The 72,089-nt window shown below is 42.7% G+C and overlaps 2 protein-coding genes across 7 annotated transcripts in view; both read left to right on the forward strand.

Annotated features, from left to right (window-relative positions):
- The first annotated feature begins 4,288 nt into the window (after positions 1-4,288).
- On the forward strand, positions 4,289-17,463 carry tmem200a (transmembrane protein 200A). The gene is made up of 2 exons (XM_082147022.1): positions 4,289-4,875; positions 15,497-17,463. The coding sequence occupies exon 2, from the start codon at positions 15,515-15,517 to the stop codon at positions 17,006-17,008; it is 1,494 nt and encodes a 497-aa protein (XP_082003148.1). The 5' UTR covers positions 4,289-4,875; positions 15,497-15,514; the 3' UTR covers positions 17,009-17,463.
- Positions 17,464-57,497: 40,034 nt separating this feature from the next.
- Positions 57,498-72,089, forward strand: part of LOC309481610 (uncharacterized protein) — a 23,808-nt gene continuing 9,216 nt past the window's right edge. Inside the window, exons 1-2 of one of the 6 annotated variants that reach the window (XM_082146582.1) lie at positions 57,843-58,625; positions 62,621-62,692. In XM_082146582.1, coding sequence (XP_082002708.1) covers positions 58,332-58,625; positions 62,621-62,692 — 366 coding nt within the window. In that variant the 5' untranslated portion in view covers positions 57,843-58,331. Of the gene's footprint in view, positions 57,795-57,842; positions 58,626-59,391; positions 59,936-62,006; positions 62,693-72,089 lie in introns of those variants that run through there. The other 5 variants (XM_082146583.1, XM_082146586.1, XM_082146584.1 and 2 more) reach the window with 5 other exon arrangements.

Raw genomic sequence — 72,089 nt, forward strand, 5'->3', positions numbered from 1 at the left:
ACATGGTCATCAAATGCATCGCTTACACAAACACTTAACTCAGTTGTTACCTATAGTCACTATGCTGGAGCTACTAGTGATCTCCATTATTTTAAAGTGAAAAACATATTTTCCACTTTAAAATAATGGTCCAGATCACTAGTAGTCCTTGAAGAGTGACTAGGTACCACTTGAGTATGATGCATTTTATGACTACTATTTTAATATCAATTTTATATTACTTACTGATTAGTTAAGCTTGTTTCTATAGTTAAGAGTAGCTGAAGTGTTAATGTAGTACTACTCCTTAGTCCTGCGTTACTTATTAATGACGGACCATTATTCTAAAGTGTTACCGCTTGTGAGATACAGTAGTTGACACGTACATCTGTGTCCTTCAAAGTCCTTTAAAGTTGCCTTTGGCCTCTTGATAGCTTCTCTTATCAATGTCCTCCTGGCTCGGTCATCCAGTTTGGACGAACGGCCTGATCTATCTAGGCAATGTGTTGGTGGTGCCATACGCTTTCCACTTCCTAATGATGCTCTCAACAGTACTCAGAGATAAAGCCTTCGAAGTGTTTCTGTAGCCTTCTCCTAACTTCTGCCTTTCTTCAGCTTTATCCCAGTGGCCTTTTGAAAACACTTTCCCAACCATGGTGAATTCCTTGCAGTTCCATCTTCAAGAAACAGCTGGTTTTATTCTGAAGTAATCAAAACCACTACAATTGATGTCAGGTGGGGTCATTAGCCTGGTGTTTGATCTGGAAGTTGATTGGTTGCACCTGAGCAAGTTTATAATGGTATTAGGGTAGTCTACACGACAACGATATGCTTAAAATGGAGACTTTTTCCCTTTGAGTTTCCCGCGTACAGACGACACCATTGTCAAAACGATCCCCATTCACACGGATCCGCGAAAACGACTGAAAACGACTGTTTTCTGCTGCCAGGCCATTAGATGGCGATGAAACACTACAGACTGAACACGTTCCCATGTGTATGATGTCATTGTCTTCAGAGATTCGCGTTTTTGTTGTTTACGCGGAGACCGTTTTCAAAAGATTGCGTTTTCAGGCTCCCAAACCGCATAAAAAGTTTTACGTTTTTACCATTGAAAAGGGTTTCGTGTAAACAGCCCCTAAGGGACTTAGACTATACCATACTTTACCAAACTAGGTATTTCACTAATTAATTTGTAATAATCCTACAGAATGTTTTAAAATGCTATTTTTACTTTGATTATGAGGGTAATAATGTGTACGAACAACTCAGAAAAGTTGGACATAATTAATTTTATTTTCCAGGGTGTAATGTGACAAAAGGTAAAGATTTTCACAGGATATGATGACTTTCCATAGGCCCTGTACACTCGAGTGCGGTGTGATCCTGACCTTTATCTCCACAGTGAAATCTCATACAGCCAGACAGGGATTCATTCCCATAAACGGCTGGCGAGATACGCCACAATTTAACAAGCAGATTACAAACAACAAAACATAAATCTTTAAAAGCTGTTAATGAAGTAGAGACATATTTGATCACCACAAAAGGGTGTAAAATAAAGACATTTTAAGAGAAAATAGCACGTCGTCTCGTCATTAAAGCCCTTGTTAGAGAGTGAGAGACAGAAAGAGCGAGGAGAGAGATTGTATATTCGTGTGTGTGTGTGTGTGTGTGAGAGAGAGAGAAAAAGCCTTGTGAACTCAGCTATGCGCAGCATAAACACAGGAAACCACACAGATGCCGACATCTGTAGGCTTTTAGATAAAGGATTTTAGTATGTTAACTCTTTAACCGCCATGTGCAGGAGAAAACACTTCCCAAGGAAAGAACAGATTGTGTAAATGTTACTGAAAATAAAGAAATAGTAATGAATCTAAATATAAGTCAGTAATTGAATTTCTCAAAGATTAAAAGAAAGAAGTGAATGTGTGAGTGTTCCTGCAGCAGGACTCCTCTGACCTCTTATGAAGTCCTCTGACCTCCTCTGACCTCTTAAACTGGGATAGTTCATCCAAAAATGAAAATTATCCCATGATTTACTCACCCTCAAGCAATCCTAGGTGTATATGACATTCTTCTTTCAGACGAACACAATTGGAGTTATATCCAAAAATGTCCTGGCTCTTCTAAGCTTTATTATGGGAGTGAATGGAGGACAAGATTTTGAAGCCCAAAAAAGTGCATCCATCCATCATAAAAGTAATCCATACGACTCCAGGGGTTTAATAAAGGCCTTCTGAAGCGAAGCATTGCGTTTGTTTAAGAAAAATATCCCTATTTATAACTTTATAAACTATAATAACTAGCTTTGTGTTCGTCTGAAAGAAGAAAGTCCTAGGATGGCTTGAGGGTGAGTAAATCATGGGATAATTAAATTTTTTGGGTGAACTATCCCTTTAACATTTAATTTGAACTATCCCTTTTTGTCTCACATAGTAGAAAATAAAAAAAAATAAATGTAAGATATTTCAGTTTATATTTCTTCTTTCTCTCTGTTTTGGCCTTCTGTGTGCACTGAGATGCCTTTATTGTCCTGGAAAAACTGAGCTTTTTCAAAACACTCTCCCAAATGGATAAAATTTTAAATGCAGTTTTCGTGTTGAAGTGTGGACTGTGAAAACGAGGTATTTGAAAACGATTAGACATTGTTTAGTCATGTGACGCATATTGAACCCATAATATCTATGTTTATACCCAGTATTGCACCTGTTGGTACAGTATGTGCTATTCACTTTCACATTGTTGCTAAAGATATGTTCCCTTTCAGTCGAATCGGGTTTCGCTTAGAAAGCCTATCACCTTCGAGTTCTTACAAAACGAGCCAATGGCAAGGACATGCCATGGATGGGTCTGCGGAATTTGCATACGCAGCTCCGCCCCACCGCGTGGGTATAAAAGTAAACCCCATTCGTCAGTCACTGACGCAACATCTCTGTTCCCTCCTCAGGGAACGAAGGTTACATACGTAACCGAGACGTTACTTTGCATACTCTTCATATCTCAGTCCTGCAAAGATGACAGGAAATTTACTCACATTTGCTGTCCTGCAGAGCAGTTGCATTTTAAACCAGTATAGCCTAATGGTGACTGAGTGCGACCTGGACGCATCAGTGAATGGTGAGATTTTCTGCTAAATAAAATGATCCTGCCAGAAGTATAGAATGGGAACTTTATTAACTTGTATTATGTTTCGTATGTATCATCTCAGAGAGCTTTTATGAGGGTTTACGCATGTGCAGTGAGGTCAATTTAGAGTTTATGGATGAGCAACTTTTGGAAAACGCTTGAAACTCAAGTGTGGACGGAGAGCGTTTTCAAATGAAAAGGCCGTTTTCAAATGTATCCGTTTTAATGTAGACATAGCCATAGGCTAATAGGAAAATTATTTAAAAAGTGCATGTGCAACATTAGTACAACATTACAGTGATCATGAAAAGGAAGTTGCGCTGGTCTCCTATTGTGCCATATATCAGAGTGAAACGCTTCTGGAACAAGAACTAATGTAGGGCGGGGCTTAATTTAATCCGTGGGGAATTGATTGGATGGTTAAATGGTTGTGTTTTGCTATTGGTGGACCTCATGTGATTGACAGGTTGCCCCGCCCTCGTCATCAGAGAAGAATAGAGATGTTGCAAGAGGGAGGGGAAGTTATTCTGATTCAGGATTATTATGAGACACATGACTTTAAAACAATAATGATGTGCACAGATAAATCATTTAGAATCCTGTGATATTTCGTTTTAAAAAAAAAATTCATTGTCTATTTTGATTTCATTGTGCATGGGGTAATTTGCAGTAAATTAAACATGAGTTGTTGGACCCAAATAGTGGCGTGTAATTGATTCGGCTCATGTCATCAAAATCTCACTCCAGCTCAAAGTTAGAAACCCTGTCACTGTCTGCACAGTCTCTCAGCCTCAGACGTCACGCCCACACTCGTGCACTGAACGTGTTGAAAGTCTGGCTGCGCGAGAATACTGTCGGTATTTCAAATGCACAAAGTGCATCTTCTTTAATAAGAGATGCACACATTGAGAGATTGTAATGCCAGCAGCTGTGGTTGTTTAAACACCCTTCACGTGTATCCTAGGCTACAGAAATATTTACATCCAAGAAATGATCGTGTCGGTGTTGGTTTGGTGTAACATACTGTGTTTGTTAGTTGTTGTTTTTTTCAATCCCACGCAAATTATTAAAATTCGCACTCTCTCTCTCTTTCTCTCTCTCCCTCTGTCAGTGTGCGTCATCTGGAATGGCGTCACGTGGGAGTACAAAAGCCAACGCTCGCGCTCTGCCCCTTACAAACGATTCGCTCCTCGAGACCGCGCCTCTGAGGAGATACTTCACAAAGAACACTAGCGTTTATTATTTACTAAAATAATGCAACCAAAAATGAGTGACTTTTATCGACACGAACTCGTCTGTTTGATAGGAGTACTCAAACATCTGAGTGAAATCACGGATATCACGCTCGCCTTTGAACTGTTTATTGTGGATTTATAGACGAGGAAAGACGTTCGACTGGGGAGCTGAAAGAAAAAAGGAAAGAGAGAAAGATTGACGAACTTATTTCGTTTTTAGATATTCTCATTCAGACCACATTTCTTTGCTTAAGAATCGTGAAGTTTGTCTCGAGCGCGTATCCAGCTGCTGGCGCGCGCTGGGCTGAGATGGAGAGGACGCGCGCGCTCAGATGGAAGTTTTCTCTCCAAACATCCAAACAGAGAGAATCCGATGGACTGAATAATGAAACTACAAAAAAACAGCTTTTAAAGCAAAGTATTAGTTAAATTATCCTCTACGGTGGAGTGGAAATATGATGATGATGATGATCGTGAGATCTACTTGTGCGTAATGGACACATAACATCAGGAGGAGGATCTCAGCATACAGGTGTGTGTTATTGGTCAGTAAACATAAGTGTCAGGGTTTATTACTGAATCGTAAATCAGTACAAATATATGGATCTGGTGGTCGTTTTGGGGTCGTTATTTATGGATGTTTTATGGATGGAATGTTCGTCATTACGCTTAGACTTCAAATGTATTTCTTCACGTCTCACAAGTATTTTTCTGTATTAACATTTGAGTGGTTCTGTTTATGTGCATGATGCGATAAAGGAAATGTTCAGCAGGTTTGTTAAAGGTTAGTATCTATCCATCAGACAGATGAGCAGATAAACACAAGACCAATATTGGAGAGCATATGATCATTGGGCTGGAGAGGACTTTATTACTTCTGCCACCCCCACACACACACTCTCTCTCTCTCTCTCTCTCTCTCACACACACACACACACACACACACACACACACACACACACACTCTCTCTCTCTCTCTCTCTCTCTCTCTCTCTCTCTCTCTCTCTCTCTCTCTCACACACACACACCCATTTATCTGTTTATGAACAACAGATGATCGTGGGTAGTCATATATTCATACATAAATCTAGGCACCATCAAGACAATCTCTCAATATATTATTGATTCTAACTCACAACAAAATAATAAAAGAAAAATATACACTTACAGTATAATTATTATACATTACAAATATACATGTATGAATACATTTAGCTTACATATTACAGTTTTGTTTTTGTTTTTTTACACACTAAAAGTGGTACTTGAGGCTCACTCAGTGAAACCATTCACTAATGTATCTAATCGTCAGACCAAGTCTGCAAAACTACAAGCACGTTATCTGCTTTACACAAATTGGCAAAATGCTTAACACAGTTCTCTACATTAGACAGATCATTCAAAACCAACAGCTCTTGTGTTTCATTTAGAAAACACTACCAATTCCACAATCATTTCCCGATTGCCTACACCCAATGATCTTGTGTGAAAACACTTACATAAATTGATCACTTTGGAGGTTTTCACATATTGTTCATTTTGAAAAGAACCAAACCCACTTCACTTAAAGTTAACCAGAAAGGGAACTAGCCGCATGTGACCTCAGTCCTTTTGGTGTTCACATATAGTGTACTCAGAAGAGAACCTGGTTGTTTTTGTGGTTCATCATCAGCATTGAAGTGATCTCAGACCCTTTCTTGTTCACACCAGAACCTCAAAAGAACTCCGATCCCACAGATGCTTTCTGTGCATTTTGCATGGCACCGAATATTGGGGGGTTTTTTCACAAAGAAAGAGAGACAAAAGATAAAGGTCTAACACTTTTCAGGTACAGAAATACTACGGAAACTGAATAAACTAATCAAATGTAAAATAACACTGGATAGGGCGATATGGCAATAAAAAAATCAAATATCTGTATCTTTTGGTTGAATGGCGTTATACGGTATATATATCTCTGTATTTTCTACGTTTTTTCTACTTAAAAAAATATCTGTATTTATTTTAAATATATATATTTCACAATCTGCCCAATGTTGTGCTACAAACAATGTTCATATTGAAGGCTATGAAAACCAATATGGTGAATGTAACCATATAGGTTCTGGTGTGCATTATGTGCAAAAAAAAGGGTTACAATCACATTATATTCTAACACATGTATTCAAATCTAAAAACCAAAAATAATGACTTTATTTTTTAAATTCACTAAACTAAAAATTTAAAATAAATACAAACAGACTAATTAACCTACATTTTATTACCCCATTACAAAAGTAACTTTAGAGTTACCGCCGCTTTCATAAAAATACACTTACTTTCTACATATGGCACATTTATTGTCCAACAAAAAATATTTTAGCAATATGTATATTTTAGTCAGAATTATTGCGCTCCATCTGGCACGCATGCGCATGGCGGCGCTCATTCACGGAAATCTGTGAGGTTTAGCGGAGATTCAAAGCAGCTTTACAATAGTAACAAATTCTCCTGAAAACCAGCTCTAACAAGTCAATAGTGTCATTATACAGCTCAAGTCAGTTCAGTGTTGATTCAGTTCAGTTCCATTACTGTGTAAAATTCATCAATTTTGCATACATACTGTATACAGTGTATTTGTGCTCATACATGTACGTTTGACAAACTCCTGTACACTCCACTGCACACGAACAAGCAAAAACAATTTTTTTCTTGCAAGAGATGTGTGAGGTTTTGCATGTTGTGTTCAAGTTTTGTGGTTGTGTGTGTAGTTTCTAGAAATGGGGCCATAGTTTAAGAAATTGTGTATAAGCAATGTAAAAAAAAACAAAAAACTGTAAAGGTGCTATATGTAGAATTCAGAAACGTCTAGGTTACTAATGTAACTCCCATTCCCACGTTAATCGACAGTGACTGACAAATTGGGATGTCGCCTGAGAACCCAATCACCTTGAAGTGGTAACAGTATGAGCCAATGCACGTTGGCTAGTGAGATTTGCATCGCAAACCGCATCCCCGCTTCCGGGTGTATAAGGGCTTGCGTGCAATACTCACATCAGGCTTTCGTTTCGGAGCCGAGACGGTGTCCTGGCTGTCAGCGAAGGCACAGGAGTTGTGGCGACGGGTATTAATGTCATTAGTAACCTAGACGTTCCCTATCAGTCTGTCACGTTCGATGTTAATCGTCAGTGACTGACGAATTGGGATCCCTATGGAAGTCGCCACAACCACTAGCTCCTTCTAGCGCTCTGAGTTTGCCGGCTGGAGCAGAGAAGGGAACTGCTTAATCACAAAGATTGTCAGTCACTGAGTTCCTTTCACCCTTTACAGACCCTTTACAGTGAGACTGTTGGATAACACTGGGAAAGCTTGCCTATTTCAGTTTTGGAAAGAGATGCTGCAGGGGCAAGATCGTGCCCAAGCCTTTTCCTTCTGCTGTCCTCCATAGCAGACAAAGAGCTGTTGCAAAATCCTGAAACTTTGTGTGTGGTCCACGTACAGCACAGGGCGCGAACGGGACACAGGTAACGAACGGGGCAGCGCTTGCTAGTTCACCACCTGGTCCCTGAAAGGATTGGTGGGAACTTTGGGCACGTATCCAATGAAATTTGCGTATAGTTTAAATTCACGAAATTCACGTATCCAATGAATTTCAGGCTATTAATAGAAGTGAGTGCAGCCAGGAGTGCTATCTTAAGGGACAGGAGTTTAATCTCCACTGACTGCAAAGGCTCAGTGGGTGCTCTCTGTAAGTGCATCAGGACCACGGAGAGGTCCCAAGAGGGAATGAGGGATGGCAGAGGGGGATTCAACCTTCCGTTTCTCAGGAACCTGACTACCAAGTCGTGTTTCCCTACAGACTTGCCTCGTAGAGGGAGCTCTCGCTGACGTGATAGTGTCTACTACCGCTGGGGGTAGGTCACTTAAACCCTCCGCGTTCCATCCAGAGACCCCACTTGGAGGTTCTAGAGATCTGGACGTGGGTGCCAGATGGTGCCTCATCCCTGAGAAAGCGAGAGGAGCATAAGTTCTGGGAACCAGGTCCGTGTAGGCCAGTAAGACGCAACTATCAAGACCTGCTCCTTGTCCTCCTTGACCTTGCACAGGGTTTGTGCAAGTAGGCTCAGGGGGGAAACACATATTTCCGTAGGCCCGGGGGCCAGCTGTGTGCCAGTGCATCTGTGCTGGGGGTCCCCCGAGTGAGTCCAAAGTGGTCCCATATCAGCTGGACTGTCCGGGGGTGGAGTCGTCACTCGTCGCTGGACGTATGCTGTCGTGAGAGCTCGTTGGGATGCACGATTGAGGTCGTCTGGGATGTGAAATGCATAAAGCAACCTGAGTCACTTCTGACTCCAAGGCGCAAGAGGCAAGACGCTGCGTTACCCACGGTCAACCCACACTTCTTGTAACCCAGAGATTGAGGAATTTGCTCCTTTACTGAGATTTTGGGTACCACTGGCTGTGAGACCAGCGGTGGAACAGAAACAAAGGATTCTCCGCCTGGCCCTCCACCGGCTGAATTTGATTTGATTTATTTAATTATATAAAAAATGCCTTACACATGAAACAAAAAGGCATCAAATACAGTCGAGGATAAAAACACAATAAAGTCCAGGACTTATTTCCATTGTGGTCCTCAACACATAACATCAGGACAAGACACTTACAGATTGTGTAATAATCAATTACATAACATTAAAAAAAAATCTTAAATAAATAAAATAAAAACGGTAACTGGTCCCTGGTTCTATTCCGCTACCCTCTCTAGTTACCAGTCCTTGATCCTCTTTTTAAAAGAGTTCATGCTGGAAATGACTTTAATTTGCCGGTCTAACTTGTTCCCCTATATAGAAAAAAGGTTTATTTCCCTAACACTGTCTTAAATGTATAAGGACAGAGGTCTGATATGCTGCCACGAGTGTAAATATTATTATATTATTATATATCTAGGCTAGAGAAACGTCTTTTTCAGGCTCTTTGGTCTAAATTTCTACGCTTTCCTTTTTTTTAAACAGTTTTTAGCATGAAATGAAAATTGACGCTATTTACTTTCTTAATCCACCATTTTCCTCACTTCTCCGGCAGCATTACGGCGAGAGGCTTCCTTTTGGATTACGATTAGTTTTTGTAATCATTGAGACATTGTTACTTACGATAGCGAGCAGTGGAAGCTAGCGGGTGTCATTACAGCCACAGAAAGCTCAGGGCCATTGTGAAGTGTCTCAGCACTGTGGCGAGATCGGTATGCTTAGACATGGCCCTGAGATGGCCCTTACGAAACTACTCTAATGTCACATTACTACAACAAGGCCAAACCAAGAACTCACTGGCGATTAGTATGCTGAATGCAATTTTGTTTTTCAGTGCAATCATTTTGCACAGCTCTGTCTTATTTTCATCTCTTTCTTGTGGTATGGCTTGACAAGAAGCCTGCTTTTATAGTATTTTGGTGGAAAACTGCTTTTCATTATATAACTGGTGAAATGCTATAGCTTTATATTCATGAACATTTTATACATTTTAAAATAAACTGAATTTGGTGCACTTTAAAAGCGATCCAAAATCAGAGTGCCTGCAAAGTGTTTACTGAGAACTGAGTCACTCAAAACACATTATTGTGAGGTTTATTGTCAGTTTACAACACACAGCACAGCTTCATTGGGTGAAAACCGTTTCATGTTGGGTTTGAATGTGATAGACCAATGTAAATGCTAAATTAAACTGGTTTGATTAGGGTTTGATTAAACTCTGCAGGACGGTAGATCACCAGGAGACCCTATGTTTCAAAATATTGATTTCTGACCATGATTAAGATGCATTTTGACAAATGCACAACTATGACAGCTTTGTAATATTTCACCTGACCAGCAGAGGAATTTATGGAGTTCATTCATCTTTATACTCTTTTAAACTGTAAAGTGTCATATTTTTCTTTCATATTTGCATGCTGGAAAAACACATGCTGCTCCTGTGTACGGTATGCATTTTTGAAGCTGTGCTGTGTGTTGTAAAGGGAAGACGTGGCTCATAATAAAGTGTTTTGAGTGACACTTTAAACTTTGCAGGTGCTTTAAAAATGCACCAAATGTTATTTTAAAATGAATAATATAGGTTTGTTGAAAAAAAACCTTTTGTTAAAGCACTTTTGTTAACAGCTAGATTAGTGGTTTTCAACAGACAGTACAACACAGTGCTGTTTGGATTATATCTTTTCGATGCAACCTCTTGTGGAGGGTTGATTTACAAACCGGGTGTTCGCTGACCTACTGTTCGCTGACCTACTGCAATAGCCAGGATTTCCACTGTCTTGAAAAAAATGGATATATGACGAAGTCTAATTTTCAAAATCTGATTTCTAGAACTGGAAAAGTCATGTAAATTAAAGGAACCGTATGTAAGATTGTGGCCAAAACTGGTACTGCAATAACTTTCAAATGACTGTAGAGCGGTGTATCCCCTCCCCCCTGACTCGAGGTTGCCAGATAGGCTGCCATTTTGACACGTTTGTAGCTGCAGCTGTGGTAACTAGAGTAGAGCTGGCAACCCGGATGCCGAAACACTACTGACTTTGTGATTGGTAGATAGGTGGAGGGTGGAGCTTCAGGCCAAAACACAACATGACAACATCAACATCAGTTGAGGGCTGCAACTTCACTTTTAAATGACAGTATCCTGGCCGGACTACTGTTGTCAGTGATATAAGTATTTGAAATGAACATGATTCATTTCAATGAACATGGAAGCTAGCCTCCGTTTTGTTTGACAATACTTTGAACGTCAACAAGAAGTGACGTCACCCAACATCACTTAGAGCAGCTTTAAAGAGATATGGAGGAGATTAGGAGGAGAAACGGTTCGACAGACTCAGCATTAGAAACAGTGATGAGTAAAGGAGATAACACTGGTGCCATGCACCAACATAACTTACACATTTTTCAAACTACACATCCTCAGCATGATTATGACCACTGTTTTGCTTTATTAACACTTTCATTTTAAATCTAAAAGGGGGATCTATTAGACTGTGGCTGTCATAAGCTGTCAAATGCGGCTTTACCAAGCTCATCGGCTCTGGTCGAGCTGTGATATAAACGAAATGCTATTGTTATTATCTTCTTATAATGAGGTTAAGGGTCGGTTTAGGGTCAGGGGTCGGGTTAGGCACTTAGTTGTGATGGGTAAGGTTAGGGTAAGCGGCTAGAGATTGCATTATGTCAATGAATGTCCTCATAAAGATAGATGTACAAGAATGTGTGTGTGCGTGTGCGTGTTTGTGTGTGTGTGTGTGTGTGTGTGTGTGTGTGTGTGTGTGTGTGTGTGTGTGTAAATCTGTGGAGAGCAGGATTTCAGCAAAAACTGTTGTTTGGGTGCAACATCTCCTACCAAAATCGAGTTTCAGATCAACTGGTGGGATGTTGCCTGTCATTAGCACTTCGTGAAATGCTCCTAAACCAGCTTTCTTGTATCACAGTTCCTCTCTAGCTTTACTGAACACCAACGCCTAAAATAAAATATCGATGAAGAGATAACAAGTGATTGTGAATGTCTTTTGGATCACATGTTTGATGATTAGATGTTTGAAGCTGCTGATAAACTCACAGGCTATTAGAAATGGCTCATTGAGAGTTAAGCATTCTTTAGAGGAAAGTACCCGTTTCCAGACTGTAGCCGACAACAGAAGACTGTTGGCTATATGATCACATAATGTGTGCTTTTGTTCTAATATTTGTTTATATAATCTCCACCTCTTCTATCCCCGAGCTTCCAACTCTGTTGACATTTTATTTTCACAGCTTTGTTGCCTTTAAGCAGAATAACTTTGTGTATGTATTGCACCCCTCGCATTGTGTCGTACACCAACAATCATCGACTTCACAAGCGCCATATACTCTTGAATTATAACTACAACTCCATACTAGGACCAGCTGATTACACCACCTGTTTAGTGCTGATTAAAATGAATTTGCATATAATTAGATGTGAAGCTAATAAAGATTCGATGAGATTAAAATACAGTGAAAATGTAATGCGAACAACGGAGATTAAAATCCCAATGGAAGTAGTCAAATACAATGTTTTATCTTTGTCTTGTCTCCTCACTAAAGATTTTATAGTGGACTGACCATTTGATTTTTTTGTAAATTCATCAAGTCATTAATTTATTAGAAGAGGTTGGAAGACATCCCTCTCTTCTCAACCTTCCACCCTTTTCTCTCTCTGCCCCCAGCCACGAATATTTTATGAGTTAAAGAGTCAACATCAGAAGAGAAAAACACTACCAATATCTCTTCCTAAACTCAGAATGAGTGGGTGTGCTCAGAGGGATCACCTTATTTGGTGATCGTATTTGCTCTGTGTGTTTTGACATTAAGCCATCACTTTAGTCATCAATTGCTCTGACTGATTGATAAAAAATGAACACTAGACAAAAGCTTACCTCTTATGCCAGTAAACGCTTTTGGCTGTTTCATTTGCTGAAATATGAAAGATAGAGACATGCAGCCAAAAAAGAATGTAATTACTTTTTCAGCAATACAAATATAAATATGTAACAGCATTTTTTACAATCTACAGGCGCAGGTGGCTATTGGCACTGCATGAAATAAGATCCCTTTGTGCTACAGATGTTAATGCTGAATTAAAGAAAGCTACTTGTAGATACAAAACTTTGAAAACCAACCAAAGGTAAATCAGAAATATGACAATGTTCTTACAGGGAAGGCCAAAACATTCCTAATGTCTGCTGGTTTTTGTTAATGCCCATCCACACCAAGAAAGATAACTATAACTATACCCATAAATAACCCATAGATAGCCATAGATAACCCATAGATACCCATAAATAACCCATAGATAGCCGTAGATAACCCATAAAAGATTTACGTTATTTAAAAAATCACCTCGTTTTATACAAATTTTGCACAACGTGGGCACCATTTTAGGTGCGCAGTGCATTCTGTGTCGATGACATCAAATGGTTGCACTTTGTGAGCTACTGGCGCTACCTATTGCTATTTTTACCGCAACACAACTCGGAATATAAAATACTGATACAATGCCACATTGTACGGCTATTGGTTGTAATTTTAATCTTAGTCAGTCGTCTCTCTAAGTCCAGTAGCCAAGCCTCCACCCTGGCTCCTCCCACCTTAATCTCCACCCTGGCTCCTCCCACCTTAATCTCCACCCTGGCTCCTCCCACCTTAATCTCAACCCTGGCTCCTTCCACCTTAATCTCAACCCTGGCTCCTCCCACCTTAATCTCCACCCTGGCTCCTCCCACCTTAATCTCCGCCCTGGCTCCTCCCACCTTAATCTCCACCCTGTCTCCTCCCACCTTAATCTCCGTCCTGGCTCCTCCCACCTTAATCTCCACCCTGGCTCCTCCCACCTTAATCTCAACTATGGCTCCTCCCACCTTAATCTCCACCCTGGCCACTCCCACCTTAATCTCCACCCTGGCCCTTCCCACCTTAATCTCCACCCTGGCTCCTCCCACCTTAATCTCCACCCTGGCTCCTCCCACCTTAATCTCTGCCCTGGCTCCTCCCACCTTAATCTCCACCCTGGCTCCTCCCACCTTAATCTCCACCCTGGCTCCTCCCACCTTAATCTCCACCCTGGCTCCTCCCACCTTAATTTCAACCATGGCTCCTCCCACCTTAATCTCAACCATGGCTCCTCCCACCTTAATCTCCACCCTGGCTACTCCCACCTTAATCTCCACCATGGCTCCTCCCACCTTAATCTGTCAGGGTTATGTTCAGTTTTCCTGTGTTTTGTACGTTTCCTTTGTTCTAGTTTTCCCGGCAGTGTTAATTACCGTGTTTGTTGCCTTGCTTACTAATTCAGTTACACCTGAGGTTCATTTCATTGATTGTTTTTGTTGTGTGTCTAAACCCTGTGTTTCTTTCAGTTCTCGTTGTATTATACCCCGGTTGTTCTGTTCTTGTGCCCTGAGGTTTAGGTTTTTTAGTTCTTTGTTAAATAAAAACTTTATACTGCTGTACTTAGACCCTTTCCTCACCTTATATTTCAACTGGACTGTGACAATTGAAGCATCTGTACATATTGTTAGGTTTTATTTATTTATTGTGATTTAATTTAAGCATTTATATGTTTTAATATTTATTTCTATGCATTTATAAATGCTGTGATTTAAAGTGTCTTAATGACTCTGAAATAAAATGTTTAATAAAAGACAATACAGAGCACCGCTTGAGTAACCACTAACACTTGTCTCTCTCTCATTAAGTTTTTCACTTCTTACAGTCCTCCCAGGACCTGTAACATTTTTTTTTTTAACAAAAACTAAACTTGTAGCCTGCAGAGAGGAGAGCAATGAGCCTCATGGATGTGCATAAAACACTTTCACCATTCAAATGACAGATACATTTACAATGGGAAACTTCTGTCTGAAAACTGTAATTCACCACCTTTCTTAGCAATTATTAGGTCTCTCTCTGACCTAATAATTTAGTCTACAGTATACTTGTGAAATTACACCTTGTTTTTGGTTTCATGATAAACATCCTAGTTCACAGTTCATATAGGGATACTAAACATTTCAGTTTACTTGCTCTTTCCTAGCACTAAGATTGAGATTAGCCATGATAGAAAATTGATACACAATATCTCTTAGATTTGACAAAATAATTTTTTGTCTAGTTTTTTTTGGTCAGCAGACTTGGTCACCCATTGGCTGTCAAAATCACATTGCCAGACTTGTAAATATGCAGTCATTCTTGACTAATGCTTCAGTTTTTTATTTATAGAATCAAACTTTCAGAGAATGATTTTATCATTGATTTCAAACATTTGCATTTACAATGGTGGAGGGATCAAGACATGGAGAGATCTTCTTAAACAAAGCTCCATTATGCTATGTTACATTGTAATATTGATTCATTGTTCTCTTTTTCTTGTGTATCTCATAATTATGCAGCTATCATGACTTTGTTTTGCTTGCTCTGTGTATAAAGCAAGACAAGGGTAGCATTTAAAAAACAATTGAAAAGATTCACAATAGCCCCAACAGTGCTTAAACCAGCATTCAGCAAACAAATTCCCTAACACCTAGAGATGGACTGAGACAGATATCCAAGATAAGACGTTTGAATCAAGTGGGAAGCCTTGAGCTTTACTTAAACACTTGTTTATTTCTTTATTTGCAGGCTTGCATTGTCACAGCAATGATTGCCACGGGTGGAGTGATCACGGGGCTCGCAGCATTGAAAAGACAAGACTCCACCCGCTCTCAATATCATCTGCCAATCCAGAGCCCAGGCCCTGCTCCTGAGAAGAAATGCACCAAGCGTAAACCTAGAGCTGATGTGGTGGTAGTGAGAGGGAAGATCAGACTGTATTCTGCCTCAGGATTCTTCCTGGTTTTGGGAGTGCTGATCCTCATGGCAGGCATTGCAATGGCTGTTCTTGGATACTGGCCTCATAAGGACCCCCAGAAGGCACCAGAAAGCAAGTTGTCCAGGAACGATACGCAGGTTGGCCAAGAGCAGGTGGGCTCCATTGCGCAATTCTTGGAGAAGCACCTGCATTCCGAGAAGATGAAGATGTTGGGTCCTTTCACTATGGGAATTGGGATTTTTATCTTCATCTGTGCTAATGCTATCTTACATGAGAACAGGGATCGTGAGACAAAGATCATCCACATGAAGGACATGTACTCGACCGTCATAGACATTCACAGCCTGCGGATTAAGGAGCAGAAGTGGACGAATGGGGCCTACATGGGTCCCTACACAGACACAGAGATCCGTTCCTTCGGTCTGGATGGCCAGTTTGCCTCACGGCTCGCAGCAAACACTCTAATGTCCTTCTCCGGTCTGGATGGTGACGTCCGGTTCTCCCACAGGACCAGCTCGGCTGAGGATGACGAAGGTCTAATGAGTGAGGCCCGAGGTGGCTTTGGCCTGTTATCGCCTACTTACAAGGACCGTTCTGAATGTATCTTTGGGTTCCATGATGAGGGTGGTCGTCGGTGGGAGGACAAGCGTGGCGCTCTTAAGAAATGTCAAACACGCTCCATCGTTTCCTCTTCCATCAGCGCCTTCACACTGCCCGTCATTAAACTCAACAACTGTGTCATTGATGAACCTGACATCGATAGCATCACGGAGGACTTCGAGCAGAACAGGGTCCACTCCAGACCTCCGTCATTGGAGTCGTTAACAGTACCTGTTCCCTATGTCGCCAAAGCTTTCAAGCCTCCGGGCGCCCTGCTGCTCCGAAGCAACTCAGCCACCGAATCCCCTACCTCCACATCTTCCCATTCCTCACTGTCTCCTGGGTCCACCAGTGGTAGGTTCCTGTCACCTGGAGCTGCGCGTAAAGACTTCGGCTCCAATAGCTCCCTCCACATTTTGTCAGCCCATTCCAAATCTCTGGATTTAGAGAGAGCACCCACAATGCTGACTGTCCAGCCCGAACAGAGGAAACACCCTAGTTGGCCCAGATTGGACCGCAGTAATAGTAAAGGATACACTAAACTGGAGGACAAAGAGGACCCTATGGACAGGCTTTTAGTGCCCCCAGTGGCCGTGAAGAAGGACTACACTAAAAAGGAGAAACTTCTTATGATCTCCAGGTCTCACAATAACTTGAGCTTTGAGCATGATGAATTTATGAGCAACTGTCTGAAGAGAGGCACCTCAGAGACCAGATTTTAAAACTGAGCTAGCGTCAAATGTCAATCCATGGCCTTTTGGCCTCCACAGTCCAGCTGCAAAATAGAAAACAGTTATTGAAAATTATTTTTTAAATTTACAGATAAAAATCACAAGGCCCTTGAACAGAAAGCTTAAGCAGTTGTGCTGCTTTTTTTGTTTTGTTCTTCACTGGATTTTCAAAATGATATTTCACCCAGAATTTGAAATACAAAAAGCTAATAATGCAGAAAACAACAGGTTAGTGCAACTTGTTCAAATATGTTTGTATTGTTTTTGTTATCATTCAGACAGGATCTATTGTCTGTTTGAGTACTACAGTATGTGTGTTGTACCAGCACTGCTAGTTATTTTACTTTAAATAATTTATTGTTTAAAACACATACACTGATATTTTTGAAGAGAACTCAATGGATAATTTACCTGTTTCTCAGAATAAACACAACCTTTCCAGATAACGTCGTGTTTTGACTACTTTTATTTTAATGGTTTGGGGGTTTTTGTCCTTTTTGGAGCATGACAGACATCATCACTATGAACTGTGCTTGTATAAAACATCTGTATGAAGATTTTGCTGACTTTCTTTTGCAATCTACTGGGGAAAAAAAATTGCATATAAGTTTGGAACGACATGAAACTAAATAATGAGATTTAAGTCTCATGGTTTAATTTACAATGCAAAAAAAAAAAAATTATTGTAACTATAGTTCCCTTTCGTGGTCACTACGAGTTACGTCGTGACGATGAATGGGGTTTTGCTTAGAAAGCCTCTCACCTTCGAGAATACAAAAATGCAAGACAATGCCATGGGTCTGCGGAATATGAATCGTGTAACTGGCGCGTCCAGGAACGCCATTAGGGCTCAACCAGGTTGATGTGCGGCAGTCTGAGAACTCGTTTTCTCAGCTCCCCCATGTCCCAGGCTGGGCTCTTCGGCGGTGTGGTTGAGGACTGCGCCCAACAGTTTTCGACTGCCCAAAAGCAGACTGAGGCCCTCCGTCCGTGCGGTCTCCTTAGTCTGCTTCCTGCCGAGGCCGCCTCCCTTCAGCTCCTCCCCTCCTGTTCTGCAGCCTTCACCGGCCCCGAGCAGGAGGAGGTCGCAGGAGGGTGGCATCACCCGTCTCCACCCCTTAGCCGGCCAAACGCCAGGCTAAGCAGCACTCCTGAGACAGGCAGCTTGGAGTTAGGGCTCAGTTCTTCTCATGAGCTGGTAGCACGACCACTCCTTCCCCCGGTGGAGAATCTTTTGTTTTCTAAGAACTGATGCCCCTTCCTCCGAGCCCCAAGAGGCCATGGATGGCAGTGTGCGACGCTCTGCCTTGGCTTATGACCATGCCCCCACACCGGGACGCTATGCCTCCCATGTCTGGGCCAGTCATTCTGCCTCGCTGCCCCATCATAGTCGGTGGCAATGCCCCTGTCATGCGTACGGAGATCGCCACCCTACTGGCGAAGGGTGCGATCGAGACTGTCCCTCCAGCCAAAATGAAGTCTGGCTTCTACAGCCCCTATTTCATTGTACCCAAGAAAACCGGTGTGTTACGGCCAATCCTGAACCTGCGCGTCTTGAACGATCCCTTCACAGGCTTCCGTTCAGGATGTTGACAGCGAAACGCATTTTCAGCTTACGAGCGAGCGCGCGCAGTCACTGCTGACTTGCCTGAGACATTTCGAGGGCAAGAGTGCGGTTCCACTGAAGTTATTTCGGAGGCTCCTGGGGCATACGACATCCACAGCTGCAGCAAGCTGCTCGGGTTGCTTCATATGAGACCGATTCAGCTCTGGCTTCCCGATCGAGTCCCGAGGTGGGCATGGCAACTAGGCATGCTCCGAGTACCAGTTACCCCGTGGACGAACCTCAGCTTTTTAGTACTCCTCGCGACAGCCCCTCCCTGGCCAATTCCTCTGAAGAAGGACCTCCTTTTTCAGAGACGGGGAACCCTCTGGCACTCTCGTTCCGATCTATGGAACCTACATGTGTGGCTTCTGGATGGGACGAGGCAGATTTGAGTCCAGGTAACACCTTAATCCAAGTCCAGATAATACTTCCGAATGTCACAATGTGAAATATTAGCATAATGTCGCCCAAAGGCATACGCAAAGAAAGAAGGTGTTCATGTTCCGGAAACACTGTGTATTAAAAAACCCGCTAATTGATTGGCAGATGGCAGCCCAATGACATCACAGGGAGCGCCCGTGAGTATAAAAGGGTTCCTGCCTTAGACATCATTAGCTTACTGTCTGAAGGAGATGCAGAGGCATGCCTGATTTTCCCATTTTCTGGTTGCCTATTCCCATAGCTCTTGCAATGAGGACAGAGAGTAGGCCACCACAGCGTAATGCCACTTTTAGTCTTCACACTCCTCACAGACCCTAGGAAACGTGTTACATACTTTATACATACATACTTTATACTCACAGGAACTCCATGTGATGTCATAGGGCTGCCATCTACCAATCAATTGGCGTGTTTCCACACATGCTTCAGACACCGGTCAGACCTGGGTGCATTCCCATAGCGTCAACGTTATGACGCAGCATTGAGTTCTCTTGAAAGGAAACCGTTATAACTTTGTATCGGAAAGGTAAGACAGAAACAAAATAAAAACGTACCTCTGTGAAACATTCTGCTGAAGTTGTGCTTGCAAAGATGGTTCCAATCAATCTGCTTGATCATCCGGATTTTCATAATCTGACTCGGGCTCGAACTGATACGGTAACACAGACGACATTATTATGAACTGTGTGTTTACAGTTGCTTTAGAAGTCTAGGAAGCGGAAGTTTGAGATTATGGTAAGGGGCATTACATTTCCAACACACACTTTAGGTGTTTGGCCAATCACAGCACACTGGGTCAGCTGGCCAATCAGAGCACTCTGAGCTTTTCGGAAGGAATGGCTTTGTAGAAATTAGAGCATTTCAGTACTGTACAGTATGTGAAAAATAATGTGTTTTTTTTTATTCAAAGCATGTTCAACTATTTTATTACACCATATTAATAAACATTTTTAAATAATCCAAAACTTTTAAAACAGCATAATTTAACTCCTTTTTTCACCCCACAATTTATCAGCATGTATGTTTCTTGGGAATTCAGTCTATGGCACTGCTATTGCTAGCGCCATGCAAGGAAATATAATTTCTATTTTCACTTATTGTGTTATGAAAGAAAAGGAGCAAACAAAATTCTGAATATAGTATTTGATTAAATTGTATGTTACTAAAAACTCATAAAAACTGTGGTTTTAACCTGTACCTTTTTATTTTTTAAGCAGTCCAGCATTCAGTGTTGGTCATCCCGTACATCACTGCACATTTTTCTCCATGACCTTGCTGTGAAAAGACCAGACAGCAGCCCCCAAAATGCATTGAATATTTGAGAAAAAAACAAACAAAAACGTCCTTATTTTATCAGCCCTAAATTCCTTGCATGCTCATGTTTGCTGTGAGTAACAGGCCCACTGTCAATGTTAAAGTGCCTGTGAGAAGAGCGAGCAGCTCTTGTGTTGTCATCTGGGGCAGATCTAGGAGGATCACTGAAAGTACTGCCAAATTCTGCTTCCAGTCAGATAAGATCCATCTGGAGTAATATGACCAGTCAGGGTGTGACTGACAATCCACTCCGTCCTGTTTCCATGGAAATCAAAGGATACTCCACATTACAGCTCATGTTTGGTAATATTCTCCAGGATACAGCCACACATATCCACATTTTGTTATTGCTTGATGTTAGTGCATCAGAATATTACACACTTACTGTGTGGTGTTACAAGTTCACATTCAGTGTTCTGCATGAATATTCAACAAACTCTTTGGAAACAGCTGTGATAACAACAAGGTTATTTTCAAGGATTCTACACTCTAACACCAACTGTACTGATATAGAGAAGTGTTGCTTAATCATGGTCCCGGAGCGACCCAGACACTACACGTGTTGTACGTGTCCCTTATTGGACCGAATTCAAACATCTAATAATGAGCAGGATTAGGGTTATCCAGGATGCGATATTTTTTTTCCCAGGATGGTAGGGGAAGACTCATGAATATTCATTAGGGAAGTCATCCCTGATTGGTCTTAACCCCAGTGACCGGTAGATTTAGGGGCGGGGTTAGGGGTAGGTCATCAGACCCCCAGTGACGGTTAGGTTTAGGGGTGGGGTTAGGGGTAGGTCATCAGACCAATCAGGGATGACTTCCCTAATGAATATTCATGAGTCTTCCCCAACCATCCTGGGGAAAAAAATATCGCAGCATTGGGAAACTCTGCACTAGAGCTCAACTAATGCCCGCCATGCTGAATTACATACGTTATATTTCAAAGTACGATTATTACAAACACTTGGATTTTAACGCTTATTTAGAGTCTTTATTGCGCCGTGTGAAATTTCGGCTAATTTGATATTGTATATCATGTATCATCAAACCATTTACAGCCAAATGTGACAGCAATTAAAATTAATAATGAGCTAATGAAAAAAATATTTAATTAGCATTCCTATAATGTCATCCTTTGACGTTTTCTCTTTTAACTACTATAATTAGAGTTGTCTCTTGGAGAGAAGAACATTTATTTGCCTGCGTGTCTCATTAAGGTCCTGTCTTACCGACACCTGCTGTGACTGGGGTTACAGAATCTCACCATAGCAACACAAGAACCCCTGCCAGTTAGCAAAGTGACGTCAAAGGCCCCTCACAAAGGAAACACCAGCTGCAAAGGACAACTTGGACATCTGGACAGACTCAGGGTTCATCACAGAGGAAACATTCTCATTTCAGACCATTCAATTACTTGCAGCAATCCAGCATTTGTAATTCTATCTATAAACATTTGGTTGAGATATCTATACATATTGTACAAATATTTAGTCTGCATCTATTTGTGATGACTCTCAAAAAAAAAAAAAAATTCTCTAAAAAGTCTAAGCTATGAAAATGGACATAATATATCTCCTGAAAATGGTAAAAAGCTCCCATGTCCCATTTAAAATAATGTTTTTTTGTGACATGGCACACTCTGTAACCTCACTAATTTAGTGGACTGAAATAAGTATGACACAAAAAACAGTATTTCATGACAAAAATCAGTTACTTTAATGCATTTCCACACAGAAAGACATTCCAAGTTAGCACTTCATGCTAACACAACACGTCTGAGATCATACTTTTGTCCTGAATCATAATTAATATTTCAAATGCTGAAAATCCCCAAAACAGGAACAAGATCCAGGAAAGGTCCAAATCCACTGAGAGTATAAATCCCTATCACGCCACCGTTTCAATATTTTATCACTGTGTAAATATTTCAAGCTGAAAGCACTCTTGTCTGAGCAAGTTTCTTATGAATTCTGAGCATATTCTGCATGTACATGCACAAACATACTGTTACGTCCCCTTTGTGTCTAGGGGCAGTAGGGGCGTAGCATTTCAAAAATGTACCAAGTTACCAACGAGAACAAAAGAGCAAGAATGTAAGAGATTTGGTAAACTAATAAACAAACAACAAAACTCTTCCCGGATTTCCTTTCTAACCCAACACGGGAGGAAAAAATGTTTAGCAAAGAAAATGGCACCCACCTCCCCACTGCTTCTGCAATCAATAAGAATGAGGCTACAACACATCAGCTTTGTTGACAGGACAGCAGGACACCAGGACAGTGGCCCATCCCAGCGTTCAGAAGATGGCTGCTCTCCTGCCCTCCTATCCCACTAATTTAGCAGTGTCTTACAACATACAGAATTTAGTGGGTCTCACGGGTGGCACCAAATGAATACAGTGAGTTTTGGTCATGTCACTTAAGGTGAATGTTGAGAGAGTCAGATGATGCTGTGTCTGCGGGGCACTGGGCAAAGGAGTTTCACCTTGACAGTAAAGTACAATTAGGGAAGAATTTTGAATAAAGAAGAATTATATTAATTGGAGGGATTTTGTCATCTGACCAATCACAGGGATGTGATTTTTCTGTATTTATACAGATGTTACGTATTGAAAAGAATGACCCATGTGAATCGTATAATTGAGAGAAAACAGCTGGTTACTGTATGATGATTTAAATCGCGAAATGGCTTTAAACATTTACTAAATAAACTGCAAGATATTACGTTTTCTAATGCATTTATGTCATGCACAGATTGCTTCTGACAGAGCTGCACGAGCTCATGGCTCAATCTGCAGGACAGCGTTAGCACGTTAGCCAGAGTTCAAACAGTCCTTCCAGAAAAATGCGAAGTTTTTTTGTGATTGTTGCGGGCAAAATCCTTGATTATGCGGCACGTTTTCTTAAAAAATGCTATGGAATATGCGGGATATTTCTGCAATTTTATGCGATGAAATTGCGGGAACTTGCAAAAACTGCGGTTTGATGAAAAAGAGAAAAAAAAGTGATTCCCCAACACCCTGTTCTCACTAGGCTACTACCTTAATGTAAAGAGTCATTTCTTATTACTTCCTATGATAAGCAAACATAGGCCTACTACATTACAGAAAGTGCTGGGAATATTTAAGTTCTCATCTTGTTTTATTTCAGACCTTAATAAACACATGGCTCAAACTTACAAAACATCGATGAGTCAAACAAGTTCTGTAGCTTAACAAAAGGAATATGCTACAACTTTTGTAAAAATGAATAAATAAAATATATTTAAAAAAATATGTGTGCTTCCTGTTTTACAGAGGTAGCTAAGGTAGATAAGATCAATGCAGGATTCACAAAACGCTTGAAAGATGGTGTTCAAAATATTTTATATTGTGTATGTCTCCTGCTTCTGGCTAACTCACGTTATCACTGTCTTACTGACATACTTCTGCTGATCAGCAGTGGGCCACTGTTACCTATAACTGTGTCTATTAATGCAGATTGTCTGTCGTTCTCACTACTTTGAGGAAAGATTAAGCACGGAGCAAGATTTGTTTTACCAACATTACATCAGTCATTCACGCTAGAGCTCGGCTAATGTGTGCACTGTTACTGATACAGTTTCCACATGTTCACCGCAATAAATTAGAAAAATACTCGGTAAATAAATAAGCACAAGTAAAATAATCGGTTTATTGATGAACATGCACTTGTTAATTCTGATGGTGAGGAATTACAGTTGCAACATCTCATAATGTCCCTCAAACTGAGTAGTGTATCCCTGAGAAACACTGAGTCCTGCTGGAGTCGTCCTGGCGATGGAGGTTCGGGTTGAATTACTAGTTCTTCCAGTGATATGGTAAAATCGACGTCATCATTCGTAACTGTGTTTAGTTTACGTTGTAGGAAGCCTCAGGACAGCTGACGTTGTTATGGCAATGGGCGTTTTTGTTTTCGACGCGTGCTGTACATGTGCAAACCAATCACAACAGACTGAGCTGTCTGGCCAATCAGAGCAGAGTTGCTCTCGGAAAGGAGGGATTTAGAGAGTTTGATTCATCTGACGAGTCGTTTGAGAGTCATTGAAAATGTGGTGATGTGCAAATGTATATTATGAGGAAATGAAACAGTTTTTTTTACCTTTGATGCATGTAAACCTGTTGTAGGAGACTCCACAACAACATTAGGAAACTTTAAAATAGCATAATTTTGACACAAGGGACTGTGTTTTGTGTTTTTTGACACAAAACTCAAAGTAGACACAGACTGACATGCTCTTACATGAAAATAGTGCGTTAAGGATTTATGCGTTTAAAATATCGGACAGATTCACAAGCCACTAACACCCTTGAATCAGTACATGCCTCAAAAAATATGAGTTATAGCAACTTGAATAGTATGACATTTAACTTTATAAAAACAGTGTTTTTTATTGTATTTAGTGTTAATGTTTTCCTTTTACTCGTTCTTCATCATCTTATTATCATTAATTATTATTTAACTTCATTGATTCACCATGTACAAGAGTTTTAATCCTCTCTTAACCCAATCAGATATTTGTACAGCATCAGAATGAAGCTTCTTCCATCTCTCCCTATCTGTCCTCTTCGTCAGACTTTCTCTCTTTCTCATCTCTGTTTTTCCACCCATCCTATCACCTTCACTCTTTACCTCTCCAGACACCATTCTCACCTCTGACAAGATGAAAGTGGAGTATCATCACACTGAGTGAAACAGCTGTTGCCTGTAAATTGGGGAAATTGGTTTTAAAACCGCATTTGCTTCATGACTTCATAAAGAGGATTAAATGTGTGATTCTAGTCTCTCTCTTAAATTAACTCTCTCCCAGGCTCATCCTTTAAGTGCTATTCTCTTGTGACGTCTATAGATGGACCACAGGAATGTTGCAGGAATTTTAATGAGTGTTCTTGCGTCCTCGAGGCAAACACAACATGTCAACATCCCCCCCTCTTCTCTCACACCATTCCTAGTGGACATTTGTTCATGAACGCTATTGATGATAATATTATTGTAACATGTAAACAGGAATGAGGCAGAGAGGGAATACAGATGCAAACACAAGTTTTAATAGACAAACATAAATGCAAAATAATCCAGGAACAAAGGTAAAATCCATAAAGAGAAGGCAGGAGAACAACGACAGGAATACACAGACAGCAGTAACGACCGACACACAACAACTGAAGCACAGAGGTTTAAATAGACTGGTTAACAAGGGGCTGACGTGGGACAGGTGTTGTTGATTGATGTTATGGGAATTAATGAGGGTAACTATGGTGACAAACAAGGTACAAGGCAAAACAGGAACCAAACACAGGAAGTGAACACAGAAACAATGGCGCCTCTACGCCTGTGTCTTCGGACAAGATGGCCGCCTCCACGCCTGTGTCTTCAGACAAGATTGCCACCTCTACGCCTGTGTCTTTGGACAAGATGGCCGCCTCCACGCCTGTGTCTTCAGACAAGATGGCCGCCTCCACGCCTGTGTCTTCAGACAAGATTGCCACCTCTACGCCTGTGTCTTTGGACAAGATGGTCGCCTCCATGCCTGTGTCTTCAGACAAGGTGGCCGCCTCTACGCCTGTGTCTTTGGACAAGATGGCAGCCTCCACGCCTGTGTCTTCGGACAAGATGGCAGCTGCCATGCCTGAGCCATCAACCAAGATGGCTGCTGCCATGCCTGAGTCCTTGGAGGTTGCAGTGTTGACCATATGGGCCACGACTGTCTTGTGTGTTTGGGCTGCACACACGTCGGTTAAAGCCCCGGACCAGCTTCCAGAGATGGCTCCAGCCCCAGAGCTTCGCCCAATACCGGCTTCCGCCCCAGAGCTCCGCCCGGTGCCTGCTGAGTTCACTCGAGCCCATAAGCTTGTACCAGAGTCGGCACCTCCCTGGCCCCCTGAACTGACGGCGCCTCCCTGGCCCCCTGAACTGACGGCGTCTCCCTGGCCCCCTGAACTGACGGCGTCTCCCTGGCCCCCTGAACTGACGGCGCCTCCCTGGCCCCCTGAACTGACGGCGCCTCCCTGGCCCCCTGAACTGACGGCGCCTCCCTGGCCCCCTGAACTGTCGGCGCCTCCCTGGCCCCCTGAACTGACGGCGTCTCCCTGGCCCCCTGAACTGACGGCGCCTCCCTGGCCCTCTGAACTGACGGCGCCTCCCTGGCCCCCTGAACTGACGGCGCCTCCCTGGCCCCCTGAACTGACGGCGCCTCCCTGGCCCCCTGAACTGACGGCGCCTCCCTGGCCCCCTGAACTGACGGCGCCTCCCTGGCCCCCTGAACTGACGGCGCCTCCCTGGCCCCCTGAACTGACGGCGCCTCCCTGGCCCCCTGAACTGTCGGCGCCTCCCTGGCCCCCTGAACTGACGGCGTCTCCCTGGCCCCCTGAACTGACGGCGTCTCCCTGGCCCCCTGAACTGACGGCGCCTCCCTGGCCCCCTGAACTGACGGCGTCTCCCTGGCCCCCTGAACTGACGGCGCCTCCCTGGCCCCCTGAACTGAAGGCGTCTCCCTGGCCCCCTGAACTGACGGGGCCTCCCTGGCCCCCTGAACTGACGGCGTCTCCCTGGCCCCCTGAACTGACGGCGCCTCCCTGGCCCCCTGAACTGAAGGCGTCTCCCTGGCCCCCTGAACTGACGGTGCCTCCCTGGCCCCCTGAACTGAAGGCGTCTCCCTGGCCCCCTGAACTGACGGTGCCTCCCTGGCCCCCTGAACTGACGGCGTCTCCCTGGCCCCCTGAACTGACGGCGTCTCCCTGGCAGATTAACCACCTACTTGTGTGCTTGGTGCAGCATAGTGACAGCATCACTAAAGAGTGTGCATTAATCAAGGTATCTAATATCGTCCACACACGGAGGAGTCTCGCTGCTGAAGAGCTGTCTGCTACTCACTTACACCACAATAAATCACATCAACACAGCAGTTTGCATCTATACCACAACAGAAAGAGCGACGCAGCTTGTTGGTAGATGATCTTATCTCAAAACAACAGTTGCGCATTCAATTAAAAATAGGACTTACGGTAATAATTACAAGTTAAATTGAGAAAAGGAATCTCATTTGTTTTACAAGTCCCTTGACGGCTCTAAACACTTCATCATGTTTGTCTCAGACTGTTTAAGTGATGAAAATGAGAAAACATCCTTTTTAACAGAGAGAAGGAAACACATTTTAAGAATTCCAGTAATTGCCCTCACAAAAAACGGTGGCTGTAACCCTTGGCAACCCAATGCTGTTATTATGTGCGTATCAAGCCATTGTCTGCTAGAGCAACCGCTGCCACAGCGAATCTCAGAACCAGAGGACAGGATTCTTATAACAGAACACCACTGTAATTTCAGCTGCTCTGCCTCACTTTGCTATGACACCATAAACAATGTTAAATCACAAGACATTTTAAAAATAACTGGGAGCACACCAAAAATTTACATTTCTAAAAAAAGCCCCTATTTTTTTTTTTTATATATTGTCCTTAGTTAGAAAAACACAGTAGTCCAGAAACAACAAACATACTGTATTACAATTTCAAAGCTAACAAAATGAATACCTGTTTCAGCTATCACTATTCAACTTCATTATTTCAAGTTTCTCCAGGTATTGTTGTTCCGAATTTCTTCTTCATCTTGAAAGCTTGAATCTTTATTTTTTAAAACTGGATATTTGCAGTCTAAGAATTCAGAACAAAAAAACAGCTGTTTGAAAATACACGTCTATAAAATTCAGCCATAAAAACATTTAAATTAGTTAAATTTCAAATGTTCAATAATCGTTTAAAGAAATCAAATTCAGAACTATTTAAAATTCCACACAATATTAAATTTTTGTTAGATTACACTTGTCAATAATTCAAATTTGCACAATTCAAATTCAAATCATTGTGTCATATTATAAGCTCCATATAAGACAAGAATGTTATTTCTTTGTTTAGTTTTGAGAAAATGCATTGGATTGTTTATTTGGGAGTCGGAACAGGGCATTTTTTCCTTTTGAAGTGTGTCAATACACTTAAAATATGCTTTTAGTTGTATTTGGAGGAGAGAAAGTAGTGTGCTTAGATTAGCGTGACGTGTGTCACAGTGACCGTTTGACCTTCTCTAGCCATAAACAATCCTAACACACAATGATCCACAGCACACCGATACATGAGAAGCTCTGCTCATTAATGACAGCTCTGTGGAGCACCGGTCACGGGAACACTCAGTGTTCAGACTCTTTCTAATGGTGTGCCTTTAATTATTTACTGAAGTCCGGGCTGCACTTCTACAAATAACATCTGTGCACATCCAAGCTCTGTTCCAAAACCTGTATTCATCTGTTTCAGACACTTTTCCCACTCATCTATTTATGACCATCAGCGGGGGAAAGTAACGGTGGTGAATGCAAAAAACATGGACAAAGAAAAAACATTGATCATTGGATTTGATCAATTTGGAGTTTCAGATTCACAATTATTTATATATGTTATTGCTTATATACTAGCGCCATATGGTTATCTACCATTTAGATGGTGAATCTACGGTAATGACCTGCCAGCAAGACTATGCTTATCAGCAATCACTAATGTCCAGTTGCTCCATATATGGATACCAATAATGAGCACCTGACTGTACAAAGGAAGTTATGTGAAATGGTGTGTCGGGCCTGGCAGAAGATAAAGCAGTGCTGATTGTTTTAGCTGGAGGAAAGCTTGATTTGATACAGGCCGCTGTTTTTTCTCCATTTGTGGCTTCATATGTTTAGTTTATCAGGATAGCATCATGTTGCCTGTTTAACCGAATATATGACTTTAACTAACCACAAGACTTAAAGGGATGAACCTAAAATGAATTTGGTTACACATTACAAACATGTATGAATTTCTTTCTTCTGCTGAACACAAAAGAATATATTTTAAAGAATGTTGGTAACCAAACAGTTGATGGACCAGCAGAAGAAAGAAATTCGGTAACACTTTAGAATAATGGTCCGTAGTTAACAAGTAGCTATGCAGGAAGTAATAGGTAGTACTGCATTAACACCGAACTTAATACTATTAACTAATATGGAAGCAATATTAACTAAGCAGTAAGTAATATCTAATTTAGTACAAAGGTAGTTCCTTGGTAGGTATTTGATTATTATATCCTCATTGAGAACTACTTGTGAACTAAGAAAGAATAACCAATTAATTACTAATCACAAAAGTAACATGTCTAAAAAGTGAACAGTTGTGGGTTTTTTTTTTACTCTTAACATGGTCATAACATTTCAGAAGCTTGTGCCTCAAATGGGTTATTTGTGGAAACCAGTTTATGAATATTATATTCCCCCAAATACATAAGCTACATGTTGAGATTGTGACTACTACTCTTGCCAAAGGATGGACGTATGTTTATTTCAAACTTAAACATAGAATAATACTAATAATGATAATTTGTTTAAAATTTTTAATAATTAGGAAGTGATGCTGACACTCATGATTGGATTAGTTCACTATTATGAGCTCTATTGAGTGTCAGTTCAATATGTCTCAGACTCCAAAGACCTACCTTTATGTTACAGTAGCCGCCTGAGGAGGACTTCTCTTTAGGATATGAATATAAACATTGATGTTCTCTTGTCAAAAACAATTTGCATCCTTAATGAAGAAATTGGCTGCATTTATGTTAACCACATCTTCCAGATTACAGTGTTTGTTAGAATATTACTAGTGCCTCACAGAAATGTATGCCTGTATATGTGTCAAATATAAAATTAAATAACTTGTATTACTTGTGAAAAACATGCTAACTCTTCACTAATTACTCAAGCGTTACCTTGTCATCTCGCAGGAACTACTAGTGATGTGGCCCATTATTTTAAAGTGAAAAACACTTTATAACACTTAGTGTTTTTAAACACTTCACTATTATACTACTAGTGAATCACTAGTAGTTCCTGCGGGATGACAAGGTAACGCATTATTCTAAAGTGTTACTAGAAATTCATACAGGTTTAGGCCTTGTCTAAAATGTTTTCGTGTGAAAACGCATCTTTTTCTCTTCATTTTGGTCAACCGTCCACACTGAGACAGCGTTTTTATTAATGAAAACGAAGCTTTCGTGTCGTAGTGTGGACTGTGGTGTGGACTGTAGTGTGTGGACTGTAGTGTGGACTGTGGTGTGGACTGTGGTGTGGACTGTAGTGTGGACTGTAGTGTGGACTGTGGTGTGGACTGTGGTGTGGACTGTGGTGTGGACTGTGGTGTGGACTGTGGTGTGGACTGAAGTGTGGACTGTGGTGTGGACTGTAGTGTGGACTGTAGTGTGGACTGTAGTGTGGACTGTAGTGTGGACTGTGGTGTGGACTGTAGTGTGGACTGTGGTGTGGACTGTGGTGTGGACTGTGGTGTGGACTGTAGTGTGGACTGTAGTGTGGACTGTGGTGTGGACTGTAGTGTGGACTGTGGTGTGGACTGTGGTGTGGACTGTGGTGTGGACTGTGGTGTGGACTGTGGTGTGGACTGTAGTGTGGACTGTAGTGTGGACTGTAGTGTGGACTGTAGTGTGGACTGTGGTGTGGACTGTAGTGTGGACTGTGGTGTGGACTGTAGTGTGGACTGTAGTGTGGACTGTAGTGTGGACTGTGGTGTGGACTGTAGTGTGGACTGGTGTGGACTGTGGTGTGGACTGTAGTGTGGACTGTAGTGTGGACTGTAGTGTGGACTGTGGTGTGGACTGTAGTGTGGACTGTAGTGTGGACTGTGGACTGTGGTGTGGACTGTAGTGTGGACTGTAGTGTGGACTGTAGTGTGGACTGTAGTGTGGACTGTAGTGTGGACTGTGGTGTGGACTGTGGTGTGGACTGTAGTGTGGACTGTGGTGTGGACTGTAGTGTGGACTGTAGTGTGGACTGTGGTGTGGACTGTGGTGTGGACTGTAGTGTGGACTGTGGTGTGGACTAGTTTGGACTGTAGTGTGGACTGTGGTGTGGACTGTAGTGTGGACTGTGGTGTGGACTGTGGTGTGGACTGTAGTGTGGACTGTGGTGTGGACTAGTGTGGACTGTGGTGTGGACTGTAGTGTGGACTGTGGTGTGGACTGTAGTGTGGACTGTGGTGTGGACTGTAGTGTGGACTGTAGTGTGGACTGTAGTGTGGACTGTGGTGTGGACTGTGGTGTGTGGACTGTAGTGTGTACTGTAGTGTGGACTGTAGTGTGTGGACTGTAGTGTGGACTGTAGTGTGTGGACTGTGGTGTGTGGACTGTAGTGTGTACTGTAGTGTGGACTGTAGTGTGTGGACTGTAGTGTGGACTGTAGTGTGGACTGTGGTGTGGACTGTAGTGTGGACTGTGGTGTGGACTGTGGTGTGGACTGTAGTGTGGACTGGTGTGGACTGTGGTGTGGACTGTAGTGTGGACTGTAGTGTGGACTGTAGTGTGGACTGTAGTGTGGACTGTGGTGTGGACTGTAGTGTGGACTGTAGTGTGGACTGTAGTGTGGACTGTGGACTGTGGTGTGGACTGTAGTGTGGACTGTAGTGTGGACTGTGGTGTGGACTGTGGTGTGGACTGTAGTGTGGACTGTGGACTGTGGTGTGGACTGTAGTGTGGACTGTAGTGTGGACTGTGGTGTGGACTGTGGTGTGGACTGTAGTGTGGACTGTGGTGTGGACTAGTGTGGACTGTGGTGTGGACTGTAGTGTGGACTGTGGTGTGGACTGTAGTGTGGACTGTAGTTTGGACTGTAGTGTGGACTGTGGTGTGGACTGTGGTGTGGACTGTAGTGTGGACTGTAGTGTGGACTGTAGTGTGGACTGTGGTGTGGACTGTGGTGTGTGGACTGTAGTGTGGACTGTAGTGTGTGGACTGTGGTGTGTGGACTGTAGTGTGTACTGTAGTGTGGACTGTAGTGTGTGGACTGTAGTGTGGACTGTAGTGTGGACTGTGGTGTGGACTGTAGTGTGGACTGTGGTGTGGACTGTGGTGTGGACTGGTGTGGACTGTGGTGTGGACTGTAGTGTGGACTGTAGTGTGGACTGTAGTGTGGACTGTAGTGTGGACTGTGGTGTGGACTGTAGTGTGGACTGTAGTGTGGACTGTAGTGTGGACTGTAGTGTGGACTGTGGACTGTGGTGTGGACTGTAGTGTGGACTGTAGTGTGGACTGTGGTGTGGACTGTGGTGTGGACTGTAGTGTGGACTGTGGACTGTGGTGTGGACTGTAGTGTGGACTGTAGTGTGGACTGTGGTGTGGACTGTGGTGTGGACTGTAGTGTGGACTGTGGTGTGGACTAGTGTGGACTGTGGTGTGGACTGTAGTGTGGACTGTGGTGTGGACTGTAGTGTGGACTGTAGTTTGGACTGTAGTGTGGACTGTGGTGTGGACTGTGGTGTGGACTGTAGTGTGGACTGTAGTGTGGACTGTAGTGTGGACTGTGGTGTGGACTGTGGTGTGTGGACTGTAGTGTGTGGACTGTGGTGTGTGGACTGTAGTGTGTACTGTAGTGTGGACTGTAGTGTGTGGACTGTAGTGTGGACTGTAGTGTGGACTGTAGTGTGGACTGTGGTGTGTGGACTGTAGTGTGTACTGTAGTGTGGACTGTAGTGTGTGGACTGTAGTGTGGACTGTGGTGTGTGGACTGTAGTGTGTACTGTAGTGTGGACTGTAGTGTGTGGACTGTAGTGTGGACTGTAGTGTGGACTGTGGTGTGGACTGTGGTGTGTGGACTGTAGTGTGTACTGTAGTGTGGACTGTGGTGTGTGGACTGTAGTGTGGACTGTGGTGTGGACTGTGGTGTGTGGACTGTAGTGTGTACTGTAGTGTGGACTGTAGTGTGTGGACTGTAGTGTGGACTGTAGTGTGTGGACTGTGGTGTGTGGACTGTAGTGTGTACTGTAGTGTGTACTGTAGTGTGTGGACTGTAGTGTGGACTGTAGTGTGGACTGTAGTGTGGACTGTAGTGTGGACTGTGGTGTGTGGACTGTAGTGTGGACTGTAGTGTGGACTGTGGTGTGTGGACTGTAGTGTGGACTGTAGTGTGTGGACTGTAGTGTGTACTGTAGTGTGGACTGTAGTGTGGACTGTAGTGTGGACTGTGGTGTGTGGACTGTAGTGTGTACTGTAGTGTGGACTGTAGTGTGTGGACTGTAGTGTGGACTGTAGTGTGGACTGTAGTGTGGACTGTGGTGTGTGGACTGTAGTGTGTACTGTAGTGTGGACTGTAGTGTGGACTGTAGTGTGTGGACTGTGGTGTGTGGACTGTAGTGTGTACTGTAGTGTGGACTGTGGCCTGTAGTGTGGACTGTAGTGTGTGGACTGTGGTGTGTGGACTGTAGTGTGTACTGTAGTGTGTGGCCTAAGTGTGGACTGTGGTGTGGACTGTAGTGTGTGGACTGTAGTGTGTGGACTGTGGTGTGGACTGTAGTGTGTGGCCTAAGTGTGGACTGTGGTGTGGACTGTAGTGTGTGGCCTGTAGTGTGTGGACTGTGGTGTGGACTGTGGTGTGGACTGTGGTGTGGACTGTGGTGTGTGGACTGTAGTGTGTGGACTGTGGTGTGGACTGTGGTGTGGACTGTAGTGTGGACTGTAGTGTGGACTGTAGTGTGTGGACTGTAGTGTGTGGACTGTGGTGTGGACTGTAGTGTGTGGACTGTAGTGTGTGGCCTGTAGTGTGTGGACTGTAGTGTGTGGACTGTAGTGTGGACTGTAGTGTGGACTGTAGTGTGTGGACTGTAGTGTGGACTGTAGTGTGGACTGTGGTGTGGACTGTAGTGTGGACTGTAGTGTGGACTGTAGTGTGTGGACTGTAGTGTGTGGACTGTGGTGTAGACTGTAGTGTGTAGACTGTAGTGTGTGGACTGTAGTGTGTGGCCTGTAGTGTGTAGACTGTAGTGTGTGGCCTGTAGTGTGGACTGTGGTGTAGACTGTAGTGTGTGGACTGTAGTGTGTGGACTGTAGTGTGTGGCCTGTAGTGTGTAGACTGTAGTGTGTGGCCTGTAGTGTGGACTGTGGTGTGGCCTGTAGTGTGTGGACTGTAGTGTGTGGACTGTAGTGTGGACTGTAGTGTGGACTGTAGTGTGGACTGTAGTGTGTGGACTGTAGTGTGTGGCCTGTAGTGTGTAGACTGTAGTGTGTGGCCTGTAGTGTGGACTGTGGTGTGGCCTGTAGTGTGTGGACTGTAGTGTGTGGACTGTAGTGTGGACTGTAGTGTGGACTGTGAAGCCGGTGGTATTTAAAAACGATGATGCAAGTTTAGTCATGTGACGCATTTTGTACCGATAGATATTCATGTTTATAGCGGTATTGTGCCTTTTATGTGCTATTCACTTTCACACTGTTGCTAAAATATGTACATTGCACTCTCTTCATATTTCTATTTCAGTGAAAAATAATTACAATCTTCCTTTGCAGGTCATGCATTCTGCTTCACACTGATCCCGACCGAGATGAAAACACTGGAATTTTCTCTGTAAATCATCTGTGAATTTACATTCAGGCTTTTATTTACGCTGTTCAGGAGCCATGTGCCACTGTTGACAAGCAAGCGCTGCTCTGTGTCTCTTGGCTGTTGCTGTGGTGCTTAGGGTAATGATTGAGATGCAGTTTGACCAATGTTTGCGTTATGTGACTGACAGACCAATGGTGGCGTGCGAGAAGGCGGGACCTAAAGCCAATGCCCAATGCAAAAACACACACAATGAATGGCGAATGTAGAAAGAAAAAGCTGAAAAAGAAAAACCCGAATCCCCAACATTTTGGGCGATCTAGAAATCCTGGACGGACTATTTTTTTGGGGTCCTAAAAGAGGGCAAAAGAGGATGTATGGTCACCCTACCTTAGTACAACTTGAGGCTGAGTAAATGATGACAGTATTTACATTTTGGGGTGAACTATCCCTTTAAGAGCTGTAGATAATTGTTTTTTTCCAGATGATGCGCCTGGTGAGTTCTCCAATGCCTCATCTCATCATACCTTGACACAGCCTCTTAATTGTGAAATTTGAAACATGCATTTTCAGTAAAGCTGCTTTGAAACTGTGCATAGTGTGCTATACACATAAAAGTGAATTGAATTTAACTGAATTGAGGTATACCTAATTTAAATATACTCCAAGCTAATTGTGAGTAAAATGTGATCAGGCAAATTGGCACATTTATGTTCATCTCTTAATGTGAGATTTTGAGATTGCTTGTCTTAGCCGTTCTTCCAGCCTGGTCATAGCTTGGCCAGACTGGGAGACCAGCTTGACATCCAGTTTAAACTATCTAAGACCAGCTAAGCAGCTTAGGCTGGTTTTAGCTGTTTTCTCAGCAGGGTTGTCAACAGTGCTATATAGGCTAAGGCATTTAGACCTAACAGGACGAATGAGAAAAAGCTCTTATTTTTCCCTCAATCTCACTGTGAAAACAATGTCCTCTCTTATATATTATATGCTATGCTATGCTCCTCTGCCACCGCTCTCAAATCTTCTTCACATTTGCACATTTTCAGATGTAGTGCCTCAAGGTGTCAGCACTGTTAACAAGTCTTTTAGGCTATGCCATCATGACATCCTCTGTGTGCCACTTTACAGAGAGAACAGTCCGTGTGTCATTAAATGGACCGGTTATAGATTAAAGCACAGTGATCTAAGCTCACTGATCACAAAGTTTACAGGTTTGATAGGAAACCTGTGTGTCTGAGAGCTATTGTATTCCCTCGTCACTATTATGCTCAGCTTGTCTTTGAGCAGTTTCATCAGCTAAAGAACAAGAAATGAATGCGGCAAAAAACATTTCTTAGAGCAAAATTGCACTCTGCTGTAAAATTGCTGTCTTTACGGTAACATGCTGAAGTAGTCCGGCAAGATCTCTATAGGACTGACTGTTTTTGTTGGATATGAATATGATACATGGACATAAGGCTACTGGAAACTCTTTTATGCTCTGTCCGCATCCTTCGTTTCCATGGCGACACAGCCAGACTCCAACTTCTACCTCCACCCCCACCTTAAGCTAGGTTTGATTAACACTGGATTAATTGCCAATTACGCACTGTGTTTTTTTTTATCCCCAACTGCATGAAATAATTATGCCTCATTTCCCTTTCATGAATTTTTATGGTTATGACGCATGTTACAGGGCAAAAGGAACAAATGCAGTCATTCCAGCAGAACAAGCCTAGATTTAATGGCAGATTTCCGCACAGTCAATTAAACAGAGAAGAGCCGATCCTCAACGCTGATCTCCGTCACGCTGCACGCTGGAAATCTCTTATCGTCGGCAAGGACCAAAACAGAATTAATGAGAGCTGAAGGACTGTACTTGAATGCTGTTCATCCAAACAAAAGCTGTCATGAGAGGTCAGCGGGACGGGGAGGTTAAGGACAGGTGGAAAAGGAGAGAGAAAGGACGGATGTGACAGCCATCTGTGGTTCACTTGCAGATATGGTGTTTCTCTGTCATGGTTTTGTATTCTGTTTTGAATTAGTTTTCTTTGTGTTCAGTTTCATGTGTTCCAGTTCATGGCTGCGTTCAGCCCCGACAAAACGTTGCACAACGTTTTTTAAACAGAAACGGTGATGCGTTGAACACACTGTTCTGATGATGCAAGAGTTGCAACTATGGCAGCTGAGAAGGACATTCTTTGTGTTCTTTGTGAAGAATTTTCGGAGCCTGATGAAGTCGGTATAAATATATGTTTAATACTACAAAATATGCCCGATGTTACAGTTACTGCACTTGCCGCCCAGAACAAAAGAGAACATCCCAGTCGAGTGAAGGGATTGCTGAAACTGAAGCACACATCTTACCTAATTCAGACTAAAACACATCTATTTAGCCTCACATACTGACTTTATTTGTAGTTCATACTGTTTTAATACCCTGTATTTTCTTTCTCATTTTTAGGAAAAGCACTTAATTACCATTGTTTATTTCTATACCAAATGTCATACACTTGCAATGAAGCTAAAAATATAAACAACTACATCATTATGTTGATATCCTATATTTTTACAATAAAACTTTCGACAAACATGTCTTCTAATATCCTCAGTTGTTGCGTATACCGAGCTGCATCGAACACATTTGTAAATTACTGTCCTTGAACCCATTGTGCAAGTTCACTTTAATACCGCGTGCTTTATATACATGTTGCTGCTGATTGGACTGCAGTTCTGACACACCCACCAAACAAGAGAAAACGTATCTCAAACCCTGTTGCACACCGGTGCACGCAAGCGGGAAGGAAGTCGACCGGAAGTTAAAGCCGGCCGCGTGCCACCATCTTGTAGCAGAACTTCACCTGCTGTTAGCATCCCATTGACTCCCATTCATTTTGGCGTCACTTTGACAGTGAATAACTTTACATCTGAGGCGTTTAAAGACTCCATTTGTCCATTATTTATTTCTAAAGAAACACGACAATGTATAAAATGCTCCATTACCTTGTAGCTTACGTTATGGCCCCGTAAAAACTGTTTTTGTAAAAGTAGGCTAACGATTGCGTCATAACCACGCGACTCTCTGTCGCACAGTAGAGAGATTACCGTATTGACGGGAGGAGAAGCTCGCGGGCAATCGGGGGGACGTGGAGGCAAAATGACAAAATAATTAATCAGAATACCTAGCAAAAGTTTCTCATGCTCCAGCTCATGGACACCTCCTACTCACGATCTCCGTCCCTGCAAGATTCGGAAGGGAATGATTCAGATTTCTCATGCCACAGCCACTAGAAGACAGACGGGTTGCTCACGTCACATCTACGTCGTCAAGCTCAGTTTGAGTCTGCGCGTCAGGAACGGAAGTCCTAAAAAATCGCTGAAAATGGGCTTCACTTGCCTCAATTGAGTTCCAATGAGATGACTCTGTCCATTTCTTATACTGTCTATGGGTGCACGCCGCTTCCAGGAAACATGACGTTCAACCCGGAAACCGTAGCAAAACGTTGCGCACCGTTTTGAACTTGAACGTGTCCCAGGTTCCCAGTGTGTCTGATTGTTGTATTCCTGTCACCTGTTGTTCAATCAATTAACTCGTTAGTCCCTGTGTATTTAGTTGCGTTTAAGTGGTTGTTCTGTCCCGTGTTCTATATGTATCCCGAGTTCAGTTAAATTTTATTTATATAGCACGTTTAAAAACAACCATAATTGACTTAAGTGCTTAACAAGATCCAAAATCAAAGAGATAATATACACAAACAATATACAATACAAAATAACCAACAGTAGAAAAAGGTCAAGATATCAAAGCTCAACTTGAATTTAAAGCCAATGCATATGGGTCTTAAGCAAGGACTTGAATGTTCCAATGGTCCGAGCTTTTCTTACATGAAATGGTAGACTATTCCAGAGGTTTGGAGCAGCCACTGCAAAGGCTCGGTCACCGTCGTTTTTTTAACCTGGATCTGGGCACATCGAGGAGCATCTGATCGGAAGACCTCAGTGCTTTGACAGGTGTTGTGGACATGTAAAAGCTCCGGTAAATAAGAAGGTGACAACCCATTTAAGATTTTGAAAACAAATAATACATTTTTTTATTCAATCCTAAAACAATCAGGAAGCCAGTGAAGCGTGGCTAAAACCGGTGTAATGTGGTCGCGCTTTTTTGGTTCCGGTTAAAAGTCGAGCTGCTGCGTTCTGGGCTAACTGTAACCGACGAAGGGATGACTGATCCAATCCAACATACAGAGAGTAACAGTAGTCTAAACGGGACGTAATAAATGCATGTATGACTCTTTCAAAGTCTTTGCGTAGCAGGTAGGGCTTGACCTTAGCCAAAAGTCTCAGGCTAACCCTAACCCAACCGAACTAATCTGTTTTTCAAAATTAAAAGCACTGTCAAAAATCACACCCAGATTCTTGGTAAAAGGTTGAATATGGGAACCTTAAGTACCAAGAGCATCTACACAGGCACTAAAATGTACCGCACGACCAAACACAACAATTTCAGTCTTATTATCATTGAGACAAAGAAAATTCTGATCCAACCAAATTTTGAGATCACTCAAGCAGTTCAACAAAGGCTGGACTGTGTCCTTCTCATTGTTTTGTTTTTTACAGACAAATAGATTTGTACATCGTCTGCAAAACAGTGAAAAGAAATGTTATGTTTTTGTAAAATAGAGTTCTTTGTTCAAATGAAGCCTGAAAACTGAAAAGCAAGTGGATCCTGTTTCAGCTTTCATCTGTTTTCCTCATGACAATATCAGAACAGGCTGAGTAATCTTACTCGCCTGCAAACGTCACACTGCATTCATCCACACTAGTAGAAGAACTGTCATCTAGTTCAAGTGAGCTACAGCAGCACTTAAGTGCTTATTTGTTTTTGTGTTGTTCTTGTGTTATTTGATTTTGTGTTGCACACCTGGCACCTTGAAGGAAACTATCTCAAACTAATTTTCTTTATTTATTTTCAGCACTTACTGTATACAGGTATGTCATTTCTGCACCATTTCTTCACTAGTGGGAATGGAAAGCTTATCCCGGTATTTTCTAGTTTGTGTTTGTCCACCAGGAAGCCCAGCACCAAACCCAAATTACTTGCCTATAGTTGTCTCTGCAAATTAAGCTGGGATGGGAGATAATATAGAGCCTATTTTCTTGGAGATGGAAGTAAATTGATCTGTGACGTTGGTGGATGAAAACATCACAGTGAGGCAAACAGCCCTTCATATAGCTTATTTTAACCCTTGAACGCACACCTCAGGTCTTTATCGACCCAGGACGTCATTTACTACCTTCCCTACTCATTCATTTTTTTGAAGTTAGACATCAGCCTTTTTATTAGCCTTGCATTTGATCTGGATCAGGATATTCAGTTGATATTAAGCAGCCAGACGGTAATTTGTGGGTTTTTTTACATATATGATATGATATATCAAGCATATGATGTTCATTAACACAAATTATGTAAGTACATACAGTATTTAGGTACAGATAAAACTTTAAACAACATTTTTTTAGAAAAAATACTGAAGCATAAACTCTCTTTGGCGTACTGACATGTTTGGTTTTGTTTTAGTTTCTGTTCTATGGAAGTAAAATAATGTCAAATGTTTTTGAAATAAAAAGCCTGTTGAATTGCACTACTTGAAAAAAAAATAGGCATTGCATTAACCATGCTTGCATTTTAATGCATTGTATTTTTAGGGCTTGCATTTTTATGGGCTGAAATTCAACATGGTTGAATATTTAAGCTGTGAATATTTCAATTAAAAACATTTCAAACACCTTTTCATTATTAAAAATTCAATAATCCATATTCACCTTTCATATTTCACTTCCAAAATATTCAAACTGTTTAAAAATACAACCAATAATATTCAACAGGCAATTTTCGGTCCATTTTATTTCGCTTTGCAAATTCGCTTCCACAAATTCAGTGGTTCAAATTCGACAGTAAATTCAACATTGACGTCCAGGAACTGCAGGAAAAGCAGTAGATTGCCGAGCATACTCTCCATCTGCTGTTAGTCGACCTCACCAGCAGATGGTGCAAAAGCGCTTGTTGTTGACGAAGACATTCATTCATAAAATGAAAATGATTATCTGTGTCAGTATATGCGGAAAAGATGATAAACACACAAAAGCTGTGTTTATGTTTCATTCAATAACTTCATTGTTACTTTCCCTGTAGCCTACATGTCATCAGCTTTCTCTACCATGAACGGGATTATAATCGGTTTCCCTCAATACCTCATACTCAAGGATTCCCCTTCCGTTGGGACACAACGCTAGCTTAATGGACTAATACAGTGATATGAAAGACCAATCTTGCACCTAATTGGGGAAGTAGGCTGTAGGCTACTATAAAAATATAGTAAAAATGCAAGTCCTAAAAATACAATGCATTAAAATGCAAGCATGGTTAATGCAAGCCTATTTTTTTTCAAGTAGTGCAATTCAACTGGCTTTTTATTTCAAAAACATTTGACATTATTTTACTTCCATACTGTTCCCTACTTGTTTTCCCTGGTCTGTATTCTGTTCCTGTTTCCTTTGTTCCAATCTCTAATTTGTTTCTATGGTTATTAATTTCACCTGTGTCTTGTTTAGTCCCTTGCGTTTTTGTTTATTTAAGCTATCAGTCTTTTGTGCAGCGCTGTCTTTATGTAAAATATAGTAAAGTATACTATATACTGTATACTTTACAAGTGCTCTAGATCAAAAATGAAAACATAATGGGGAAAAAAGGCTCAAGAGCAGTAATGTCTGACAGGTCGAATTTTGAATGTGAAATTCATTAAATGAAGTTTTATGTAACAAAGTTCGGGAGGAGCATGTTCAGGTAATCATCCAATCAGCACAAGAAGAAGCCAGTATAAATAAAGCCTTCCCTTACCTCCTGTCTCATGACTAATTTCTCAGCATCCCGCCACCACCCCATCACCTCACTTTCGGCTGGGTCTTCTCATAGATACCTATGAGCTATACATTCATAGGGGGGAGTACTCTGGGATCGGGCCGAATTCCGAGCTCGGAGCCCTCCCCCCGGACAGCAAGCCAAATACGCATTATAATATTACATCAGATTTCATTAATATGTGAACTCGTGAATCTCATTTGGTAAGAAAGTCAGGCATGTAATGGCAAGCGAGCTAATGAAGTCAACCTGGACATCTCAGGCTACCACTGAAATAATTTACACACACTGCTGCCATGACAACTGAAAAGCAAATCCGTGTGGAAAAAAATCCAATCCATTTGTAATGCGGAGTGTTTCAGAAATGAGGAAGAGGAGAATCTAAGTGCAGCATAGCAGTTTATTAACACAATAACAAGAAAACATCCAAGCAACGGGAGACACAGACAAAAACCAGAGTAAACCCAAAAGAGGAGCAAAACAGAACTGAAAACAACTCGCATGATACATCGACTATAACACCAGAACATGAGAAACACTGGGGTATTTATACACAAGGGGTGATTGGCAAGAAAGACACACCTGGGAACAATCGGGTACAGAGTTGGACAAGTTACTTCCAAAATATATTACATTATATATTACTAGTTACTGTAATTTGAAAGTAATTAGTTACATTACAATATTACTGTCTCTGAATTGTAATGCGCTACACTAATTTTGCGTTACTTTCACCAAAATAGCCACAGAAGACTGACTAGGTATTTAAAAATGCAAAAATGTAGTTTATTGCTGCTCATTATACATCCAGTGGAGGGCGATGTGGTTTAGCATAATGACTGTGTCTGTAGACCATAGATATCCTATAATAAAGGCTAGATGTCTATGTGATTGTTTCGGAGCAGCCCAAGCCATTTCTCATCGCGTTGTAAGAAATGCAGACTGAACTGCAGCTCAAAACACCCAAGTGCTTCATGAACACATGATACGCAAACTACATCTCTCAGCTGGATAAAGATAACCAGCGATGCTAAAAACGCTTTGATGGATGTCGATTGTAATGAAGGTAGGTAAAGATGATTACAGTGACATGTATGCATTCTCAGCTCACTGATATTTCTGCATCTGCTTTGTCTTTGTCCGCCGCATTCTTTCTCTTCTCCAACCTTGCAGCTTTCTTTGTTAGCTTAGTGCTAGCATGGCACCGGTCCAGGTGTTTCTTCAAGTTCCTCGTGTTATTTCTCGATGTAGAAGGTTCCCTCTGTGTCCCTCCCTATTGCACTTGACTATGTTCTTGTCCTTTTCTCTGACGAACTGAAAATAATGTGAATATGTCCATCTCATAAATGTAGAATCCGTCTCCGCAGTCGTCTCAACCATCGAATTCCAGCTACAGGAAATAGATGTGCTATTTTACTCTCAGAATTGTTTCTCTGGTGCTGGAATGTCTCACGGTGTTGGTTAATTTCGGGTTAAAATGCGTTGTTGTAAGGGGTTACTGAGATTGTAATGGGTATAATATTTCCCAAATATTATAAGTAATGCGTTATATTACTGCGTTAAAGCAATACGTTATATATTACTATAATATAATTACTTTTGTAATGCTTTACTCCTAACACTGATCAGGAACTAATCAACAAGAAAAACTACAAAGGACTACAAAACATGGCGCAAAACAGGAAATAACATAAAGGTCCACACAAGACAGGAATCATGAAAGAGCCCCTCCTTTAAGGAGTGCATTCCAGTTGCTCCTCAACAAACAGACACATAAGCACAGGAGGGAGGTGGAACAGGGGGAGGGATGGAGGGCCAGGCCAGTGTGGTGGAACTGGAGACTGAGAAGGATTAGAGAGCCAATAGAGAACTGGCAGGGCAGGGGGCCAGGGCGGAGCTGACACCACGATGGAGCAGAAGACCAGCACAGCAGAGCAGATGGGACTGAAGATCCCCACGGCGGAGCAGAAGTACACCAAGGTGGAGCAGACGGGACTGAAGATCCCCACAGCGGAGCAGAAGCACACCAAGGTGGAGCAGACGGGACTGAAGATCCCCACGGTGGAGCAGACGGGACTGAAGATCCCCACAGCGGAGCAGAAGCACACCAAGGTGGAGCAGACGAACTGAAGATCCCCACGGCGAAGCAGAAGCACACCAAGGTGGAGCAGACAGGACTGAAGATCCCCACAGCAGAGCAGAAGCACACCAAGGTGGAGCAGACGGGACTGAAGATCCCCACAGCGGAGCAGAAGCACACCAAGGTGGAGCAGACGGGACTGAAGATCCCCACAGCGGAGCAGAAGCACACCAAGGTGGAGCAGACGGACTGAAGATCCCCACGGCGGAGCAGAAGCACACCAAGGTGGAGCAGACGGGATTGAAGACCCCCACGGCGGAGCAGAAGCCCACCAAGGTGGAGCAGACGGGACTGAAGATCCCCACGGCGGAGCAGAAGCACACCAAGGTGGAGCAGACGGGACTGAATATCCCCACGGCGGAGCAGAAGCACACCAAGGTGGAGCAGACGGACTGAAGATCCCCACGGCGGAGCAGAAGCACACCAAGGTGGAGCAGACGGGACTGAAGATCCCCACGGCGGAGGAGAAGCACACCAAGGTGGAGCAGACGGGATTGAAGACCCCCACGGCGGAGCAGAAGCACACCAAGGTGGAGCAGACGGGACTGAATATCCCCACGGCGGAGCAGAAGCAAACCAAGGTGGAGCAGACGGGACTGAATATCCCCACGGCGGAGGAGAAGCACACCAAGGTGGAGCAGACGAGACTGAATATCCCCACGGCGGAGCAGAAGCACACCAAGGTGGAGCAGACGGGACTGAAGATCCCCACGGCGGAGGAGAAGCACACCAAGGTGGAGCAGACGGGATTGAAGACCCCCACGGCGGAGCAGAAGCACACCAAGGTGGAGCAGACGGGACTGAATATCCCCACGGCGGAGCAGAAGCACACCAAGGTGGAGCAGACGGACTGAAGATCCCCACGGCGGAGCAGAAGCACACCAAGGTGGAGCAGACGGGATTGAAGACCCCCACGGCGGAGCAGAAGCACACCAAGGTGGAGCAGACGAGACTGAAGATCCCCACAGCGGAGCAGAAGCACACCAAGGTGGAGCAGACGAGACTGAAGATCCCCACGGCGGAGCAGAAGCACACCAAGGTGGAGCAGACGGGATTGAAGACCCCCACGGCGGAGCAGAAGCACACCAAGGTGGAGCAGACGGGATTGAAGACCCCCACGGCGGAGCAGAAGCACACCAAGGTGGAGCAGACGGGACTGAAGATCCCCACGGCGGAGCAGAAGACCGCTGCAGCAGAGCAGACGGGACTGAAGATCCCCATGGCGGAGCAGAAGCACACCAAGGTGGAGCAGACGGGATTGAAGACCCCCACGGCGGAGCAGAAGCACACCAAGGTGGAGCAGACAGGATTGAAGACCCCCACGGCGGAGCAGAAGCACACCAAGGTGGAGCAGCCGGGACTGAAGATCCCCACGGCGGAGCAGAAGACCGCTGCAGCAGAGCAGACGGGATTGAAGACCCCCACGGCGGAGCAGAAGCACACCAAGGTGGAGCAGACGAGACTGAAGATCCCCACGGCGGAGCAGAAGCACACCAAGGTGGAGCAGACGGGATTGAAGACCCCCACGGTGGAGCAGAAGCACGCCAAGGTGGAGCAGACGGGATTGAAGACCCCCACGGCAGAGCAGAAGCACACCAAGGTGGAGCAGACGGGACTGAAGATCCCCACGGCGGAGCAGAAGCACACCAAGGTGGAGCAGACGGGATTGAAGACCCCCACGGACGGCGGAGCAGAAGCACACCAAGGTGGAGCAGACGGGACTGAAGATCCCCACGGCGGAGCAGAAGACCGCTGCAGCAGAGCAGACGGGACTGAAGATCCCCACGGCGGAGCAGAAGCACACCAAGGTGGAGCAGACGGGATTGAAGACCCCCACGGCAGAGCAGAAGCACACCAAGGTGGAGCAGACGGGACTGAAGATCCCCACGGCGGAGCAGAAGCACACCAAGGTGGAGCAGACGGGATTGAAGACCCCCACGGACGGCGGAGCAGAAGCACACCAAGGTGGAGCAGACGGGACTGAAGATCCCCACGGCGGAGCAGAAGACCGCTGCAGCAGAGCAGACGGGACTGAAGATCCCCACGGCGGAGCAGAAGCACACCAAGGTGGAGCAGACGGGACTGAAGACCCCCACGGCAGAGCAGAAGCACACCAAGGTGGAGCAGACGGGACTGAAGATCCCCACGGCGGAGCAGAAGCACACCAAGGTGGAGCAGACGGGATTGAAGACCCCCACGGACGGCGGAGCAGAAGCACACCAAGGTGGAGCAGACGGGACTGAAGATCCCCACGGCGGAGCAGAAGACCGCTGCAGCAGAGCAGACGGGACTGAAGATCCCCACGGCGGAGCAGAAGCACACCAAGGTGGAGTAGACGGGACTGAAGATCCCCACGGCGGAGCAGAAGCACACCAAGGTGGAGCAGACGGGATTGAAGACCCCCACGGTGTGAGGATGTCCATGTCCATGTCCAAACTGCATTGGGTTCTGCAACTTTCCTTCAGTGGACATTGTTATAGAATACTTGACCGACAACAATGAACTCAGCAATTGCCCTCCTTCGTCTTCGTCAAGAAAAACGGGCCATCAAGGATTATGTGGCAGACTTTTGTGAACTGTGTCACCAAGTTGACTTCAATGAGATTGCCCTCAAGGACATTTTTAGAGTGGGTCTCAATAAACCTATCCGGTCTTGTTTGCCAGGGGGAAAATTCACTTTTCCCTGGCCCAATACATAGACTATGCCCTTTTGTTAAGCGGCTCAACTTTTACTGTGGGTTTTGCGAATAAGGAGCCCTGCAACCCCACAGTACCTGCCAAGTCTGAGCTTCTTCACTTCATGCCTGCCAAGTCTGAGCTTCTTCACGCCATGTCTGCCGCGCCTGTGTCTTCGGACAAGATGGCCACCGCGCCTGATCATAGTGGCCATGGCTATTTTGTGTGTGTGGGCAGCACACACGTCTCGTCCCAAAGATGGCCGCCACCATTCCAGAGCCCTCTCCACGCCAGAGCCGCCCACACTTTATGTTTGATCACGTTTTGTAAATAAACTGCACTTGGGTTCTCTACAAACTTGCCTCCAGTGTATGATTGTTACAATTGTTGTCTTTCAATGCATTTGATAAGACATTTATTACAAGATTATTAGTGAAAACATTTGAAAAAGCACCTGCAGACTATTTGTCCAGTTATGAATTTTGTCATTGAGGATTTCTATAAAAATCTCGTCTCGTTCTCGTGAACCCAATCTCGTGTCTCATCTCGTGAGATAAGTGTCTCGTCATACCCCTAAATAATTTAACACCCCTTGTTAAAAATTATTTTCTATAAAAATATAAGATATATAAATATAAAATATATGTAATTATTCATAAATTAATTTAGACTTAATTTTTAGTAAAGTATAATTACATGTAATACAATAACTATATATAATATATAATTTCTCTCTTTTTTGTCTTACTCTAATGCCACTATTGGAAAAAAGTAATGCACCTATCTTACTTCTATAGAAGTATCTATCTATGTTTAGAGTTTAGTTCGCTTTCATGCGTTTATTTATTTTTATTTTTTAAATAAATTACTTCAACTTCATGAATATTTTGTACATTTGTCAGATTCTAAGTTTAACCTAACCTTGTGAGTACAAGCTGGTCTACATGAATTTATTTGATGGGCCATTAAGACGACACTACTTGAAATATTTATCCACTGGAGAGAAGGGATACTATTTTAATGCAGTCAAACATCTAGAATGAAAGACATCGGACAGGACAGAACAGAAGATGACAGAGGGAAATATAGACTTCACTTGACTGGTTTGCACTGCCCCATTAGCCCCTGCTGGTAGAGGCTGGAACTACAACATTCTGGGGGCAAATACAGTATAATAATCCATTTGTTTGGATTCGGAAGTATAGCTCAAGCAGTTTCTGTGATCCCTCTGTATGTAAACTTGACCGCAGCTGCACTGTACCAGTAGCTGATAGATTTCAAAACTCAAAACTCCTCAGAGACTCGTTGACAGTATCTTTTTTAAAGTTTATTCTCACACCGCTGTCTTTAAATTTTTTGTTAAATGATATTCAACAAAAAAAAAATTAAGTCAGCTTAATATAATTTAAGTTCAAATGACATGTGCAGCCAATTTGATTATACGTAAAAGGCATCAACTTAACTTTTTTTGGTAACACTTTATTATACAGTGTCCTTGTTACATGTGTTACATGTACTTAGTAATAACAGTAAATTATGCATAATTACATGCAACTAACCCTCAACCAAATCCTAATCCTACACTAACCCTATAGTAAGTACATGTAGTTACTTAATATTACTCAGTACTTAAATATATAATTACACTGTAACAATGACGCCTTAAAATAAAGTGCAACCCTTTTTTTAACAGAATTTTGTTTTTAGTGTATGTGCAGCTTCAAGAAAACAATGTGTTGAACTTTATTTGTGTTGCTTCGTTATCTCTTTCATATAAGACTACTTTATATATTTTCTTATTTAATTTTATATGTCCATACACCTGTAACTCTCCATGTTTCTCTGTTCCTGATTAATCTTGTGTGCTGTTGTCTTCAGTTAGAGATAAAGAAATGAATCAGAGAGATGAATCTCAGCATTTTTAATGTCATGAAGCAGTTGTTTTCCATTGCCTTTGCTTTGCTATGATAACTTCTTGATATAGTGCTGGTCAGATGAAGTCCGACTGAGCATCAATAAAGAGGCAACTAAGATGATCAAACAAACTCATTTTTACCATCACTTCATCTCATGTTTCATCTCATCCTCATGGTGTTGATGAGTGTGGATTATACTTGAAATCAAACCAGCAGTGTGAGTAACATCAGAGCGTTCTCGATATCTAATGAGACACTCTCCACTGTAACCTCTAAACAAATATTTGCTGAAGAGCTGTCATCATGCTAAATAATGCTGTGATCCTATCCAACGCTGTTTCCATGACAACTCATTCCCGCAACATCATCCCCACCATGGAGATATTTCAGTCTGCTTCATGAGAAGGTTAACATTCAGTATTCAATATATACTCTACTAAACAAAACAACCACAAAAGTAACAACTAGCCTACGATATAAACTACGACCAAAAAGGAATGTTTGCAAAATTGTGTTCATTTTGTCATTTTAATTGTGACATTTTGGTAAATACATACAACACCGTAAAATATCATCAAACATTTCAAATATTCAGCAGTAGTTTGAAATCTGAATATTATTGGAACGATTGGAGACTTTTGGTCTTAACTGAATAAATCATTGTAAAAGAAAATGAGTGCTGCATCTTGATTATAGGCCTTATTTACTAATGCTGTTACATCTTTTACACTGGTATATTTTACAATGCAGTTGCACAAAAAAAGTTTCAATTTCAGAAATGCAAAGCACTCAAAATAACAAGCCAATTGAAACAGGGTTTCCAAAATTCACAAAATCTGATAAAGTCATGGAAATGTTTATTCAATATATATTTAGTTGTTCAACTCTGGAATCATAAAGGATTGGAAAAAGATGGCAAATGTTTCGAAACAATAGTGTCAGGCGAAATGATTGCAGGGAAACAGTGTACAGCATGCGTTTTAGGAGCTGTGCTGTCATGAACTCATCTAACTCTGTGTGTGTGTGTGTGTGTGTGTGTGTGTGTGTGTGTGTGTGTGTGTGTGTGTGTGTGTTATTGCATGCATGTATAATTTCCTCAGCGTTCGTCAGAGTTATGAAGCCGCACCTGAGACCCCGATCCAACAGCTGTGCCTGATGTGTGCTGGTTACTAGTGTTACATTATCATACTGTGGAGTGTAACATCGCATTATTATACTTCTAAAAATATACGAGTGATGATAACCATTGTGATTCTACAGAACAAAGCTGGAAAAGTCCCGAGGGCAGAAATCATCTGTGTATATCTGTGATCGGGGGAACTGTGAGAGCCAGATGAGGATCCACACTACTGTATCTATGCCTGATTATCTTTAATGTAATCTCTCTGATTCTGACTGTGTGTGTGTGTGTACTTGTACAGCTATCTTTGTGAGGACCAGTTTGAGTTTTAGACCATTGTGAGGAACAAAGAGAAAGTGAGGACATTTTGGCCGGTCCTCACTTTCTGAGAGCCTTTAAAGACCTAGCTGTTTGAGGGTCAAGACTTGGTTTTAGGAATAAGGTTATAATGAGGTTAAAGGGATACTGAGGTTATGCTCATTTTACAGCTCCCCCAGAGTTACACAGTTGAGTTTTACCGTTTTCGAATTCATTCAGCCGATCTCCGGGTCTGGCGGTACCACTTTTAGCATAGCTTAGCATAGATCATTGAATCGGACAGGACCATTAGCATCTCTCTCCAAAAAATGACCAAAGAGTTGCGATATTTCTCCTATTTAAAACTTGACTCTTCTGTAGTTACATCGTGTACTAAGACCGACGGAAAATGAAAAGTTGCGATTTTCTAGGCTGATATGGCTAGGAACTATACTCTCATTCCAGCGTAGCCTAATAATCAAGAAACTTTGGCGTAATGATATGACGCAGCGCCTGAAAATAGTCCCCAGCTCGGTAACTTCCAACGTGACCGGGACTAAGTTTGTGTAGTTTCAGCCGGCAAATTAGGTCAATTTTCCTGTGCGATTAGCCATGGTTCTGTGCTTAGTAAAGGGCTGTGATAGTAAGTCGAGGGGATACTTTACCGGCGTCATGTTTCACAGAATACCAGTGAACAACAAGGAACTAAACAATCAATGGTTGGCTGCTCTGAACATTGATCTCAAAACACCGGTAGAATCGATCAAGAAATGGCGTGTTTGCTCAGAGCATTTTGGACCAGATGACTATAAAGAAAACAAGGACAGTAACGTTACGGTACGGCGTCTAAAGGATACGGCCATCCCAACAATCTTCAGAGTACAGACAGGTCCAAGTGTCTGTCAGCCAGTATCATCATCACCCATGGCTGTAAGTATAACAATTTAATTTTTTGTTAGCTTGAACCACTTGATTGAAAAAGCACTGCCGTTGTCATCTTCCTGTGAAATGCAATCAATGAGTGCTTTGCTCGATCATTTGTCTTGTACAATGTTAATAGTTTTGTTGTAGAGTTCTGAGGCGTAGGCTAGTTTAATTAAAGGAAACTTGTGGAATTTTCGGTATTGTTTATCTACAGTTTCTTATGTGCCGAAGCTTTAGAGCGTGTGTCGAGAATAGCAAGAGGTAGGTTACAACTGTACTTCGGTTTCTTTGCGGGGACACCGCCTTCTATGTCTATCGGCTCGCTTTCGGGTTAAACTTTCCGCGACTGCGCAACTGGGTTATAGGTTGCCAGGTTGAGGTGACAAACGGGTTGAAATTGTATATGGTGTGTGAATATAATGCATTTAATACAAGATCTGGCAACTGGTCAACATTAGACCAACATATTGGTCCGGAGTATTATTATTTTTTAATAACGCAGGTTAAAATACGGGAGATTTACGGGAAAATACTAATACGGGAGGACGGCGGGAAAGAAGGGTAAAATACGGGACTTTCCCGGCCAAAACGGGATACTTGACAGGTATGGGCTTGAGATGCGCCTTGCCTCGCCTGAAGTGTATGCGAGAGTAGGCGGCTCAGTGAGGGGAGGAGTGAAAAAAGCGCAGGCAAGTCGGACAGTTCTCTCTTCTCGCAGTGGATCTGACACCTGTGAGATCAAAGATGAATATTACGGGATTAACGGGATTCACGCTCGTGCACAGTGTTGCTAATAAACTGGATGTAATTTAAGTTCTGTTGCTTTTATATGAAAATAATTATGATGAACAAGACACCCATTTAATTACATACCGTGTTTATCAATCATTTTTACTTTAATTACAGACATGTTTTATATATATTTTTATAAACATGACAACAATCAAATGACCCATAGATAACACTGTCAGAGAGTTTGGGAATACTAAAACATAATTTATACACATAAAAACATGAGATCAGAGCTTTAAAATCAAACAGTTTAAAAGAGAACGATACATCACGGTTGTGTAAACCAATGAGCATTAAGCTGTGTCGTCAGCAAGTCGTTTCCCATCATGCTTTTGATTAGCGCAGTCGGTGGAGAGCAACTGCACTCGACTGCAGAATCCGACACACCCGCCTTGCGCTCGCGAGAGTTTTTTGACATATGTCAGCATGACATCAGAGCCAGGCGAACCGCACTCGGACACATTTCTAACCGGCATGCATCTCGCGGTGATCACCGGTGATCGGTTCTGCGCAGATTTTGCTCATCTCAAACAAGCCTTCTGTCTCGTATTCTGTCCAAACACACCGCGCTTTCTACGTCAGGTGACCTGTAAATGCTCAAAAACTGTTTCCATTGCAGTTTTGCAAAATATTTCTTTTTCGAATTGCCTGAAAAACCTCCTCATGCGAGCGTAAAAACTTGTTTGCGATAAATGGGAGTTTTTGCGAAATTGACGTGTTTCCATTGGGCGTATTTTCAATCTACAATTTCAATTTGCGCAATTTGAAGGGTAATGGAAACGCGGCTATACTGATGACGTCCGAAATCTCGCTTGGCCTGACTAGTTCTGGAAGTGGTTCTAATCTTGTAAATTCACAGTCCCCAACCCTGTTTAACTCCACCACTTTCCATTTTTAGACTAATAATATTGCCCCTCCTGTCTATTATGGGCAATGATTTGATTTACACACATTTGATAGCCCCATTCATTTCAAGCCAATACGTTTATTACACCGTTATGTTATAGTATAGTACTTAGAAGGGGGGGAAGAGCTCTTGAATCTGTGCTCTGACCCTGGTTTCAGAATCAGCCTTGCAAGCAGCGTTTTCCTAAAATTGAATTGTATGTAATATCATATTACCTATGCTGTTGATTTTTTTTGTCCCAGTCTGTTCAGCCATACTTTCTTGCCTTTCACGTTCCAAAAGCTCATCTTCAGTGTATTCCGGTTCAAATAGATACAGTTCGGGATCTGCACCAAAGTACATGTCTTCTGAATCGTCTCTCACAAATGTCTCCATGCTACAAGGCCCTGTGCAAGCCATAGACAGTAAAAGAAATGGACACAGCGACCCCATTGGATTCAACGGAGAAAAGTGAAGTCAATTAGAAGCTCCTCTTCCTGATGGTCGAGCGTACTGCGCAGACTCACACTGAGCTTGATGACGTAGATGTGACGTGAGCAACCCGTCTGTCTTCTAGTAGCTGTGCCGAGAGAAATCTGAATCATTCCCTTCCGAAACTTGCAGAGACGGAGAGTGTGAGTAGGAGGTGTACATGAGCTAGGAGCAGGAGTAACTTTTGCTAAGTATTCTGATTAATTACTTTGCCATTTTGCCTCCACGTCCCCCCGATTGCCCGCGAGCTTCTCCTCCTGTCCATACGGTAATCTCTCTACTGTGCGACAGAGAGTCGCGTGGTTATGACGCAATCGTTAGCCTATTTTTACAAAAACTGCTTCTACGGGGCCATAACGTAAGATACAAGGTAATGGAGCCTTTTATACATTGTCGTGTTTCTTTAGAAATAAATAATGGACAAATGGAGTCTTTAAACGCCTCAGATGTAAAGTTATTCGCGGTCAAAGTGATGCCAAAATGAATGGGAGTCAATGGGATGCTAACAGCAGGTGATGGTCCGCTAATCAATGGCGGCGCCCGGGGAAGCTTCAATGTTTTCCGAAACATTACCCCCTGGTGCAAGCAGGTTGTTACGTTGGTTATGTTGACAGAAGTTAGCCTATTTTCAGGCGCTGCGTCATATCATTACGCCTGCTGGACTCATGGTACGGCAGCAAAGTTTCTTAATTATTACGCAGGAATGAGAGTATAGTTCCTAGCCATATCAGCCTAGAAAATCGCAACTTTTCATTTTCCGTCGGTCTTAGTACACGATGTAACTACAGAAGAGTCAAGTTTTAAATAGGAAAAATATCGAAACTCTTTGGTAATTTTTTGAGAGAGATGCTAATGGTCCTGTCCGATTCAATGATCTATGCTAAGCTATGCTAAAAGTGGTACCGCCAGACCCGGAGATCGGCTGAATGGATTCGAAAACGGTAAAACTCAACTGTGTAACTCTGGGGGAGCTGTAAAATGAGCCTATTTCCAAAAAAAGTGGAGTATCCCTTTAAGGGTCGGTTTAGGGTCAGGGTTCGGGTCAGGCACTTAGTTGTGATGGGTAAGGTTAGGGTAAGTGACTGGAGATTGCATTGTGTCAATGAATGTCCTCGTAAAGATAGATGTACAAGAGTGTGTGTGTGTGTGTGTGTGTGTGTGTGTGTGTGTGTGTGTGTGTGTGTGTGTGTTTGAGAGAGAGAGAGGAAGGCATTAAGCTTTAAATCTGGTCTCTTAACTTAGTAATGAGCCCCTCAGGGATGAAGATACTTCGGAAACACATGTCAGAAAGCCACACACACACACACACACACACACACACACACACACAGTCACACAGTCACAATTCTTCCCTATATTCCTAAAAGAGCCCCTCCCCCCTCCTCTTTCTCAATTAAGACGACTTTAATTAGATGGGCTTCAATAGCCGTGTTTCCACTGTGAAAGGCCAGGCCAGAAATCAAAGGCCAAAATCCCGTCGTCCAGAGCGTCCCCTGGGGCTTGAGGAGTTGATCCGAGTCAGGAGACGCTCGACACCGCTGCTCATCTCATCATACCAGACTACCAGCTGACTTACACATTTAACACACTTTATACCATTTCAGCTCTAAACTCTCTTTCAGAAACCAGCGAGTGTTTGAAATGACTTATTTACGATCTGATGGGGATTATGATCACAGTATGAGGCAGAAATATATTTATATGCGATGCTAAAGGCTAATTCCCTACTGAAAAAAAAAAAAAGAGCTAAAACCAGCCTGTGTGGACTGGCGGATCTTTGCTGGTTTAAGCTGGTCTTTCAGCTGGTCTCCCAGCTTGCCCAGCCAAGACCAGCCTGGTCAGCTAAAAAAAATTATCCAAAACCTTAGGTTGGTTTTAGCTGGGTTTTGTTTCCTTTTCTCAACCAGATTATGCTAACCATTGCTTATATAAAAATACATACAGTACAGGCCAAAAGTTTGGACACATTACTATTTTTAATGTTTTTGAAAGAAGTTTCTTCTGCTCATCAAGCCTGCATTTATTTGATCAAAAATACAGAAAAATAATAATAATATTGTGATATATTATTACAATTTAAAATAATTGTTTTTCAATTTATTATACTTTAAATTATCATTTATTTCTGTGATGCAAAGCTGAATTTTCAGGATCATTACTCCAGTCTATCACATGATCCTTTAGAAATCATTCTAATATGATTTTTGCCAGAAAGGCTGTCACTTGTAATGAAGCTTGCTTATTAGTGAAATTATTAATATCATGGAATGGTAATTATTGACTTTAGCCTGGATTGATGGCTCGCAATATATATCGTTGGGAAAAAAATATCGCAAATGTAATTTTTTTCCAATATCGTGCAGCCCTAATGAGGGTTTAATGTTTAAAGCAGATGACTTAACAAATGTCAGTCGACCGGGAAGATTTTAAAACGAGCCGTTCATTAATAAACACGCAGAAACGCTGTGAAAATACAGACCGGAAGTCAAAAGACAACGAGCGCAGCGCTGAAAAGGGGAGGGGCTACATAAGGTCTATACTTTCCACATTTATCCCACGGATATAAAGGAATGGAGATTTCATTCTACCAAACGCAAGTGCTGTATTACTCACACAGGTCAGTGTATTAGACGAATGAAGCTTGTGAGGTAACGCAGCGCTGTTTCACTTGCTCTACACTATCACACTAAACTGCATTTGAGTGTGTTAAAGTTATAATGTTATTCTATGTGTTAGTGTGTCTGTATGAGACTAGCAGTAAGCTAGATCAACATTAGAATAACACACTGATCATATTCTAACATTTCATCATCTTGAGCTATAAAACATTGATTCGTTTTATGTACATTTGCTCACCTGTCTAATAAAGTGCATAAAAGAGCTGCGTCTCTGTGAAGTCGTGACTCGTGAAGCGCTGTCAAGACCAAGTTAGTCGCTGATATTGATCCTCGTTTTAGTTCTCCTTTTTTCCCAAAGTCTGCTTGCCATGGTCCATAATGTTTGAACGAAACAACAGCGTTCAGCCAGAGGTTACGCACTACACTCATTATGCACAGTTGTCCACGTCTGTCGTCATGGATACTATGGCAGTACTTGAGCGGAAACCAGGGATAACGCGGATATTACGTCAGTGACAGGCGACAAGTGAACAGGTTTTCCGGGACGGCCAATTATTTAAAATTGGAATTTCTCTGAAATTAAAAATCTTTGGGAAGAGGGAAATTAGTAGTCGTATAAGTTTTCTTTACTTTAATGCAAATACTTTGTAAACTTTTTCAAAATAAATAAAAACACTAAATTACAACAAAAAAAAAAATCTTGGGGAACTTTTGGGATATTGTAAGTACACAACTGCAGGAAATATATCACACTGTGCAAGTGATTTCTGGATATTTTATTACAAAATTCTTACATATTGGACCTTTAAGCTGACTATTGTCCTGTGCGTTGTTGTGCTGCTATTGCGGTTTCATGGGAATGGGATATATAGCCTAGGACACAATCATGAAGAGCTGACTTTTCCTTTGTTTAAAGGGGACCTATTATGCAAAATACATTTTTGCATGGTGTTTGGACATAAATGTGTGTTGGCAGTGTGTGTACACAACCACACACACACTACAGTGATCAAAAAATCCACCCACTCCTTTTTTTTAAATCCCCATAAATCATAAGCAGTGTCTCGCCATAATATGGCAAGCCGTTTTAACTTTTATTAATTTCCAGGATACTAATTCTTGATATCAACAATTCAATTTTTACTAGTTAAAATGATAGTTATTGATATCAGGAATAATTTTTTCCACTAGTAACAATGCTAATTCTTGATATCCACAATTCAATTTCAACTAGTAAAAACTATAATTCTTGATATCTGTAATTGTATTTCCACTAGTGAAATGTCACCATAGGCTGCCATTCAAAATCCATTGTTGATATCAAGAATTGATTTCTTGTTGAAATTCCAATTTCACATATGAGAAATACAATTCTTACTAGTAAAAACCTTTATTTTTGATATCAAGAATTAAACTGTCACTAGTTGAAATGTCTATTCTTGATATCAACAATTAAATTTTCACTAGTGACAGTGTTCATTTCTGATATCATGAATGTGATTGTTACTAGTAAGAAAGCCATTTTAGATATCTGAAATAATATTGATATCAGAAATACATTTTCAGATATCAAAAATGAAAATTTTTACTAGAAGCAATTCAATTGTTGATATCAAGAATAGACATTTCAACAAGTGACAATTGAATTATTGATATGAGTAATTCGCATTTTTACTTGTAACAATGTAATTATTGACATTATATTTCTACTAGTAAGAAATCAATTCTTGATATCAACAATTTTGAATTTTCACTAGTGAAAATATAATTACAGATATCAACAATTAATATCCTGGAAATTAATAAAAGTTAAAACGGCTTGCCATACAATGACCTGTTTTCAGAATGCGGCTTTAGTGACGTCACTAAAGCCACAGGCCCCGCCCACGAGTGTTGACAGACACTGCCGTTTTAACATAGCCCCGCCCTGATCGAGTTGTACACATCCGCCATTGCTGCACTGACGAGGATGTCTCTCAAGCGTGGTAGGTGTTGCGTGGCTGGATGTAATAATCCATATAGATCTCTCTATTTACTCCCGAAATCGGAACCGTTGAGGACGAAGTGGGTTAATTTTTTTTTTGAAGAAAATGTTCCCTCAACTCTACCAAAATTCGTTTATATCTGCTCGAATCATTTTACACCGGACAGCTTTTTGAATGAGGCTCAGTATAAAGCAGGTTTTGCAAAAAAGTTGCTCCTGAAGGATGTAGCGGTGCCAACTGTTCGTGATCCAGCTACACATACAGAAGTAAGTATTACATTACATTACATTAACGCATTTGGCAGACGCTTTTATCCATAGCGACTTACATTGCACATTCACATTTACATTCTTATTAGTTCTTGCTTTCCCTGGGAATCGAACCCATGCATACAAGTGCCAATGCTCTACTGTTTGAGCTACAGGAAAGCCTTTATTACGCGTTTGTTTTGAATTTGTCGTTCATAATAACATGTTAGACTTGTAAAGTTTGTGATAGCATGTGATAGCACCATGAGTCCAGCTATGTTATTATTTTTATCGCGCTGATAGTGGAATCTTTATTTGTAAAGGACATCAGAGCAGTCAAACCCAGGTGCGCGAATCTACCAGAACACGTGAAAAGTGAAACCCAGTAACTTTGTTTCGGTGAGCCTTTCTCTGCAAGCATGTCAGAAAAAATAAGCCGATCAGATTTCGCTCCCCTTCTGGCGTAGGAAGAGGATCTTATTATAATATTAATCTGCACGTTTCACCCACGGAGCCGCCATTTGGTTTCGCCAGCGAGTCACCAGTTCTAACACAATGGCAAAAGTGCGAGCCAAGCATGCGAACTGTTCTGTGGTCGGCTGCACCGACGAGCACAGGACACTGTTCAGAGTCCCGGCCTCAGAGAAGACAAGAGAGCAGTGGGTTCGTTTTATTTTCAGCGGGAATCCCCCAGAAACTGCCAGCAAAAACCTGCTCGTGTGCGCGAATCACTTCAAGCCGGAGTGCTTTCGCAACCTCGGACAGTATAAAGCAGGATTTGCTTCAAAGTTGTTCGTGAACGAGGGAGCGATACCAACTGAGCGAGGCAAAGCTGCAGATGAAGGAAATGTAAGTATTTTCAAGCAGTGGCGTCACTAGACTAATCGTTAGGGGCTCGAGTCCCGGATGTTTCTGGTCTGAAACAGGTCCCTGAGTTTGGGGGAAATATGATGCGAATTAAGTAAATATTGGTTGTTTAATCTTAGTTCGGAGCTGTCGCTGACTGGTGGTTATTGTTGAGATCTCTCTCCCTCGCACAGGCAACAGCGGCAACACACACACACACAGAGAGAGAGAGAGATAGAGAAAGAGATACGTCACGTACCACGTGAGTGATTTCAGCCTATCTTAGCAAGAGTTGCGCGCGCAACCTCAGTCAAAATAATAATAATAACGCGGTTAGTACAGCACAGCACAGACAATGACAAATAAATATCAAACGAGTCTTCTTTATTGTTGGCAGAACACGAAGAAAGGTATATTTTAGCTGTTCTGAAGCTCTGTTAGGTGAAAACTACTAGAGTAAAATTAACTGACCTAATGAATGATGCAGACCCTTTTCACAGACTGTGATGACGCGTTTTTTATATATATTTTAAATGTATGTAACGTTACATGTATAACACTATAATTTGTATTATATTACCTCTCAATAACCTAGTTAATGCTGCTGTGAGTGTGTTTCTAATACAGCAATTTTTTACTCTTTTGAAAGTTGTGAAAACACTTGTGGAGTTTTTCTTTTGCTATTTGAGCAAACGGGAACACACACAAAATATATTTAATGTAATCTCTCATTAACCGTTTAAAGGGTAACTAAACCCGTGAGCTACCACGCCCATGGCGGTATAAAAACCATCTTGTTTCGTCAAAACCACTGTAGCGAGTCAGGAGTTGGAATTGCGAGTATTGCGAGTATCTATTTAGCATAGCATTTATATAGTTATTTAGATTATTTTGTGTAGCCTAGGTAGTTAATTAGTATAGTTGTTAGTGTAGTATTGTTAGAAGCATAGTCAGTTAGTAGCATAGTATTTCATCAGTTAGGATAGCTTCAAGTTAGCGGAGATCTATCTGTATTTAGTACAGTGGTCAGGATGGTACGTAGGTGTTGTGTTGCTGGTTGCAACAGCATTGCTGGACTGCATAGATTTCCAGCAGACTTGGAAATTAGGCGCCAGTGGTTGCATGCACTTGGCCTGGAAGACCGCGAGTTCCCGCCTAGAGCTGGAGTGTGCAACCTGCATTTTACGCGGGATTGCTTCTCCAACGCAATAGAGGTGGACATGGGCTTCTCCACACAGCTCGCGTTAAAAAGCGACGCAGTGCCAAACACTGCTCCTCCTGCATGGACTCCACCACCGCAGCGGCGTCTTGAGGTGAGTGACCATATTTTAATCACAATTTATGGTTAGGCTAAAGTTAATCCTCTGGGGTCGACAAACGCGCCGGCGCATTTTGGTGGATTTTTTCACATAGCGGCAAAATATGAATATGCCTACAGAGAGCGCGCGCTATTGACATGAACTCGATAAAACTCATCAGATGCATGTACTTTACGTCGGATGCCGATCGCGATGCGGGAGTTAAGACCGCAGTTTGAGCCCGAATTGATATGGCTCTGGCCCTGTGTCCACAAACAATTCACCCTCCTCCACTTCAGGTGAAGGTGGGGGAGAAAAGTCCTCGACTTCAAATGACAGCTCTGTTGCATCCAAGGGGGTAATGTTTCAGAAAACATTGAAGCTTCCCCGGGCGCCGCCACTGATTAGCAGACCATCACCTGCTGTTAGCACTCCATTGACTCCCATTCATTTTGGATTAATAACTTTACTTTGTTAGTAAATTTGGATTAATAACTTTGGCGAATAACTTTACATCTGAGGCGTTTAAAGACTCCATTTGTCCATTATTTATTTCTAAAGAAACACGAAAATGTATAAACGGCTCCATTACCTTGTGTCTTACGTTATGGCCCCGTAGAAGCAGTTTTGGTAAAAATAGGCTAACGATTGCGTCATAACCACGCGACTCTCTGTCTCACAGTAGAGAGATTACCGTATGGACAGGAGGAGAAGCTCGCAGGCAATCGGGGGGACGTGGAGGCTAAATGACAAAGTAATTAATCAGAATACTTAGCAAAAGTTTCTCCTGCTCCTAGCTCATGGACACCTCCTACTCACACTCTCCGTCTCTGCAAGTTTCGGAAGGGAATGATTCAGATTTCTCTCGGCACAGCTTCTAGAGGACAGACGGGTTGCTCACGTCACATCTACGTCGTCAAGCTCAGTTTGAGTCTGCGCAGTACGCTCAGCCATCAGGAAGAAGAGCTTCAGTACGCTCAGCCATCAGGAAGAAGAGCTTCAGTACGCTCGACCATCAGGAAGAAGAGCTTCAGTACGCTCGACCATCAGGAAGAAGAGCTTCAGTACGCTCGACCATCAGGAAGAAGAGCTTCAGTACGCTCGGCCATCAGGAAGAAGAGCTTCAGTACGCTCGGCCATCAGGAAGAAGAGCTTCAGTACGCTCGGCCATCAGGAAGAAGAGCTTCAGTACGCTCGGCCATCAGGAAGAAGAGCTTCAGTACGCTCGGCCATCAGGAAGAAGAGCTTCAGTACGCTCGACCATCAGGAAGAAGAGCTTCAGTACGCTCGACCATCAGGAAGAAGAGCTTCAGTACGCTCAGCCATCAGGAAGAAGAGCTTCAGTACGCTCGACCATCAGGAAGAAGAGCTTCAGTACGCTCAGCCATCAGGAAGAAGAGCTTCAGTACGCTCAGCCATCAGGAAGAAGAGCTTCAGTACGCTCAGCCATCAGGAAGAAGAGCTTCAGTACGCTCGACCATCAGGAAGAAGAGCTTCAGTACGCTCGGCCATCAGGAAGAAGAGCTTCAGTACGCTCGACCATCAGGAAGAAGAGCTTCAGTACGCTCGACCATCAGGAAGAAGAGCTTCAGTACGCTCAGCCATCAGGAAGAAGAGCTTCAGTACGCTCGACCATCAGGAAGAAGAGCTTCAGTACGCTCGACCATCAGGAAGAAGAGCTTCAGTACGCTCAGCCATCAGGAAGAAGAGCTTCAGTACGCTCGACCATCAGGAAGAAGAGCTTCAGTACGCTCGACCATCAGGAAGAAGAGCTTCAGTACGCTCGACCATCAGGAAGAAGAGCTTCAGTACGCTCAGCCATCAGGAAGAAGAGCTTCAGTACGCTCAGCCATCAGGAAGAAGAGCTTCTAATTGACTTCACTTTTCTCCGTTGAAGTCTATGGGGTCGCTGTGTCCATTTCTTTTACTGTCTATGGTTGCAACGCTACTTGCGTCACTCCAGTCACTCTCCGTTTTAGAGTCTGACAGTCAATCTGTCAATCACTCCGTCACTTCGGGTCTCAGGAGCCCCGCCCTCGGTTCGTCCCCTCTATCTCCGCTGGGCTCTGCCTACTTTTCCAGCATTTTTCAAATATTGCCAGTGGGTGGAGTCAGGCTCTGATCAGGGGTTTAGTTACCCTTTAAGTTTACCCAACTATGATGACTTCTGCTTGTGACAAACCCGGAAATGTGAAAAGGGTCTATATTGACATTTAATGACTTTTAAATGGCCAGGAATGGGGTTTCCTGACATTTATATTTGCCTGATTTCAATGCTGGGGAAATACATAAAGCAAAGCCTGAAAGCACACAAGCTAAATACAACATAGATCTAAATCTGGAAGATATCACCCAGCCCTAAAAAGCAGTTAAAGCACTTAGGCATAACAAGCATATGACTTTCTGTATTATAAAAAGTAGTATTTAAGTTAAAAATTTATCAATGACATTTAAAATCCAACAAAAGGAAGAATATTAGTGCTATTTGGTAAAAAAAAAAAAAAAAAAAAAAGGTGCAAAAGTAATGTAAATGTTTAACCACCACTGTAACAGTCATAAGGATTTACAAACATATAATCAGGTGTTTGATTTTGATTTATTTTAATAAATATAAATCTCGAGACATCAGTCGCAGAGTCGTGTAGTTTTCATTAGTAGTAGGAAGAGTATTGTTTTAAGTTTTGATGCTTAACTTTCCAGATGGCAGCGGTGGCAGTGTCACAGATGGCAGTACAAATGACCAGCAACAGGATCAGTTCCAATTGGATGCGGGTATGTGTGTGTGTATGTGTGTGTGTGTGTGTGTGTGTGTGTGTGTGTGTGTGTGTGTGTGTGTGTGTGTGTGTGTGTGTATGGTTCAGGTATATCCTATATGTTATGGGGACAAATCATGTTTTAAGCTTATTTTTCTGACCCCACTGACAGATATTTGTACTTGTTTTTAAGCAAAATGCACTTATCATTTACATTTTTTTGTGCTTATCAAGTAAATTCATCTTGATTTAAGAATATTTTGACATTTTGACTGGAAATAAGAAGAAAAAAATGTTTTGTTTTTTTTGCAGTGTAAGGGGTAGAATATACAGTTTGTACAGTATTAAAACCTTTGTCTATGGAATATCCCCATAAAACATGAAAACTCAACATTTGTGGTGTGTGAGTCTGTGTGCGTGTGTATGTAAATTAAGACTACAATATATAAAATTATGAATAACACAGCATTTTTTTGTAGTTGTATCAGAAATTAGCTGTTTGCATACAAATACATTATACTTTTGAATTGCAGATGAGTTTGAGTTAGAGAGGCACAGAATCTAGCGAGAAACACGATGATTTAGGAACTTTGGAAACCAGGACAAAAACAAGTTCATCTCAAAGGAGATCCTTTCAGCAGAAATGCTTTGACAACAGGGATGCCACATTCTGCTACGCTTGCAGAAACTTTGGAAAGCATCCAGGATGAAATAATACAGATAGTCTGATAGTTTTCAAACTGGAAATGAGCTCTCAACAGTTTCAGAGAGCATGAAGCAAGTTCAGGACACAGGGCTTCAGTGCTTGCTTGGGAAGCCAGTTTAACAGAAGGCAGTGCTTTAAGGGAAGCAAGGTGTTTCTTTTCGAGGACATGAAGAAGCAGAGTCCAGTTGATGAAACTGTTAGGGGGTTTACAGTTAACGACCAGATAGGATTAATAGTGCAGCAGATTAATGGCATATTTCAAGAGAATCGTTCAAATTGGTATAGAAGCATGAAATTTGGCACAGATACTCTCTAAGGGTCACTTTTTGGGAAAAAGGCGTTGGCCACCGAAAAATTCAACATGGCGGCCATTTTTTCAAGATGGCCGCTATTTCTGTAAAATGCTCATTATGTCAATTGTTAAAACAGTGATGTAGGCATAACATTTTGTGAAAATACTCTCTTCAGAATGTTTTTTTGGAAAACGGTGCTTGTCCCTCAAATTCAAGATGGCTACCAGTTTTCAAGATGGCCGCCATTTCTCTTGAATCCTTACATCTTTTTTTCAAATGGTGCTGCTATCATGAAATTTGGTACAAATATTCTTCAAGGAACATTATCATGGAAAAAGGTGTGTGCCGCTCAAATTCAAGATGGTGACCATTTTCAAGATGGCCACCATTTCTGTCAGAGCTCAATTTAATGTGTTAAGGAAGGTTTTGTTTAATAGAGTGAACGTCATTACACAACCAGGGCACACTGGTGACTTAACTGCTGTGGAACTCAGCATGGGGTTTAGTGTCAGCTGATCTAGTTTTACTTACACTGTAGTTCTTGACTAGTAGTAATAGTATAGCTAAGTTTAGTGTCCCAAATGCTGTCTACCAGCCCCTCATCAATTAGCTAGTAATAGATGTAGTTAGATAGCCGCACCTGAATTGACAGGTTGTGCCAGCGCGGGAGAGCCGAGCCAAGGGTAAGCGGGGCAATACATGACTTGTTCATGTATGCTTACCTGGAAGGTGTACAGATCACACGGGACTTAAATGGCACTGGATGAATGATCGGGCTAGGTGTAGGTGACCTGTACCTAGTTGTATCCCATACCTGAATGTGTACTATGTCTATGATTGAGGTGGTAAAAGGATAACCCCTCGGCCTTAATCAGACAACAAACCCCCAAAATGGCAAATGAAAATCCCATGTCAGCCAAGAGGCCAACTGATTGGAAGAAATGTTGTCTTTGTCAGACAGACACAAAGGAACCCCTCCAATCACCACCTACCCATCATGTTTCTCAACATGATGGCTTTAAAATGATTGCCACCAACATTCCACTCTTACACAAGATGAACAAAATGCCAATGACCCTGGACCTGGAACGACTGGATGAAGGTGGTGGTATAGAAGCTTTGAGAAGGAACCAAGCGAAGTATCACTACAATTGTCGACTTCGGTTCAACAACACAAAGTTACTTCGTGCCCAGAAGCAACAATCCGATGCTCAATGTAGTGAGATAGATGAAGGCCAAACAAAGCATCGCAGAACCATGATGCAGAAAAGTCTAGATGATCAGGTTTGCTTTCTTTGTGATAACATATCTCCTGAATCTGACCTACGTCAGGTAATGACACTGCAACTGAATGACAGACTACATGAATGTGCACAAACACTGAATGATGCTAAATTATTGTCTCAACTAAGTGGTGCTGATGCCATTGCACAGGAGCTGAAATACCATCATTTGCGTCTCATTCATCTTTACAACAGAGAGAAACCTCAGAAGGCTTGAGAAAGAGTCACAGAGTGAAACGATTCAACCAGCCATCTTTCCTATGGCTCTTTCTGAACTGGTCACCTATATTGTTGAAACCAGTCTCAATTCTGATGGTCCTTCCGCCTTCCGTCTCGCAGATACAGTGGGGAGAACAAGTATTTGATACACTGCTGATTTTGCAGGTTTTCCCACTTACAAAGCATGTAGAAGTCTGTAATTTTTATCATATGTATTCTTCAACTGTGAGTGACGGAATCTAAAACAAAAATCCAGAAAATCACATTGTATGATTTAAGTAATTAATTTGCATTTTATTGCAAGACATAAGTATTTGATACATCAGAAAAGCAGAACTTAATATTTGGTACAGAAACCTTTGTTTGCAATTACAGAGATCATTCGTTTCCTGTAGTTCTTGACCAGGTTTGCACATGCTGCAGCAGGGATTTTGGCACACTCCTCCAGACCTTCTCCACATCCTTCAGTTTTCGGGGCTGTCGCTGGGCAATACAGACTTTCAGCTCCCTCCAAAGATTTTTTTATTGGGTTCAGGTCTGGAGACTGGCTAGGCCACTCCAGGACCTTGAGATGCTTCTTACAGAGGCACTCCTTAGTTGCCTTGGCTGTGTGTTTCAGGTCGTTGTCATGCTGGAAGACCCAGCCACAACCTATCTTCAATGCTCTTACTGAGGGAAGGAGGTTGTTGGCCAAGATCTCGCGATACATGGCCCCATCCATCCTCCCCTCAATACGGTGCAGTCGTCCTGTCCCCTTTGCAGAAAAGTATCCCCAAAGAATGATGTTTCCACCTCCATGCTTGACGGTTGGGATGGTGTTCTTGGGGTTGTACTCATCCTCCTTCTTCCTCCAAACACGGCAAGTGGAGTTTAGACCAAAAAGCTCTATTTTTGTCTCATCAGACCACATGACCTTCTCCCATTCCTCCTCTGGATCATCCAGATGGTCATTGGCAAACTTCAGATGGGCCTGGACATGCACTGGCTTGAGCAGGGGGACCTTGTGTGCGCTGTAGGATTTTAATCAGAATCAGAAAGAGCTTTATTGCCAAGTATGCTTGCGCATACGAGGAATTTGTCTTGGTGACAGTAGCTTCCAGTACACATACAATATAAAGTGACAAGACAAGTAACATAGGTATAAATAAAAAATAGAAAAAATAAAAATAAAATAAAAATAAAAAGATTATAAATTATAAATATATATAAAGTTATAAGGTGCTATAACGAAATGTCTGAGGGAAGTATTGCACATATTTGTTCCACAGTAGCGGAACATTTAAGTGTTCATGAGGTAGATGGCCTGGGGAAAGAAACTTTTCCTGTGTCTGGTTGTTTTTGTGCTCGGTGCTCTGTAGCGTCGACCAGACGGTAACAGTTCAAACAGAAAGTGTGCTGGGTGTGACGGGTCCAGAGTGATTTTGCGAGCCCTTTTACTCACTCTGGATGAGTGCAGTACTTTGAGTGTGGGAAGGGTAGTGCCAGTGATTCGCTCAGCAGTCCGAACTATCCGCTGTAGTCTACGGAGGTCGGTTTTGGTAGCAGAGCCGAACCAGACGGTGATGGAAGTGCAGAGGATGGACTGGATGACAGCTGAGTAGAACTGTACGAGCAGCTCCTGTGGCAGGTTGAATTTCCTCAGCTGACGCAGGAAGTACAGTCTCTGTTGGGCTTTCTTCACAATAGAGTCTATGTGAGTGTCCCACTTCAGATCCTGAGAGATGGTGGTGCCCAGGAACCTGAATGACTCTACTGCAGTCACAGTGCTGTCCATGATGGTGAGTGAAGGGAGTGCAGGGGGGTTTCTCCTGAAGTCCACGATCAACTCCACTGTTTTGAGCGTGTTCAGCTCCAGGTTGTTATAACTGCACCAAAGAGCCAGCTGCTCCACCTCCTGTCTGTACGCAGACTCGTCACCGTTCCGGATGAGTCCGATAACAGTAGTGTCGTCCGCAAACTTCAGGAGCTTGACAGAGGTGTCTTTAGAGGTGCAGTCATTTGTGTACAGGGAGAAGAGCAGTGGTGAGAGAACACATCCCTGTGGAGCACCGGTGCTGATGGTGCGGCTGTCGGACGTGATTTTGCCCATTCTGACTAGCTGTTGTCTGTCTGTCAGAAAGCTGGTGATCCATTGACAGATGGAGCTAGGGACAGAGAGCTGGGTCAGTTTGGTCTGGAGCAGTGATGGGACGATGGTGTTGAAGGCAGAACTAAAGTCCACGAACAGAATCCTTGCATAGGTCCCTGGTTTGTCCAGATGTTGTAGGGTGTAATGCAGTCCCATATTGACCACATCATCCACAGACCGGTTTGCTCTGTAGGCAAACTGCAGGGGGTCCAGCAAGGGTCCAGTGATGTCCTTCAGATATGCTAACACCAGTCTTTCGAGTGACTTCATGGCCACAGATGTTAAGGCAACAGGTCTGTAGTCATTGAGTCCTGTGATCTTTGGTTTCTTCGGGATTGGGATGATGGTGGAGCGTTTAAAGCAGAAAGGGACTTTGCACTGCTCCAGTGATCTGTTGAAGATCAGTGAGAAGATAGAGGCCAGCTGGTCAGCGCAGGTTTTCAGACAGGCTGGTGAAACACCGTCTGGGCCTGGTGCTTTCCTTCTCTTCTGTTTCCTGAAGATCTGACGCACATTATCCTCACTGATCTGAAGTGCAGGGGGGGAGGGGAGGGGGATGGCTGGAGGTGTTGATGGCTGTGTAGAGAGATGGTCAGGGCGGGTATGGGGTGTCTGATCGGGGGTCTCAAATCTACAGTAAAAGACATTCAGCTCGTTCGCAAGATGCTTATTGCTGTCGATGCTGGGGGATGGTGTCTTGTAGTTGGTAATGTCTTTCAGGCCTTTCCACACTGATGCAGGGTCGTTGGAGGAAAACTGGTTTTCCAGCTTTTTGGCATAGCTCTTCTTAGCCACTTCAATCTCCTTTGTCAATGTGTTCCTGGCCTGATTATACAAGATCCTATCCCCACTCCTGTAGGCATCTTCTTTGACCTGACGAAGCTGTCTGAGTTTTGGTGTGAACCATGGTTTATCATTGTTGAATGATAAGTAAGTCCTGGTAGGGATGCATAGATCCTCACAGAAACTGATGTATGATATTACAGTCTCTGTGAGCTCGTCCAGATCGCTGGCAGCAGCTTCAAAAACACTCCAGTCAGTGCATTCAAAACAGGCTTGTAAGACCTGCTCTGTGTCGTTGGTCCATCTCTTTACAGTCCTTATTACTGGCTTAGCAGTTTTAAGTTTTTGCCTGTAAGTTGGTAGAAGATGAACCAGGCAGTGATCGGAAAGTCCTAGAGCTGCTCTGGCGACGGAGCGATATGCATCCTTTGTTGTGGTGTAGCAATGGTCCAAAATATTATTGTCTCTGGTGGGGCATGTAATGTGCTGTTTGAATTTAGGCAGTTCACGTGTGAGTTTTGCCTGATTAAAGTCTCCGAGAATGATAAGAACAGAGTCCGGGTGTTGTTGTTCTGTTTCTGTGATCAGATCAGCCAGCTGTTGCAGCGCCGTACTCACGTGTGCTTGCGGTGGAATGTAAACACTGATGAGAACGAGCGAGGAAAACTCCCGCGGCGAGTAGAACGGCTTACAGTTAATGAAAAGCACTTCCACATCAGGACAGCACATCTTCCTTAACACAGTTACGTCAGTACACCACCTTCTGTTGATGTAAAAGCATGTCCCACCACCGCGCGTTTTCCCCGTTGACTCCATATCGCGATCCGCTCTGAACAGCTGAAAGTCCGGTAGATGTAACGCGCTGTCCGGAATGGCTTCGTTCAGCCAGGTTTCCGTGAAACACAGAGCAGCAGAGTTGGTAAAGTCCTTGTTTTTGCGTGAGAGCAGAAGTAGTTCGTCCATTTTGTTAGGGAGAGAGCGGACATTCGCCAGATGGATGCTAGGCAGCGCCGTTCTGAATCCGCGCTGCCTGAGCTTAACGAGTGTGCCGGCTCGCTTCCCACGCCTGCGCGTCTTATACTGTTTCCACAGTGCAGCGGCACAACCGACGACAATGTTCCGCAAAACGCCAGAAGAATCAAAAACTGGTTGGTGATCAGTTGGTGTGCACTGCCGAATGTTCAGCAGTTCGTCCCTGGTATAACTGATAGCGAATGACAAACATAAAACAGGACAAACTAACAAAAACAGTGTAACAACTGGAGAGCTCAACACCGAGGCAGCCATCCGCGGCGCCATCTTGGATCGCCATGATGGCGTAGTGTGTTACTAATGGTTTTCTTAGAGACTGTGGTCCCAGCTCTCTTCAGGTCATTGACCTGCCGTGTAGTTCTGGGCTGATCCCTCACCTTCCTCATGATCATTGATGCCCCACGAGGTGACATCTTGCATGGTGCCCCAGACCGAGGGAGAATGACTGTCATCTTGAACTTCTTCCATTTTCTAATAATTGTGCCAACAGTTGTTGCCTTCTCACCAAGCTGCTTGCCTATTGTCCTGTAGCCCATTACACAGCTCTCTGGTCTTGGCCATTGTGGAGAGGTTGGAGTCTGTTTGATTGAGTGTGTGGACAGGTGTCTTTTATACAGGTAACAAGTTCAAACAGGTGCAGTTAATACAGGTAATGAGTGGAGAACAGGAGGGCTTCTTAAAGAAAAACTAACAGGTCTGTGAGAGCCGGAATTCTTTCTGGTTGGTAGGTGATCAAATACTTATGTCATGCAATAAAATGCTAATTAATTATTTAAAAATCATACAATGTGATTTTCTGGATTTTAGATTCCGTCTCTCACAGTTTCAGTGTACCTATGATAAAAATTACAGACCTCTACATGCTTTGTAAGTAGGAAAACCTTCAAAATCAGCAGTGTATCAAATACTTGTTCTCCCCACTGTATGTGCAACCTGTACCAGCAGCGTATCCTTTTTCTAACAGTGGCACTTCCTCTCTGTGGACTACACCTTGCCGTGGTGGAGAGGCTTGTGTACTCCAATGAACCTGAGACCTATGCCGGTGGGGATTTTATATCCCTGGCAAGTTTAACTAAGCTGGACAGGTCAAAGGAGAGGAGGCAGACAAAGCAGACATTATGACTATTTGACAGAAATGGTGGCCATCTTGAAAATGGTGTCCATCCTGAATTTTTGAGTGGCACATACCTTTTTCCAAAAGAGTGTTCCTTGAAGAGTATTTCTGCCTAATTTTATGCTTGCATCACCATTTGAACACTTGAAATAATTAATATTCGACAGGAACGGTGGCCATCTTTAAAAATGGTGGCCATCTTGAATTTTTGAGGGACAAGCATCTTTTTCTATTAACATGTCCTTTAGAGAGTATTTGTATAAAATGTTATGCTTGGATCACTGTTTGAATAATTGATATAATAAGCATTGAATAGCAATGGCGGCCATTTTGAAAAATGGCCGCCATATTGAATTTTTGAGTGGCCAACGCCTTTTTCCAAAATAGTGGCCCTTAGAGAGTATCTGTGGCAAATTTCATGCTTCTATACCAAAGTGAACGATTTTTTTTACTAATCTGCTGCACTATAATTAAGACCAGGAGTTAGAAGTGCAGTCAACTGAAGAAAGAGTCAGAATTATAATAAATGAAAGAAAAGTTTTACTGAAGATAGTTTGCAGTTTCCTCAGCAGAAGTCAGCTTCAAGACTCACAGGAGTTCGTAGGGCCGCTCCGCTTACAGTTACAAAGACCACAGCAGATATACCCTTCATCAAGCTCTAAGCTACGTCATTACTTCAGGTTGAAAGATTATGATTGGCTAAGAAATAGATAAACATAGTAATTTTCCACACTTGCACTGATAGGCAGTGGCACATCTCCATCGTCTGTACGGCTGCCACCAGGACCCTGAGTCAGTGGTCCTCCGAGGTCACAAGACTGTGTGTCTAGGCGTCAACATGTGGAACGATAAACAGGAGAGTCTTCTCACAACATCAAGATAACATGTTCTTTCTCTCAGTGAGAGGACACTTTAATCTAACAGACTTTAGATGGTCACTCAACTATAGGTTTCAGTGACCCCTGTGACCTATAGTTGTCATGGTGAGCTACTAGAACAGATATATATATATATATATATAAACACGTGTTGAAGACCTTTCTCAAACAAAACGAGTCTGTATTTCATTTCTGGAAGCCGGGCTAAATGAGAAAGCACTGTTGCTGTATTCCTGGCATGGGCCAGACCCTTCCGTTGCACCAAAATACATTAGTGACCTTCTGATCTCTTACTCTCAAGTCAAGTCATCTTCATTTATATAGCGCTTTTAACAATGTAGAATGTTCCAAAGCAGCTTTACAGTGATAATAGGAAATTTAAAGTAAAGTGTTTTGGCTTTATAGCAGTTCTAGAATAAAGTTATTGTCCAGCTAAAGTTAGTTTGATTGATTCACTTCCGTCGCAACGATCATTAGTTATTAACTTAGGGGCTGCTAACACACACCGTTTAACAGAAAACTTAACAAACGTGAACCAGTGAGAACGCTGATGGTGTGCACATGTGTATTACGAGTTCAGTCTATAGGTGTGTGTGTTTGAACACATGTGTGCAGGCGTGTAGTTCTTCCCTACTAATCAACCCTCAACATACTACTTGTCTGGCCTTAAAATTAATAATACAGAATTTGTATCTCTTCCACGTAGCCACGCGAACCGGGATCATCCCGACAACGCTTTATCTGTAGAGAGGTAAAGGGAGGGAAGGAGGCCTTCACAGGGGAGAGACTAGCTGACACTTCAGGACTGCGTTGTCGTGGCGTCCAGGCGCAGGTCCTTCATCAGATCTGGATACGGCGGACTGCGGTAAACCTCGGGATAAACAGAGAGACTAATATTAGCGCCATTTACGCCATTATGCCTTATGATGTAACGAGTACATCAGGATTTATGGGAAGTGTTCCCGGTTCAGGCTGACCTA

The sequence above is a fragment of the Leuciscus leuciscus genome (assembly GCF_965113295.1).
Source record: "Leuciscus leuciscus genome assembly, chromosome: 19".
NCBI lineage: Eukaryota > Metazoa > Chordata > Actinopteri > Cypriniformes > Leuciscidae > Leuciscus > Leuciscus leuciscus.

Coding starts and splice junctions, on each gene's coding strand:
- tmem200a (XM_082147022.1), top strand. CDS start 15,515: ATGATTGCCACGGGTGGAGTGATCACGGGGCTCGCAGCATTGAAAAGA.